We start from the raw sequence: 72089 nt of genomic DNA, 5'->3' as shown, positions 1-72089 counted from the left end.
GGTAGGATCCAAAATAATGGATTCAAATTACAAGAAAAGATATTTCACCTAAACATTGGGAAGAGCGTCTGGAATGTAAGTGAACGGACTGCCTCAAGGTGGGGTGAGGTGAGTAGACTCTCCTTCACTGAAAGTTTTTAAGCAGAGTTTAGATGGCTGAGTTGTGGATTTCCTGCTTTGGAAAATGGTTGGACTTGACTTGATCGCCATTGGGGTCTCTTCCAGCACTACAGTTCTATGGATATGCAATCATTACTATAGAGGAATGAAACAATACATACAGTCAATATTATATGTATTTACAACAGTTTTAATTGCCTGCGTGAAAGAAAACAATGCTTGCAAAGCAGAATTCCCTTAGGGGGAAAACCTTTCATTGCAGAGTAACCCTGGAGATCCATGTTTACCCCATCTTTGCATGTGAGGACAAGGAACCATGCATTATTTTCCTCATTGAGGCTCAACCAAAAGTTCCTTATCCTTTTGGAAACCAAAAAGAATGAGAGCCAGAACAGGGTTGTTGTTGTTGTTGTTTTTTTGGTAAACTAATCAAAAGCGCACAAATAATGCAAAATGATAATGACTGCTGCTTGTGATTTGGACTTCTAAGGGTTAAAAGCATTGGTGGTGTCCTCCCCCAATTGGAAAAAATCAGCCAGTCATTCTGTGCTTGCTGTAAGGAAAGGACACCCATTTCACACAGAAGAAAGTTTTGCTGATTATGGAGGCTTTGATCAAGTAGGTGACGGTAGCTTCTTGTCTTGCTGTCATCTGGAGAAGATAAATCTTTGGGAGCTGGAAAATTCCTCACAAGGTTGTCTCATCCTCCAGCCCCTTGGATGCCAGAGGAGTGTGCAATCTTTAGTTCTAGAAAGAATGTCCTTCAGGAAAAAAAATACTCATGACTAATTATAATAACTATACACTTAATCTAGTAACTGCTCAAGGCAATTATTGCTTCAGAAAAGGGAGGAGCTCACAACTTTTGTCTATTCCCCCTTTCTGTTTTAGTCATCTGTGCCACAGTCCATTTTGTTCTAATGGTTCCAAATCTCTGAAGGGGGGGGAGTACTTGACTGAAGAAAGAAGGGGGGACAGTAAACCCTTGATTACAGAAGCATGCCCTCTTCAGTGAGTTGTAGCCATAGTTGAAGAGAGAGAGAAGAGTTTATTTATCAACTATAAGTCATTAAAATACGTTAAAATAAAATAAAAGCAGCAGGTGAGATAATTAATTAAAAAGAAAATACAATAAGACGTAAATAGGAATCAAAGAGACAAATGTACAGGGAACAAGCGAGCTCGGATGTTAATTGCAGCCAAGGCAAAGTTTGCCACGTTTAAGGTGGTATTGGCGTTGATGTCAGCCAGGAGCCAACAGACCTGGGCGAGATTAGGTCTGTCTTGGATGGAAGTCAGAGAACTTGCCAAAAACCTTGATCTAGGGGAGTGGTAATGTGGACATCTCAAAAGGTAGTGAGTGATGTCTTCGACTTCTCCCAGGTGGCAAGGACAAATTCTTAGATGATAGGGCAGATTCTCGTGTCTGCCCTCTAACACTCTTGAAGGCATACATTGAAAACGTAGAGCGGTGAAGGCCTTGCGAAGGGCAAATGTAGTTATCCAGGTCAAATAATTTTCCATGACAAAAGTTGACTTATAGAGTGGGAGTGAAGAGGAATAAGGCGAGCTAGAGATGGTGCAGAGGTCACTTCTGATATGAAAAAGGCGAATTGTGTCCTTGAGACTAGCTTTCACACATTTGAACGGAAGAGCGGTTAAAGAATCTAAGTCAATGCCATAGGAGTCAGTTATTTGTTTCACAGCACTCACCCAGGATTTAAGAGAGGGGTTGGCCAGTTGTTCTCTGAGGCAGATCTTAGGTAAACTGGTATCATTCATTTGGGACAGTTTATGCCAGTACTGGACTAGTGCTAAATGGCAGGTGGCAGCTACAGAGATAAGGCCTACTTCTGCCCTAAGTAAGGAGGCTGGAGTACTCCGCGGGACACACAAGATGGAACGAATGAAGGTGTTCTGTGCGGCGTCTAGAGTCGAAATGTTTGTGTATCCCCAGATTTCGGCCCCAAAGGTCATTTGGGGAATCAGTTTTTTGGCAAAAATTTCAGTAGCGGGGGGAACCAAGTTGCCTCCTTTAGACCTAGTAAAGTGTAGGAGGGCTTGGATGGCATGGGCGGCTTTGAGCCTTGCTGAGTCCAGGTGTTTTGACCAGGAAAGATGAGGGCCAAAAATAATACCCAAGTAACGAAAGGCTGACACTTGCTCGATTGGGAAGTCCCCAAGCCTCCAGGTATGTTTTCTGCGATGGTTCCCAAAGGTCATCACTTTGGTTTTTGCGTGATTTATTGTTAGTTTTTCATGGCTGCAGTAGGTACTTAATTTGGCCAGTAGTCTGCGTAGCCCAACCGGGGTGAGTGAAAAAAGAGCAATGTCATCGGCATATAATAATATTGGAAGTTTTATGTCCCCAATTGTCGGCGGAAAAAAATCAAGGCCTTGGAGCTCAGGTACAATGTTGTTTATGTAAAAGTTGAAAAGAAACGGAGCCAGTAAGCAACCTTGGCGGACCCCCTTTTCGGTAGTAATTTCCTCTGAAAGCATACCATGTGGGCCGAGTCTAACTCTGAGATTGGTGTTTGTGTGAAGCTTTATAAGAAGAAGGAGGAGTCTTTTGTCAATATTGGTTTCTGCAAGTTTCCGCCATAGACGGGATCTATTTATTGTATCAAAGGCCGAGGATAGGTCGACAAAGGCAGCGTACAATTTTTTCCTCCCCACCTGGGTGTATTTACGGACCAAATGGTGGATAACAAAGGAATGATCCAGCGTTGATTTCCCTTTTTGAAAGCCAGCCTGTTCTTTAGCGATAATAGAATTCTCTGATGCCCATTTCTCCAGCTTAAGGAGCAGGAACTTCGTGTATAGTTTGGAAACCACACAAAGAAGACTTATGGGACGGTAGTTTTTTGGGTCCAATTTGGATCCTTTTTTGTGAATGGGGGAGACAATACTGTCTAACCACACCGGGGGAAATTCACCTGAGTGGTTAATGAAGGAGAACACTTTGGATAAAACATCAGACCACCAGTCTGGGTTACATTTGAAGAGTTCACCTGGCAGCATGTCAGGTCCAGGGGCTTTGTTGTTAGCAATGGCGGTAATAAGTTCATTTAGTTCTTCCTTAGAAACTGGGTCCCATTCAGGTAGCAGGTGAAGTGAGGGGACATTCAGCTCGAGTAAGTGAGTGAGCGAGTTGGTATCATCCTTTTCCCGGTAGATGGCGGAAAAGTGCTGGTGCCATTGGGAAGAAGAAATCTGATGGTCCAAGGGCTCAAATGAAGACTTCATACCTCTGTTGACCAAGGCCCAGAATTTGGCAGGTTCCTTGTGTAAGGCGGCCGAGGATAAGGCCTGCCATGACTTTTTAGTGTGTTCGTCTTTCTTCCTTCTGAGCAGGTTTTTGTAGTCCCTCCTCAATCGTGTGAAGGCATAATAGTTAGCAGTAGAACCCCACTTGCGGAGTCTTCTGAGGGCTGTTAAAAGTACGCGCTTCTGGATTAGACAGTCTTTGTCAAACCAGCCGCCTGCTGAAGAAGAGTCATATTTAGGGGGTTTAGAGGAGACAAGGAGAGGCTTAATTGCTGCTGTAATTTCATTAAAGGTATCCAAGGGGTTTAAAGTATCGGAAACAGAATCTCTTAAGGCGAGCATATTAGGAGAATCAAGTAGAAGTAGAACCTGGTTTTGAATTTTCTCATTCCATGGAAGCCTTCTTAGGCAGTAGGGTGGGGTGGGAACACGTTGTTTATTAGTTATTGGGTTGTGGCCTGGAGGTAAGCAAAGAGTCAAAGAAATTGGCATATGGTCGCTTTCGGGTCTGCATAGGACTTTAAAAGATCAAAGATAGGTCGAGAGGGGGAAAGAAAGGAGCATGAAATCTATCACACTGTTGCCCCTTGGACCGTAAAATGTAAATGAGGAGGCATCCAAGTCAGAGGTTGATCCATTACAAATAAATAAATGAAATTTAAAAATCAGGCTGAAAAGGGCTCTACCCACAGGATTCACAACCAAATCAGGAGATACTCTATTAGGGAGAAATAGAAGATCTTCAGACGACAGGCCCAGAGAGTTTCCGATATTGGTGTTGTTTGGTCCCAATCTGGCATTCATATCGCCGGCAATCAGTATTCTAGTGTCCGGATATTTCTCATACAAAATTGACAGGGCTTGATTTAATTCCAGGAACATTGGCGATCCTAGACGAAGAGGATCCGAAGGAGGACAGTATATATTAAGCAGGAGAAATTTAAAAGAAGATGTGTGTGTTACACATGAAACCATGAGATTTGAACTGTTGGAGATATCTAAGACCTCGTATTTGTGGAATTTATTGTTTGAGATCAAAGTAGCCAGGCCCCCCCTGGCACGTCCGTTAGCTGAAACTTTAGTAGCTGGGTTAGTGAGAGAGGTGTAGCCAGGGAGAGAAGGGAGTGTGGGTTTGATTGACCATGTCTCTTGGAAGAGGATGACATCAAAACTAGAGCAAAATTTGATGAAGTCAGAATCCAAAGGTTTTGAGGTCCATCCTGCTATATTCCAGGAGACGATAGAGATCACCTCTCGAGAGGCTTGAGAGGAAGAGAGAGTAAGTTTAGAAACAGGTGGTTCAATGTCAATAGTCAAAGATTTATTAAGAGTTTGTAGAGCCGGGGTGAGGGTTAAATTGGTCTTGATGTGAGAAGAGTCCAAAGTGGAGAGGAAAATTTGCTCATACGGGAAGCTAGTAAAGTCTGACAGATTAGGCTTGGTGCAGGAAACGGGGATGGTTAATATTTCTTCTAGGCTAAGGGGAAAAGTTGGGTTGTTAAGGAATGTGTTTAATACTTCCATAGGGGGTCATAAAGGGACCAATACTGTTGGAGGTAGGGTGGAGATAGATTCTGTTGGGGATAGGGGGGGGAAGGACTGTTTCTGGGTTTAAGTTATACACCGGATCACGGCGTAGATGGATCGCCTTAGTGTCCGGGTTGGCATTTACTGTCGAGGACCCTGCCTCTAGTTCGTTCTTGGCCAGAGTAGTCAGGAATAACAAGTTGGTAAGACTATCAAAATGTGGGTCATGGCAAAAAATAGACCCTGGTCTTAAAGCTTTTGGGTTGGGTGCAGGAGAATCAGGCCAGAGGCCAGAGTCAGAGATCCGGTGGTACGTATCTGTCTGTTGGAGCAGCCTAGGAGACAGCGGTCTCACTGAATTTTCCTCAGAATTGTGTAGCAGGTTTGCTTCCAGTAACTTGCTGTTAAGGGCAGGCGGGAATGTTTCGGCAGTAGCCGTGGCACTGGCCTTAGGGCAAGGGGTCTTATGTGATGCTGATGGAGAGTTCAGTGTTTTCACAAGTGAGAAGCATTTTGAAGGGGGTGAGGAACCTTCTAGACCTGGGTAAGAACAGTCCGAATCAAGGTTAGTGAGTAAATCGTTGGAAGGTCTCTGGTTAGGTTCTAAGTGTTCTCCCACTTTATCCAGAGCACTAGTTTCGCTGCAGAACAGGGTGGGCTTCGCTTTGTTTGATTGATTGTTAGGTTGATGACCCAAGGAAAAGGGGGAGCAAGTGAGTGGCTGTGGGCCCTTGTGATTGACTCTGGAAAATTTTGTTTTAAATATCCTTACAGAGGCTGCTTGCTTGAACACTCTTTGAATGGAAATATCGTAAAGTCCTAAATGAGCTCTGAGTTTTAGTAACCTGTTGGGTATTTGGTCAGAGCTAAAACAGAAAAATTCTTTTACGTTGGGCCCAAGTTGGAAGAAAAAAAAATTTTTTTAGGGCCTTGGGGCTTAAGGCAAGGCCCAGCAGCTGTTCTAGTGAGTTATTAACTCTTCGCTTGCTGGACCATAATGAGGCATCCCGGCAAGGGAAATGAAGCACAATATTTGAAGGAGATAATGACAGCTGGAATTTCTCAGGTTTGTCTGCTGAGAGTAAATTATTACCCACTTTGTTGTCCACAGCATGAGGGGGGGTGGCGAACTTCTCAGTAGCAGCTTGCCTTTTACACCAATTAGCAAGTTGGGAGATGTTTTGAGATACTGCTTGTACCTGACTTCCGATCTCACCCAGCCTTTCAAGGATCAGGAGCAGGGTACGAGCAGATATCATACAGGTGTCTCTCATCTGCTGAGTAAGAATCTTCTGTGGAGAACTTGCTTCCAACCAGGGCTGCTCCCGCTCTGAGTCAAATTCCAACATAGAGTCGGTAGGTCCCCCTTCCCTTCCCAGTTCCTCCCTGGTTTCAGAGTCTGGGGGGAAGCGACCAGGTTCAGATACAGCATGGAATGGTGGAGAAGGGGGGAGCTTGGCACTTACATCCTTGGCATCTTTAGCGTTCGGCGAGGCCGTAGAAAGGTAGGGGGTTATCTGTGGATGAGAAGGCTGTTGTTTTTTTCCTCCTTTCTTTTTCTTCTTCACAACATTGGCCTCCCCCTTGTTGGGGCTGGTTCGCTGCCTTTTCTTCGCTTTAGCTGAATGCATGTTTGTGTTGGAGGAAGGCAGGGAGGTTGGAGTCAGGCCAGCCAGATAAGGAAGCACAGTATCAGACGAACTTTCCTTTGCTTTGTTGTAAGTGTAAATGTCCGGTGAAGTGTCTGTTTAGCAAAGCTTGCAGAGAAACTTCGCCGCAGCTCAGCTCAGCCCAAGAAGCAGTAAAAAAAAACATAGTTTGAAGCCAGTAGATGGAAAATAGAGATTTAAAAGCCGGAGCTGATAGCGTGGGCGTCTGCTATGGTCGCCATCTTTCCTTGTCCAGTCCATAGTTATTTGCGCGTAGAGTGGATACCCTGAAAGTAGCTCAGTTATTATTAAATCTCACTGATTTCATTGGGTTACTTTAATTCTGATAAAGTTTGCAACCAGCTTGTCATACTTTGCTTGTTGTGACTTGATTTTTGTCTTATTTGGAGAGCTTTAACTAGGCATGGGGGAGAATTTTCTTTGTTTCAGCTTCCCAAAATGAATAATTTCTTCATAAGTTGAGTGAAAAGAACTTTAAATTAAAACAATGTGAATGTGGGACAACGACAGATTACCCATCTAGGCACAGGACTTCGTGCTCACTCTTTCCTGTGGGTTGTGTGCTGGATTCAGCCAAAGCCTATGTTACTAACTGAATCAGTCTACATTGCACCAGTTTATAGGAGGTTCTGACTGAAGCAGAATGGGCAGATTTGGTTCAAGGACAAAACAGATTTACAAACTGATTTGTATCCAAAGCACAAAATGGATTGTGATCAACTCAATCTTTTTTTAATTTTGTAAAAGAGTGATTAAAGGTGTGTGGTGTGCAAACTCCTGAACCGAGCTATCTGAAATTTGCCTTATTTACTGTGAGTTAAACCTCAGAAGCCTCTGTGCTGCAAGGTCAGAAGACTAGCAGTCGTAAGATTGAATCCATGCAACGGAGTGAGCTCCTGTCACTTGTCCCAGCTCCTGCCAACCTAGCCATTCAAAAGCATGTAAAAATGCAAGTAGATAAATAGGTACCACCTCGGTGGGAAGGTAACGGTGTTCCGTGTCTAGTTGTGATGGCCACGTGACCACGGAAACTGTCTTCAGACAAACGCTGGCTCTACGGCTTGGAGACGGGGTTGAGCACTGCCCCCTAGAGACGGACACAACTTGACTAAAGGGGAACCTTTACCTTTACCTTATCAAAGTCTATTGGGTCTCCAAGTTAATGAGAGAAAAAATAAAAAAAAATTATTGCCATTTTGTTTTTCCAATTCCAGTCAATGGGAATTTCCAAATCGGCTTCCATCTGTGGCACAAATAAAATTTGAGGAGGTGCAAATCATTCCTGACTCAATAAGGATACCTTCAGAAGTGACCTTTGAATCAAATCGTGGGACCTCCATGCAGCCCTACTGATAATACTCATGCACCAAGCTGGTCATGTTTTGTTGCAGAAACCATACAGAATTAAACCTACAGTGTAGGCATTCTGCAAATCTCCTTAATTTCAGTGGGTTTACTTTAGGCCTGTCCAAGCTTGACCTGTATTTAGTCCACCATATTTTGCTTGTTAGTTGTGACTTTATTTTCATGAGTTTTGGAACTATTTAAATAGAATGGGAGAGAATGAACCTGAACGCATGTAAACAATATTCCCATTTTCAGCCACATGCCATGTACAAATTCTAAAAAACAAATGCAAAGAAACAGTTGGCACTAGAAATGTCCTAACATATCTATGATTTTTTTTTGTCACTGTGGTTCAGCCTAGATAAAGTAGTGGAACAAAAAACCCTATATCTCCCATTCTATTTTTCAGTGAATTGTGATGACAAGAACCAGATGTTGTCTACTTTGGTCATCAGTACACTGGCCCAGGGGAGAGTCTGGAGCTCTCAGTGATGTCAGGAAATACAAAAAGTGTACATTGAATCCTCTCCTTCTCCCTGTCTCTGGCTCCTACCCCAACCTGAACCACATGGTTAAGTTTAATAACTTTCAATGCATTCGAATCCATATGGGGGTTAGAACATTCCCCACAACTCACTCAATGAGAGTTTTTTTAAAAAAAACACCTTAGTACATAAGGATGAAAAGTCTTCCTCTTTTTTTGAACTTTTTCTTCCCCAATAGCATCCTTAACTTTGGTAGCTATGTGGCAAGAAGGTACAGCATGCCTCTGCACATACTGAAAATCAGTTTACCCATTTGACTGGGACCAACACATGTAGTTGAGAATGTTATTCAGTTTGTTTCTGTGAAGAACTTGCCAACATTCACCATTTTTTGAGAACTGGTTCAAAAAGATACAAAAAAAAATAATAATCCCTATATTAGAAACCTGGACATACAATATTCCAAACCACTCGGGTGGTTTTCTGAGCATTTTATGATTAAGAAATAATTTAACCCTAGGAAAACTGTTGCTGAGTAAAGAGTGCCTTGTCTGAAAAGTATTTTTCCATTATTGATAATGAATGGAAATATATTGGGCAAAATTCTGCTCACTTGCATAAGGTGCACTATTTGACAAAGCAATCAATTGTGTGATTCGCATTGCAATCGGTATCCAATGTAGCCGGAAAAAGTGCTTTGGGGATAGTATTCCCACCTTGGTGCTATTGCAACATTGTGTTATGCTCACAATTTTGCATATGGTTTTGCATATCGTTTTTGCATATAGTTTTCACTTGTTGACATATGTATTTATAAAAGATCGCTATATACAAAATCAAATTAGAATATGTAGTGGAGTTAGAAATACACCAAAAATATTTTTACAAATTAAGCCAGAGACCTTTCTTTAGCTCCATGGTTGAAGCTGAAAATGGTAACATCTGCAGAAGAACCATTTTGGACAACAGACAGAAAATAATGGTGTAAGTATGAAAGATGCAAGAACTGAAAGCTTCCATCACAATTCTTCCATTGACTGTAATCTTGGGTCCAGTTTTCATTTGCTGTTATGAGTTTTAGAAAAATATTGCCTTCTTATTATACATAGCAAGTAGCTGATTATCTAAGGGTGGAAAAGAAGGGGAAGTGGCCAGAGAAGGAAGGATTTAAATTGGAAGCTAGCTGTCAGAACAACATTTTATAATGCACAGCCTGCTCTTTATTATTGCTTATCAGAGAGCACCCCACATGATGGCAAGAAGATAAAATTAGATATGGCTTCTTTTATAGCTTTAACTGTTAACATTTGCTCTTTCATGACACTTCAAATGGGAGCTGGAGTTTAAGCAAGAAAGCACTTTGGAAACTGCTTAGTGTTTTTAGAATGAAGTGATTAAGTAGAACATAAAAAGGAGTGAAAGTAATTGTTTCTCTGCTTGGACAAGTATATCTTTTTTCAAATGTGTTTCACACCAAGATTGCTATCGAAAGATCAATATAAAATATCAGAATCGGCAGGGGTTTTTTTTTGGGGGGGGGAATTCTCCCAGTAAGGCCCCATTACAAGAGTTGTGTACCCCAATCAGAGGTTCAGGTGTTGCTCATAACTGTCTTTCTTTGTCAAATACAATGCTTGCATAGCCTTCCTGCCCTTTACTTATGTAAGGAAGAGAGAACCCTTTCTTGGGCTTGCTTTTTATCAGAGTTTTTGGAGAACTGTCAGAATCCACTTTTGAGTTGTCTGAGACGGATCAGAGAACTTGAGCTCATTCTGAACAGAACTCTGTGATATGCAGAAATACAGATTTTAGGATTTATCACTGTCTGTGAATAGCTGGGCATGTATTCTGTTCAAATATATATTCTAGCAGAGAGTAGGTGAAATTGAGTTCATCCTAGATTGTAATATATTGCAATATACCAGCAATACTTCTACTGGACCCTGGACTTCAGGTCACTTCATAAGTTGGTAACCAGCAAGAAGTACAAATAATTCCTTGTGTAAAGACAATTTCAGCTTTTCCACTGGTGCTCCTTATGAAATCAAGAATTTAGTTCCCAACCTCCTAAGGTAAGATCCTGCCCTTTGGCATTCAAGTTTTCCTGGCACTGAAAGCACTGTGAAAATCAAGCTCATCCAGAATATTCCTTGTTCAAACTCTATTGATGTAGGTTAGCTGGACTAAGTGGCTGGGATCAGTTTCTTGGTTAGAGGGATAAAAAATTTATGATGTAACCAACAGTATGGACATACCACTCACTGTACCTCAAAAAGGGTACTGTAGAGCTGGAAAAAAGTGAAGAAACGGGCAGCTCAAATAATTTCTGAGTACTTTCTACCTAAGTGATCCTGACAAGGGTTACAGTAAGTCAGAATTGTCTTAATGGTGCATAATTATTATTATTAGTTTAGAAAAAAATGGTGTGAGGGGAGGATGTATAAAATTAATGATATGGAGAAAGTAGATAGGGATCTATTTTTTCTTCCCTCCTTCCCCTCTCTCACAATCATAGAACCCACCGTTATCTAATATACCAGTAGCCCAAATAGATGAGGATACTGAGAGTTTTACTCAGAAAAAAAAATGTTTCCCAGACTTTGTGCTAAGAATGTGCTCAGGCATTCTCTTTTACACTATTACTATCACATGCAGGGGACAGTTAGGCCATGTTCAGTGGCTCTGCCCTTTCTCTTGTGCCCTTGCTACCATCTCCACTGCCTTCCATTCAATGGAGGTGAAAGGTCTGAAAAGGGGAGGCTGGCTTCCGGGTCACATGGTGGATTTGCAAATACTGAGCAAGCTCCCTTCTGCAGAATATAAACCTGTGAGTGATCCTGATGGGAAAAGGCATTCATAATTGAAAAGATGGTAACCAAGATCACAAAAGTCTATTACATTTGGCTTCAGCCCCTGCCTGCTAACTACCTCCTCCTCCTCCAGCCACCATGCATGGTCTTTTACTACGCTCTTAGTATGAAAAATCAGTGGGTCTTCTTCAAATTTTAGAGTAGCTTCTGTCACCTTGTGGTAAACAGTAAAGGCCATAGTAAAGGAAGAACAGCCATTTGGCACCTGTGTGCTTCCCCCATCAGCTGCTTGTGGTATGACTGAGTTCCACCAGCTCATATCTGTACACTCAAGAGGCGGGTGGGGCATGTATCATTCTCCTCCAGCAACAGGGATATTCTTTTTCTGATACTGGCAACATGAGGACAGAAGGATGAACTTGGAATCCCTTCATTGGTGACTCTAAGAGTGCTTCATTCATTCACATATCTGCAGATCACTTTTGAGATCACTTGTCAGTGTGTGCCTATCTCTAGGGTACATACTGAAGTGGCTTTTCCACCTGATTTGCTATCTTGTAAGCAACTAAAAAGTTATTTTCTTAAATACGGTTTGAATCGTACCATGTGTATGATGAGTGATATCCTTATGCATTGAAGAATAAGTGGGCCTCATGCCAACAGTCCATCTGAGGAAGGATAAAACTCATAATAGCATGGTGTTAATCCCTGCCACACACCTCGTATCTTCCCCTAGCAACATGTGAGGTCTTTGCTTAACTCTTTAGCACAACTATTTCTGCTTCCTGCAAGAAAAAGCTTTTTTAGCCCTCTAACCATGTGTTTCCTTTTTTCCTTGTTACTAAGGAATACTACAAAAATCTGAAAGGCAACAGATTGTCCTATGCGACAATCTGAAAGGCATAATATAAGAGGGAAAAGAGATAACAACACACATACACAAGCTCTGTTAAAACAGTATGTCTTAATGAGATACAGGAACATCAATAAGAGGGATGAAACATGGGTAGGCTATTTGTTGCTGGATGTGCTGGAATGGGCTTTGTCATCCCAGGACCACCTCTTCACACATATCCCAAAATTTTCTTTGAGCTCTCACTCCCAATGCAGATTGCTGTCCTCTTTTGACTGTCTTTCTGTCCTCTCCCCGCCCACTCTACTCTCTTCTTCCTTTCCTACTTGTTTTACCTGTACATGGGACACAGAGAGGCAGAGGTTGACCAGCAGAAAAAATACCCATAAATAAACATCACCAAATGACATCCACCCACAAAGTGCAAGGATCTGAATGGAACAACGCAGTACAACTGTCTACACAAGCAGATCCTGCACTAGAGTAAATTAGAGCAAAATATAACAAAAATATACCAGCACCACTCCCAGCAGTGATGTTTAAAAAACCCTGGAAAGCAATGTTTGTTGCTCTGCTTTGACTCTGTTAGCACTAGCTTCAGCTCTGCACTGTGGACACCACCATGGTACAATGAGTAAAAGAGAAGCTGAACAAATGTTCAATGTGGACATGAGCTTTACTGCATATAGAGGAATCCAGCTGATATTAATGGGATTTAAGTTTTTTATGTTGTCTGGATAGTTCAGTGACTTAGGTATTTCACTGCTGAGTCAAAAATTGATAGTTCGGTTCCTCACTGTACATCCAGAAAGATACGGCCGATGTAGTCTTGGGCAAACTGCACAGTCCCAGAGCACCCACAGAAGAAGGGAATGGTGCACCACTTTGGAGTACTTTCTGCACCTGGAGAACCTTGGAAAGTTGTGATAAATCAGAATTGACTTGATGGCACACAATTATTATTAAGCTACTTATGACTAATTTAATTTCCATTTGTTTCAGAACCTCTATTGTCTGTATGGCAAATTCTGTATCCAACTCATTGTTTCTCACTTGTATAGAAGATACTCTCTATTAGATGAAACATGGAAGCAGCCCCAAAAGCTTTCATTTGATCCTTTATTGCTCATGCCATTGTGATGATTTGTATAACTGAACAAGGAAACAATTTAAACACATGACAATTTCTATATGGTTTGCACGTCAGACTGCGGGAATAACAGCAAACGTCCAATATATTGCCTTGATACATTCAGAGTGTACTACAATGTATGAATTAGACAAGTCTGAATCAAAACCATGAGTAATAATGGTGAAGAAAGAGAAAGAAAAAGTGTTTCCAGTTAAGAGGAAACTAAGCTAGTGCCCTTAATTTATCAGTATGCAATGTGTGGCTGAACATTTATATAGGATTATGACCTCACAAATCAAGGAGTGATGAAATACGTCCATTTTTTTGCTCCCAAGCCATGTAACTCCATTAGGTAATGCTTAAATATATGGCCTCTTAATCATGGATGTTCATAAATGAAAAATGCACACTCCCCATAAAAAGTTTATCATACAGCTGTGCCTGACTATATATAGAACAGAATTTTATTAGTTCATAGTTATGAAACTACCGAGCTGCCCTTGAGTGTCCTTTCTGAGATTCCAGATAATTAAGCATAGGGAAAGGATTTCTCTAAAGTTATTTTTGTTATTTGAATGGTTCAGAGGGGAGGGGAATAGCATCATCAGTAGCAAAGAGAGAGAGAGAGAGAGAGGAGAAAGAAGGATCTCCAGGAAATCTTGAGTTCAATATCAGGATAAATGAAACAACATTAGCTTCATAAATTCTTGGCAGAATTGGATCACCAATGTTTAGTTTTAGTTCATAATCTGAACATTACAGGGCTCAGTAAATGAACTGTTAAAATGTTGAAGTCTTATCATTACAGTATATGTGAAAGAACATTTGATAAACATCTAGAGGGAATTAGATCATGAAAGATAAGAGAATTGTTTAAAATTACATATACTGCAGTGGTTGGTGGTTGCGTAGCTAACTAAAACGTGTGTATGAATTCCTGTCATCCATACAATCTACTCTTCAGCTCTTTGGCTAAGAATGATTCATGAAGCACTTGATCAGTAGTATTTCCTGCAGTAGACAAAACTACCCCTTCTGTCTTGCTGCAGTACTAGTCATGCTGGTTTGGGTACATTGCTACCTGTACGTGGGAAATGAAGGCTGAATCTTGGATGAGTATATAATGGCTGTAGACACCTCTTGATTAGTACTGATATCATTTGTACCAAGAATCATGCAACTCATCCTTTCTGCCAGAGCAATTTTGCTCCCTTTACATGTATTTTATTATTAAGTATGGTGGTCAAAGTATATGCACATGGATCTTTTAAAGGGAATAAGAACAAATATTATGAGGTTGCATGGTTCCCCACAACAGTGTATCCCACACCAAGATCTTTTTTATATATTTTAAAACTATTTGAAATGAAGCCAGTGAGTTGGTTGGTTGGTTGGTTGGTTGGTTGGTTGGTTGGTTATTGATTGATTGATTGATTGATTGATTGATTTAATTTCCATACCTTCCATCTAGAATGTGTCTATTCTGGGCGGTTTACATATGATATAAAAATAAAATGTGTTGGTTTCAACCCAACACAGAGTCAGGTGTGCTTAAACCCAGTGACTGTGGCCATATTATTCTTTTGGGGTTTTACCTTTCTAAGGACATAATAGGCTCCTTTTCTCCCAGGCAGCAAGACCACAGTCCAAAAGGAAAAGCTTCTTCTATTCTTTGATAGATTAATATGCTTATCCAGCATGGGCAGCCAGAGTTTGAGTAGAACCAATATGTGGGAGAGAAAATATATGGCCATAGAGGGAAAGTTAGCTGTCTGTACAGAAGGTAACAGGATCAATGCATCTGGGAAATACTTTCAGAGGAAAAATAGAGCAACTCCTGTCCACCACTTTGTGTATTGTCTTATGGGTATTTCGTAATGACCAAAGGAAACTATTATTAGCTGGATCCATTTAGTTCCCATTCCATGTCCTTGCATGCTAGATCACTGGCTGAGGAACACAGAAAAGGCACTTGAGTTTATTTCCAGCTTCTAGGATACACCAATAGGGGTCACCCTCAATTCCCACACTTGCTGACTGTACTGTAAATGCATCTCTTTTATTACAGCACTGATTTTCATCTCATCCCTGCCAACAAAGTAATGTACTGCAAACAGAACATTCCCAGCCAGCAGACCTTCTTCTCTTGTTTACATGTGAAACTTGCAAGCTATGTCATTGGCCCACTCGTAACATAAATACAAAATGACTCTGTTCAATAATGTTAAAGGTCAGAATAGCATATGCAGAAAGTGGCTTCCAGTTAAGATAAGCAGCTTATGTCTACTACTAACTGCCTCCTGTTTACAGCTCACCCTTTACAATCTGGAAGGTCTAAGTCCAGGTATTGGGCTCTTGTGTTTTCTTGCATATTATGGAGAACTTGCTCCTTCCCTGGAATGGTGAACTACACAATATGCACTTTCACAGAAGAGCCATACTGTACTTAATATCTGGACCCTAATATATATTTTTCCAACACTCTATGCACAGGGTGAAGACACACTTTTATTATACTGTATAGTATATTCCTGCTACAAATGTGGAATTTCTTTCTGGGTTTTTCTTTGCTGTATAGGATGCTGATTAAGTGATTCAGTAATTTTTCAGAGAAAGTGTTGCATAATCTGGAACTTAAAGTGAAAAACACTTTACAGCCAACATACTCCACTGATTATGGGAAAAGACTTTGCAACACACTCTCCAAAAAAAAAATTGTGAACTGCCTAATCAGAATCGCTGCCTAATCAGAATGTTGCTCACACATTCCAGTTCATCCTAGTGCAAGGTAAATATTGCCCTGAAAATGTGCCTACAGAAGGCCCAGTCAAAAAACAATGAAGACGGTCACTTCCACAGAGAGAGAGGTCTAGTGCTAACAATCAAATACATTGCACAAAATTCTTCTACCTTTCCCTCCTTAACGCATTGTTATGTTGTGGAGAAGGTTGTGGGAACATTGTGAAGTGTCAAGGGGAAGATACTAAGGCATTGGAAACTATGGACTGCAAACACATGAGGAGGGAAAATTTTTAATTTCACCCCATCATTACTTCATTATTACCCTCTGTGTGACAAGCCTGAAGGGAAGAGCCCCGTGCATCTGTGTTGGCTGTCCGTAGGAATGAGGACCCTGAAAAATTACCCTGGAAAACTGCCTTGAAAAATGGTGTGAAGAAGCTCTCTCTACAGGTCTGTTTAGGCTTGGTGCCCAGAAGACAAGAGATGGTGTATGTTTAAAGTGTTCCCTCTCCTCCTGTGGCTAAAGTACAATATAAAATCCCTATAATATTCCATGAATGATACAAGATGATTACAGAATGAAAGCCACATCAGGTAGGAACTTGAATGTGAGAAAGGCCACAGTTCCTTTTCATCACATCTGTTACCTCAGAATTGATATGGACAGTAATCATCAAATGTCATCAGAATTTATCTGATCCACTGATAAATATGTACTTGCAATTACATGAAGAAATTTAAAACAACAGTACTTAATAATATTATGTCATTCAAACAACCCATTACTGCTGTATTCTCAGATAGAGCTAAGCATTTAAAGAACCAACCATTATACTGTTCATACTGGGTGGGGTGGGGAACATGGCAAAAATATATCATGGAAAACTTGATAGCAGCATCTTTGGCTCAATGTGCCAAATTGAATACGGGTATCTGAACATCTCCAGGGTGTATCCTGGGAGGCACAAAGAGACCAGAGGCATTAATAGGGTGAACCAGCAGCTCCATGGAACCCTAGTATAAAATCCAGCATTCACATGTCATAATTACAGTTAGGGAAAGGGGAAGAATAACTAAAGGCGGCACTGGATTAGTGGCAGGAGAGAAAGAGAACATGCTCTTTACCTTAGAAATGACCCTTCCTTGCCTTTTCTGCTTCCAAGTAATTGATCAAAACATCAAAGTCTGTGGCTGCAGCACCACTAATTTCAGATCGAGGGAACAGGAAAGGTGGTGAGAGAGGAAAAGGATGGCAAGTGTAGAATGGCCCTTTTAAGAAGGAATAAAAGATAAATCAAAGATCACTTCACAGACTCCTTTTTAAAGGTCATTCTATCTCTCCCTTTCTGTTGGCTTCTTTGAAAGCTATTCAGGGCTTCCTAAAAAGGAAAAATAAAAAAAAAAATAACACAGAGTACCCAAAAGTACTTCTGCTAGTACCTTTTTTTCCCCTTGCTTGCATGATTTGGCCTTGCCCTGTGCATTTTTCGTTCACAGAGAATGAAAAATGCAAAACCAACATCCCAGAAGCAGGGAACAATCAGGTTCAAATATCACTATAAGGGCACAAAATGAATAGGCCCCCATCTGCTTTCCTTTTATTTAAGCAAAGTCCAAATTGGGAAGCCTATGTGTATTCTTATGTGCTAAGCATTTAACGTATTGTAACAAATCCTGACAGAAATAAGAGCCACTGTTTTGCTGTGTTTGGAGGGTTGTTATCATGTTCCAAGGAAGAAGCTCTTCTTTTATATAATGCATATTCATGCAGTTTTCATGTGTTCCATATGGGTTCGTCTGACATGGCTATGCTTCAGTGGTTTTGTGCATTTTTCCTGTGAATCATCTTTTCCTTGAGTTTGTCAACATATCTGAACATTCCTTGAGTCTGTCTTTTCCTGAAATGTCTTATTAAAGTTTTGACCATAGAAAGGAGGGGTTGGGGGTCATTCTGTAGCAAGGTCACAATGTTATAATCATTTTGTAGTTAGGCTGTGTTAAGGTTTGTCTTATGCACGTTTAACTAATAAAATGACCTGCCATCATAAATGAGGTGTTAGTTATATTACTATATGCACCAGTTGTTTATTTGTTTCTGAACCCAGTTCAGAATCCTGGCACATACAACTAAATCTCCTAAACATCTGGGGATCCAAATAACAGTTTTACATGGAAAGGCTATAACAAATATTTGAGTAATTTTGTGCGACATTCATTGAGCTATCAATTTGCCTTTAGTTTTGGAACATTTTGCTGTTTGCTTCAATAAGGTAAGGCTAAGGAGGCTTTAAAAAAAAACCCAGATGAACCACCAGATAAGCACACTATTTCCTAGTTACTTCTTCAAAAAAGACAAAGGAAAAGTATGTAAAACTCAATCTTGCCAATCTTTGAAGCCTAAGGGCAGATTTAATTTACCATGACATAGTATAATGAAAATATTGTGCCTTCAAATGCAGGGTGGTTGGGTTTTTTTGTTTTGTTTTGTTTTTGACAGATTGTCAATGAGTTAAGTTTAAGGATTCAACACAAGCTGCACGAGAAAGTTCTTAATCTATTTACGGTTTTTAAGCTTGCTATGTGGACTTGCCAAGCTTCTTCAACATAAAAGAAGAAGAAATCCATTCTGTATCTGTCATTTACAATGACCACCCATCATTAGATACCAGACTTTTTCCATGCAAAGGCAACCTAAGTACTGCAGCCACCACCAAAACAATTCCCCAATTACATGTTACATAAATACACTTGCAAGAACAAGAACATACATACTGCATCTCTACTTGATTGTAGAGGTCATGCTGACATAGCTTCTTACCAACCAAGCTTCGTAGACTAATCCTTTTTGCATTTTTGGAGGAACATAGGAAATCTGGCACTGAATCAAGTGTTTGATCTCTCTAACTCCAGACTATTTACCGTACACTGAAAAGAAGCAGCTGTCCAGTTTTCAAATAGGAGTTGGACTTCACATAGCTATGGGATAGTGAGCCGGTGTGGTGGGTCATTTTGTATTTATGTTATGAGTGAGCCAATGACATACCACATACTGGAGATGGGCAAAGTTAAGGTTCTTGATCTTCTGGTTTTTTACATTTGAATCATATATTGACTGTCATCTCTTAAAATAGAGGACATGGATTGTCCTCTCGTAGTCTTTCAAACAGGGGAAACTGGGACATTCATTATGTAAATCATGTGTTCCATCACAGAGCTACAGCCTTTTCCCCAGAGCCCCATGAGTGTCATGAGGCATCGAAATGCAGATTTTCCAAGGCCGTAATCTGCCACGTCAGGAGCCAGTAGGTGGTGCTCAACATTTTTCACTTTTGTGGCTCCCTGTTTTATACTTCATACCCTTCATCTTCAATTTTAGATTACTTTCGTTAGGAACTGGAAAAACTCAGCAGAATGAAGAAACAGCCAAAGGAACCTGCCCAGCACACAGAAAGTTTTATCTCTCTTTAGTAGAAGTGAAACTTGGCTTGTAATGGACTGGGCAACAACTTCAAGGAGCCATCTTCACTTGCTGTAGCCACCCCTATCCTTTCACAGGAGAACTGTCCTGGCAGCATCAGTAAAGAACCCGTGTCCAGAAAAACTGCCACAGCATGCTTTGGAAGTCAGATGTAAGAACACCCTCTTGCTGCATATCACAAAGTTCTTTTTACCATGAATGGCAGTGACAATAAATGGATCATGTGTCGGGGGGACGACACAGATCATAGTGATGGTGATCCTGAGGACCTGTGACAAAGAGATGCTGAATCTTCTGTTATGTCCAAAAATGTTGCCACTGGAGTATCGATCTTTAGGATAAAGTAGGACAATTTATATGGCAATTCCTGAGGCCTTACTGCCCAGAAATTGAAGCAGCAAGAAACAGAGTGAGATCCAAACTTCAAAAAGAGCTCACACAGACTATTTTCTGGTTTGGGAAAGAAATAATTTGTAACAGCTAAGCCCATTCTACATTGGGATGCAAGGGGAACTGTGTATTATTAGCTCCTATTACCTGTTTAAAATGTGATGAAGATTGTGTTTACAGGCTGTAAGACATTTAGCATTTGTGCCAAAATAGGAAGTACATCTTGTGGAAGCAAGCCTTTTACATAATCAATGCAGTTCAGGTACATGTATTTAGAACTAATCATATCTAAATAGGAAGGGAATCTTCTCATCTGCAAGATAGAGTAAGTTGTTGGAGGGACAAAAAGGAGTCTAGCTTCAAAAACACAATAATTAAGTTCAATATCATGTTGTTTAATGGAAAAGGAATTAAGCATAATTCATAATTAGAAAGGGATAGCATTGGTCACTGTATTATTCACTTGGTTAATAACATTAATCAAGATGACTGTTCCATTTAGTCATGTAAATGAAACTTTCAAGTATATGGGTACACAGCTTCAGTTGAACATTAATTTATGTTCATTTGCTGGAGACTTTACAAGAAACAATGTATACAGTGTTTCTAAGTACACACACACGCACACACACACACACACACACAAAAACCAAACAAACACAAACACATTGTCCTTCCCAGCTCCCTGCTCCCTATCTATTTCTTAGTGAAAATTAACCAACAAGATGTGTTGTTGACTGGAACTCCTTACAAAAGAGTGTCTGTAATGATTTCCTGGTGAAACATATCATACAGTACTAGCTTGGAAATGTTATTTTTTCAAACCACATAACCCGGAATTCTATAGCTAGCATGGTCACTGGCTACTCTGGAGGTGTTTTCTGAAAAGCAACTTCCCCAGGTTGTGAAATCTACACCATATTACTGTTTTCTGATACAGATGAGGATTTAGTGGAGTCCCCTAGAGCAGTCCTTCATCCAAACCCCATTTATTTCAATGGGGAAAATGCACTATGTAGCTAATGCCTCTGCCACAGATATGTGTTGTAGCAATTCTTGTTATCACAGTGACTTGGATGGATGGATAGGCAACTCAAAATGCTACTAACAGTATTGGCAATTGTTCATATTCACCTAGATTATTTATTACATTTGCTTATGCAAGCAAATATCTGAAAATGGCTACGAAAGAATATGGAGAAAAATCTTTAGTGTGAAAGGGCCCCTTATATCCTCATTAAACACAGGTTCAGTGTACATGAGCAATTCCAGGAAGTTTTTGTGGTGCACTGCACACAAATACCATTGCACAAAATACCATTGCTCAACTCTGTTCCCTCTTCCTGGAAAAATTTCTTTGGACACTCCTGGGCCAAACTAGAGAAGAGCTAGAGAGATCAATGCTGGAAGTCCCATTCTCATTAGGATTTCCTTTAGTGCTACCTGCAGAGAAGGAAACAGGCTTGGGATTGTGGTTGATTCTTTCACCTACCCCACTCAATTTTTTTATCTATAAATTCCTTCCCTGCATTCATCTCATTGGGAAAAATATATAGGCATACATATGCCCTGATGAAATAGCTGAGGCAATGTGCATCAGGAATATGGTGTTGAGCGAACCTTAAAGCCAACAACCTTGCAGAGTCATTTTAGATCTAATCTCTGGAGATCCTGTGACAAAATACCTTATTTGATCTGATCTTTGCAAATCAATCTCGTACTAATAGATTACTTGAAATAACCTTTGTAAAATCTAGTTGGCATTTATGACAGCAATTGGCACTCCTTACAAATGTCTTTGACCCTGGTGTAATAGTAATTTACCTCTGGGCCTAGGGAATAGGATAGTGGGTGGCTCCCTAAATTAGTATTGCCAGTTACAGATTGCAGAAATTCTTTCAGGCCCTCCATAAAAAAATTCAGAATATATGTTTCCATCTGGTACTTGTTCATTTGTCCAGTGGTTCCCAAACTTTTACAAGTCACAACCCCATTTTGTAATAGCCAAGTAACCTCCAACTCCAACACAATGTTTTAGGCCTTGGGAACTTTTTTTCCAAACTTAAAAGTGGTTCTTCTAAAGTGAGGGCATGGTCCCAGACCTCTGGAAGTTCCCTTTCCTGGTATGTTCTCATTGAGAATGGCTCATAGTGGTCTCAGGTGGAGGCCTTTGGTACTACTCAATGCCTGATCCTTTTAAATGGACATGCAAAGAGTCACATGTTGGGTCTTTGGCATGAAAGGTGTACATTCTACCTTTGAGGAAGGATCCTATCCACTTCAAATACAGTGGTGCCCCTCATAACGAGTGATTTGTTTAACGACGAATCCACATAGTGATGAGGTTTTGGCGATCGCAAAAGCGATTGCATAACAATGTTTTCAGTGGCAAAACATCACTTTGTGATGATTGGTAAGCATTTCGCTCACCAATTATCGCATAACAATGTTTTAAAAACAGCTGATCGGCGGTTCCAAAATGGCCACCGGGAAAAATGGGCGCCCGCAGTGTTTTCGCACCCTTTCCTCGCTTACTGGGCAGCGAAAATGGTGGCCGCATGGAGGATTTCCGCAGAACGGTGAGGTTTTTTGCCCATAGGAATGCATTGAAGAGGTTTCAATGCGTTCCTATGGGCTTTTTTGCCCTGCATAGTGACGAATCCGTATAGCAACAATTTTTTTGGAACAGATTATCGTCGCTATGCGGGGCACCACTGTATAATAAACTTTCTATGTGCAAAGTATTATTATGAAATTGATTTCCTAAAGTGTAACAATGACATTACAGCCAAATTGGTACCTCAGTGTTTGCTTGTTTTTGCCTACTTCAATATTCTTGTCCGCCCTCTGATACATACTTGCCTGTTGTTGTTGTTGTTTAGTCGTTAAGTCATGTCCGCCTCTTCGTAACCCCATAGACCAGAGTACACCAGGCCCTCCTGTCTCCTGCCTCCCCGAGTTTGGTCAAATTTTGATGACACTGTCCAACCATCTCGTCCTCTGTCGTCCCTTCTCCTCTTGCCCTCCCACTTTCCAAACATCAGAGTCTTTTCCAGGGAGTCTTATCTTCTCATGAGATGACCAAAGTATTGGAGCCTTAACTTCAGGATCTGTCCTTCCAGTGAGCACTCAGGGTTGATTTCCTTCAATTTTTCACCAAGTAATTTGAAAGTATCCTATCTACTTACATAAATTTACTTACATAAATATTTCTTTACTTTAAGAGCTTCTTTTTGAGCTAGTTGCAAGAATATCTTATAATAAGTGCACTTTGTAAATAAATACTTTCTCACTATAGCGTGAACATGTGTTCTACTTTTTCTGTAACATCTGTTATTATCATTTTATATTCCCTGCTTATTATTTTGAGATCATGACTTCCATTCATTTGTGGTCACTTCCAAGACTGAATGTTTCATGGCCTCTTACTCTTCATGTTATGTAGATTTCCATAGTATTTAGCTGTATAGATAGGGGAGGGGGTTTCAACTGAAATTATCCTATACTTTTTCTTCTTTATACATTTTGTCTCTGTAAAAGTATACCAGGTAAGTTAACCAGTCTATACCTTAGATTCAGACAACTTGTCACACAGCTTACCATGTAGTATCTTTAAAATGATCCAAATTCTTTCTGTGAAAAATAAGGAAGAAGTCACATCATTTCCAAGCCTGTCTGATTTTTTAAATCTATAAAACTATTTTGTTACTAAACTAAGATATTTCTCTGTATATTGTTTAAGAAGCGGTTCATTCGTGCTTCTTTTCACAATTCCATTAGCTTTCAGATTGATAACTTGTACGTCCTCTGCAAAAAGATGCATAGCAGCATAGCAGATGCACAAGCTGTACTCTGGTCATCACCATACTGTAATCACAATTCAGTGCCTAAAGTAAATAGTGAATCCTCTTGCATCTTTTTCTTACAACAACCAAAGCAACACATTTGTTATAGGGCATTCAGAAGGCGAGCTTAGTGACTGTCAGCCTATTTGATGCTGACAATGAATTTTGAATTAGGTATCTGGCTGTAAAGACAAAGGTTGGGAGTTCGAGTCCCTACTACGACTCCTGGGAGAAGAGCCAGCCAATGTATAATTGGGCAAGCAACGCAGTCCCAAGGCACCCACAAAAGAATGGAATGGTAAACCACTTTTGAATAGTATCTACCTAAAAAACCCTGGAAAGGTTGCCATAAGTGGGAATAGCACACATTATTTATTTATATATCCACAGTGATTACTGCTCATTCAGACTGTAGCATACATATAGTAATAGTACCATCAGATTGCTGCAATAGGTGGTATCTTTTGTGTCTTTCCCTCCCATCCACATTCATCTTCTTGTTTGGCGCTGTTGAGTCAGTTGTCATTCAAAGTAACATTACATCATAACACTCCAAGTAACCCTGTTCATGATGACTGACATATCAATAAAAGATTTACTAGAATACTTTTAGGCTAAACAGTAAATACAAGGAAACTGATGAACAATACTGAATATATTGTACAGTTCTAGTATGAATTTTATTAGCGCTATGTCAGTGCTTATGGGACACTGATAAACCATAAGAAAGGTAGTGATTGTAGCTTCATGCTCCCAAATTGCCTTTGCAGGCTAGTGTAGCCTTTATTCTCCCTTTTTTTTGCTGCTCTAACTGCTGGCTGTTAGAAATCCTTTCATGAATGCATTATGGAAAACTGGGGCAGGGTTTTTCACATGTTAGCCAAGTGCACGCCTGCTGCGACTTTATACTGGGAAACAATGGGGGGGAGGTAAAGCTAAAGTACGCTAAAAAAACCCACTTTAAAGGCATAAGCATCTGGCACAGAACTAATATTCATTAAAAATGCCCCATGGTTTTGTGAAATGCATATTTCTTTGCCGTGTAGAATATATTTGTCAGGAGTTTTGCACAAACACATTCATTTTCCTATTGCATTTCACCTTTTGGAGCACAGGGAACAATTTTAACAAGTCTATTCTTTTGCTAAGAATTCATATTAAAACAGTTTCAGTGTTTGTTCATGGTCTGGTGAACAGCACATGCATTCTTTCTAAATAGATACTGTGTGCAATTTAATCGGTTCATTTAAATCAGCCTTGTTAACATGAGGAGCAATGAATTCTGCTTTGACAAATGCACATCTTAAAACTAGACTAGGACAATGGTCATGGGTTAGTTAGCATATGATTTTATAAGCTGGTCTAGTTAGTTCAATCATAGGATGAGAAGGTTTTGGTCCAGGAGAGGAGCTTCAGACTACAGACCTTTCATCTGACTACCTGTTACCATGATTGTGTGAGCCTTGGCCTCTGAAGGACTTATTCAATGATATTAATGTTAATGGGTGGGTGGGTGTTGCCATTCGGATATGGGTGGAGTATCTAGGGGAGTTATAATGGTGGTATGTTGATACTTGTATGACTGTACTACGTTGGGATTCCATGCATGATTGACAGATGGCAGTTGGAATGCTCCTGTAGAGAGTTATTGAGAGGGTCTACTCTAGTTGGACTAGCAGTTGGATTTAGGTCACTTATACAGAAGAGATGTAGGTTTTCAAATCAGTATGAATTTATATTCATATTCATCGCAGTAAATGAATATGGGATGCCTTTGTCTCCAGTCTGTGTGACAGTCAGCAAGAATTAAATTATCAAGGATTTTTCATAATGTTAATTTTATTAATGTCTGCATGTCTTCAGTACTCTAGTGCAGGTGCAATTACTCTTTAGTTCAGGAAAGGAGATGAGCAATAGTTTATTTTTTAAAATGTGAAGGGTATTATTGTGCTGGATTTTCAACAATGAACATTATAGATCTTTTCTGCTGAACTTACCATAAATGACTAATTAAATTTCGCATATCTAAGAGAGGAATTCATGTGCTTGCTTAGTGTGTGTGGATGTGGGTGCGGGTGTGGGTTTGTGGGTGTATGTATGTAGGAAGAACAGATTGAAGAAAACCTACATGATTTTGGATACCCCCCCCCCCCAGCTCTAAATTACATGCATTCCTTATCATTACAGTGAAATATGGTGAGAACAAGCATGGAACAGTAATTAATTCTGAGAACATTCTGAGCATGCATTGAAAGACTGTGCAGAGTGTAGGTATAGACAATACTGTAACAACCCTAGATGATAATAGCATGTCAAATGCAAACTCCACCTTAAATTTCCTAAGAATACACCCTTGAATTTGGAGTGATGGTTCCATTTTCAGGATTGTGCTAGTAAGAAATTCCATTAAAGATGCTTTTATGACAGTCACATTAACCTCAAGCAGTGAGAGATGTTGTGGGATAGAGCTACTGGTTGTAGCTGAGAAAATGCAGCATGATGTATCTTGGTAATATTTGCATTACATACAAATATACAAAAGAGTGCAATTAGAGGCAACCACACACTCCTAGGTGAGTAGAGCATTACTCCAGAAAGGTTTTAATCTCTGTTTCTGCTCATTTCAACTACAAACTGGTGTCTTCCACTTACCCATCTTCTTCATTTCTTTATCTTTTTACTTATAACATGTATACCTTGCCTTTCCCCTAATGAGCTCAAGTTAGCATATGTGGCTTCTCTCCCCACAACCTGTGAGCTAGGTTAAGCTGTCACTGAAGCTGGCCCAAAGTCACACTGTGGCTTTTTTGGTTCAGCTGGTCTCCCAAATCTGAATTCTACACTATAACCATCCATTTCTGAGGCCAAACAGAAAGCCATTAGACATTATCTGTTGCATACTGAGCTGCAAAATTGCAGACATTGCTTAACTTACAGAGATTCACATCTAAAAGTTATGCTGTTTGCATGGCCATGCAACAGGATTTTAGCCAATGGATTACCTAGTAGACACATTGAATGATTGGGAAAGTAGTATATCAACACTTATGTAAATGTATTTGATTCAGAAAATCTACTCTAGTTGTAGTTTAACATTGGATTTAGGCCTCAATCTCCACCTTGGACAGAATTTCCAACATACATCAATGCTACCCATGTAGCATGAGGCCTTTGAGAAATATGCTTTTCACATGTTCATCAAGTACATTAATTGTCTTCTGAGAGTCAACTGATACAATGACAGTTTAAAAGAAAACTATAGGATACAAGAGAGAGCTCTTTGGCAGTACAGATGGAATGTTTCATAATATTTTTAGAAATGATTCTGCAAAAAAGTAGATTTGGATTGCTGCTACTAGTTAACTGATTATCCCATCTGGCTTGTTGCCTTTGAGGAGATATGTTATACGATCTTTTTAAACAAGTAACTGTAATTTTCATTTAACTGATTTTTTATCTTACATTACAATTCTTCAATTAGAATTTATTTCAGGGCAGAGGATGCCTCAGTATATATGCAACTGCATATATACTGGTAAAAACATGCTGTAAAGCAATGCATGCCAAGGAGAAACATCTTGTATTATAGGTTTACTCTCATCTTTGCGTACTGCACTGCAAGATGTCCTGCATGGTTTGTTTTGCTTTTGATGTAATTATGAACTATGTAATTTACAAAGAAAAAAATGCAGAAATGTATGGAAGCTTATGTAACAAAAATTGTAATAGTCCTCATTTGGAGGCAGTCTTCCACTTCCTGCAAGCACAAATTAAGTTATTTTTAACATCCAAAACTCAATCAAGAAGCTTAGAGAATACACTGGCTCCCTTTACAGAGTTGTCTATAACTTCCACATCCCCCAAGAAAATCTAGAAAGAACTTGCTTAAAAACACACTCATCTTAAAACCTCATTTGCGGGAACAATGTGGTGGTGATCTGTTTTCATAGTAGAGTATAGAGAAGAGAAAGTCGGTCAAAGAAATCCAAATCTATCAATGCATCTGTCTTTCACTTTCCTTGGAACTGCTATTTTTGAGACTACAGCTTTCAGAACCTCCCAGCTAGAACAGCTATGATCATGTTGGTAGCAGCATTCTGGGAACTTCAGTCCCCCCCCCCAAAAAAATCCCCACCCTTCTACAAGTATTGGCCTACCTTATTATTAACTCTGTTTTTTGAAGCTTGATGTTCAGCCCTGTGCATGCAGTTAAGGTCCACATAAAACATGGATAAATAGATTCAATCTAAGCCAGTCTTGCTTTAGTCTCTCTGAACCAATGAGATATTAATCACAACTAATTTAACTTCCGTTGACTTCAGTGGTGCTAATATATAATGTAAGGTCAAACCCATACAGTGTAAATATCAGACACACATGCCTGCACATTTTGGGTGTGTGTCAGACCTTGACTCGACACACAAGAGTAAATGCCTATGCTGACTTGTTGAGTAATTCATTTCCACAATTTACGCTGACTGTGTTATCCTGGCCTAAAAACACCTCTGGATTTTGTCCAAAGTAACTTCAGTCCTACTAATTGTGTTACTTTGGAAATGCAATTTTGTTATATTTTATTACCCAAAATATCACAAGTTGCAGATAACTACCTCATTTATAACTTGTTATACACAAGCTGCAATAGTAGGCACTTTAATTATAGTCACCACATTAAAAGAATCTCATTTTGAGTGCTATATTGGTCTGAATCTTTCTCAGTTCATTGGTATTTCCAGAACTTTGCTAAAATCTCCCTTTCTGACCCAGCTGCTGTTCATGTCCTGATGAACCCTTGAACGTTCAGCTTTAAAGTAATCTGAAGTAAATCATGGGTTTTGTTATACTTTCACAGGCCCATAATCAATGCAGTATATTTTCTTTGATGGTGGCAGCAACACCCAGGGTCTCAGATAAATTGCAAACCTGGATTCATGTATGATTACTAGCTCTCCAAATAGACATTAAAGTGAATTAAATGGAAGGTGGATTCAAGGTGAAGTGAATAAATTTATTTGCAGTTGCCCAAGGAAAAAGCAAACTCAACTTTGTTTTCTGGCTCTCCTAACTTTCCTAGCATTATTTAAAATGATAGTTCCAGACATGAGAAGGAATGTGACAGGATTGTTCCTAAATGTTTTGAGAGTTTTTCTGCCTCTTTGGCTGAAATCCAGTAGTAAATAATAACTTGACTAGACCCGTTGAATCAGTTGACTCACCAAGTCCCCACTGATTCAGTGGACCAACTCTGGTTGTGACTTGCTACTGGATTTCAGCCTTTATTATATTCAGTTACACCAGAAATAGAGAATGCGGCACTTGGTGAAGCAGTGGTGAAGGATGGTGGAAATTGTAATAAACAGCTAGAGGACCTCACTTTCCTCTTTCATTATTTAAGAATTTTCACCATTCATTTCACAATACCTTTTGTCATCGTCTTCTTCTTCTTCCCCACCTCTGTTCCAAAACCTGTTCACAAGTGCATCTTCTGTTTCTCTCCTTTCTCATCCTTATATTGTCCTTGAAATTTGAAGCTGACCCACCATTAAGCCATGTTGCCTGAAAACTGTGGGACTTGCAGTTCAGCACAATTAGGAGAATTGGTTCACTTTCTTCTTTGGGTCATTTTCTTCTTCATATTTGAATCAAATGGCTACCTTGTAGCAGTTGGTATTTAATTAGTTGTTTCTTTGTTTGCATGCATTGCCAGATTTGGGATGGAAAGTTACTGAAACTGTCAGTGATAATTTTTATCTAAATGGTGCTGAGACAATGGAAAGTAAGAATAGCTTGATAAATGTAAGTGGGAAAGCTAAGTACAGACAAATATCAATGTCACCTACATAGTTTGCAGACTACCTGAAAGAAGCTTTCCACAAATGGAATAAAAATGACAAAGGTTTAGACACTTGAGGTTTACACATACCATTGAGGTTTTATCAGATGAGATAATCTTGAGGAATTAATGTTTTCAATAAGAGAAATGCAGCAAGAAGGGTAAAGGTTAAGCTATGCTCACAAAGCAAGCAAACATAATGTGAAAGCATCTTGATGAGAAAGAAATATTGCATTCTGCTGGATAATTACATTCCAATGAAGTCTGCTGAAGAATTTCAATGCTTCGCTTCAGAAATGATTCCTGAGAGAGGAGAAACCAAATGATGCTGCTTAGAATGGAAAGCTTTCAAGCACCCCACAGTTTTCTGGAGGGTTGACTCTATTTAGAATTTTATTCCACTTATCAATGATGCATAGAGCTGAAATCAAGGTTTTTGAATGTAGATATATACCAAAAAGTGCACTCAACATTATCAAAAGGAGGCTGTAGAACCCACTGATGTATTTATGAGGGTACGACAAATGGTCTTGTGGCACTTTATGACTAACAAATAAGTCTTTACAACCATTTTTTTATTTTTTAACATGAACCTCAGGAAGCCTGTTTCATCAGATGCTTTATAGGAAATCTCTGGTTTTCAGATCTGCAAATACTGCTGGACTACAGACCCCATCATCTTTGTCAGTGCTGTTTGAGGATGATGGGAGTAAAAGAAAATATATTAACTAAGCTAGTTTATTAAAGAACCATGTTTTGAATTTATAGGTCACATTATATTAAGTTCTATTATAGCCAGACTTCTTATGTTATAAAAGATGTTTACCATATCTGGAATGAGAAAAGCCTGATGTTAAAGCTGAATTTAGAAAAGGAAGAAGCTATAGAGATCATATTGCAAAAGTACATTGAATGAAGTGTAATGAAAAATTTTGGAAGAAAATCATAGTATGCTTTATGGATTTCAGCAAAGCCTTTGTCTACAGTTTGTCTGGAAATAAGTGGATGTGCCACCACATTTTATTGTCCTGATGTGTAACCTACACTCAGGACAAGAAGCAGATGTTATACTCACCCATATAAATCTAGTCATATTTACTCACAAGTAAGAACAAATGAGAGCATTATCTTCTGCGCCAGTCATGTTTATAGCAGGTCTGAAACCTTCCATGTGTTCTAGAAAACTACCCTCCATGTACATAAATACAGTTTATGTACTCCAATGCTGTATTTCAAGCCTTTTGACTTCTCATATTCTATTTCTTGACTTTTTCCTATGTTTCTCCCGAACCTCATCCTGTTACCTGTCCTCGCTATTAAGAGCTTCTAACCCGGCTCCTAAAACCTCTTAGCAAAGTGCAATCCACACACTTAAAGCCTCTTCTTGGAATACTGATTTTACTGAAAAGGTAAGAGTTTCTTGAAACATGCGGAGATTTGAAAAACAACTGTGAGCTGAATGTTGTGAAGCTCTGTTCCGGATGAAGCAGATTGGGTACAATTGCTTATTGTAATCTTTCAGTTAATCATGTTGATAGAAGAGCATTTGTAACTGACCTGCAACAATGCAGAGCAGTTTCATGGGAAGTTAATGTTTGAAGCATTTGGAATTTCTGCATTTTAATCTCAGTAACCCTGTTTGGGAGATGTAAAAATGTGTATTTTTCACATCCGATGAGGGAAAATGTGCTTACCCTGCCCCGTCTGCCATCATATTCAGCCTGCAAAGAGTGAGTCACTGAAGGGGAGAGCACTGTTTCTGTGTATGCTCACCACGTTGACCAGAACTCTGCAAAATTCACCACATGAAAAACTTATATGGATAAAGCAGGCTCCACCTTTCAGATGGACACTTGCAGGGGCCAGTAAGATTAGCAGGTTTCCTTTTCACAAATGAAAAAAACGAATGCCTGAATAAAAACAACATAAACCTTTTAAATTCATTTTTATTCAAATATGTATTGACACCAAGTTAAAATGTACTTCTTTATTAGAGCCTTTAACGATCATGGCCTCAGCAAGTTTTAGTGCTGTGTTTTTAGTGTCTGAGTCTTTTAATTTTATAATATAATAATCTATAATAATCTACAATAATCTTAGAATTGCAGAGCTGGGAGGTACCCTATGGATCATCAAGTCCAGGGAGACACAATGGGGAAGTGAACTTTCAGCTTCTGGCTCCTAAGCCAGATACATAACCACTGAGCTACCCAGAAGTTCACAACTTGTGAAATTTTGTGTTGTTTGATGTTATATTGAGGGACGTGGTGGCGCTGTGGGCTAAACCGTAGAAGCCTGTGCTGCAGGGTCAAAAGACCAAGTAGTTGCAAGATCGAATCCACACGATGGAATGAGCGCCTGTCACTTGTCCCAGCTCCCGCCAACCTAGCGGTTCGAAAGCATGCAAATGCGAGTAGATAAATAGGGACCACCTCGGTGGGAAGGTAACAGCATTCCGTGTCTAAGTCTCACTGGCCATGTGACCACGGAAGATTGTCTTCGGACAAAACGCTGGCTCTGTGGCTTGGAAACGGGGATGAGCACCGCCCCCTAGAGTCGAACACGACTAGACAAAAATTGTCAAGGGGAACCTTTACCTTTACCTTTTGATGTTATATTGTTTTAAATATCTTGCATTTTAAAATTGTTTTGTACAGTTTTGTAACCTGCCCTGAGATCCTATGATATAGGCGAGCTATAAATATATGTATGTTAAAGATGGGCATGAACCGCTGAACTGGAGGAGGCGGTGCACAGAAGCCATGGTGCTGCCTCGCAGTTGGTGTCTGCCAGAGAGCTGGGAAGTTGTTTTGCCAAACAACTGTTTAGCATAAAACCCAGCTGGCACAAACTGCCCCTTTGGTGATTTGTGCCCATCTCTAATGTATGTATGTATGTATGTATGTATGTATGTATGTATGTATGTATGTATGTATGTATGTATGTATGTATGTATGTATGTATGTATGTATGTATGAATATTCCACTGTAGAATAAGAAGGCTGTTCTATTCATTGGCATTTACAGTGAACATATGGTAAAGAATGTTTACTGAATTTGTTCTCTGCCCTTCCCTGCCCTAATTTAAGAAACATGATTTGTCTAAGTTAATTCCACAATATGAACTCCCTGGAATCTATTGCATTTCTACTTCAAAAGTGGAGATAATGAAACAAGTATAAGCAGCCAGGCCTGGAAATGTGAGCAGGAATATGTTTGGAAGCAAAAATGCCTGGCTTCTCAGCATGAATTTGATGCAATGTGACTAAGAGACTAATTCAGTATGGCTGAGCTTGAATAAAAGGGTATGATGATTTAGAATGACTGTAAAGAGAAACAGCATGTTTATATGTAATAATCAGAAATGATGTATAAAATGGATGAGAAAACAAAATAGTGCAATCAATAAAAGAGAACATGGGCATTTTCTGGTAAACTAAATCATGACAAAAGTAAATACATGTCCTTCCTAAGAGACTAAGTGGAAAGAATACATTTTTAAAAATGTATAAAATATTTTACAATAGTGGGTTCTTCATAGGGTTGTGAACAAAATGTGCTTTACCTTGTCTTCCTAAACTTGCCTATTTCTTTGTTGAATATCATTAAGCTTTACTAATAGGCATTCATTTTTGAGTGTTCTAAGTGAAAGAATTGTCTACTATATGCAGTACTGTTCACATTTTGAAAATTAATAGCCGAAGTCTGAAAACTGGGAGCTCAATTTTGAATGCAATCAAAACACTGTCAACTAAAACTTCACAAAACTTGAGCCTCATTCTTGAAGTTGCTGCCCCAATGACAAGATCCCCAACCATTACAATGACTGCTTCCATCTCCACATAAGCATACCTAGCAGACACATGGAGGGGGTCAAAGAGACCCCTCAAAAGAGAACTGTGATGGGGGTCTCAAGTGATTTGTCTGAATGAAAACGGACAGAATTTCAGAGAGGTGATCAGGGTTTGCCTTGCTCTCAAAGATGTCACTAGAAATGCAGAAGGGTGGCCGACATGTTATTTTCTTCCCTTTTGGGGACAAATGCATCATGTTAGCTGAACCTTGGGTGCCACAGCCCTGCTTCCCTGCTCACCCAGCCGTGCCACAGCTGAGCAGGGAGACTTGTCCCCCCAACCTGCTTGCTGGAGTGGCTGGGCAAGCAGGGAGGCAGGGCTGCAGCAGCTGAGCTACTACTGTGATTGGGGTGCACAAGGTGACACTGGCCATGCACACCACATGGTAAGTGGTCCAGTGGGGCCTGAGGGTGGGAGGTATTTGTGCCAGCCACCTATGGCAGCAGGCTTTGTATTTGCACACAAATAAGAGGCCCCCAACTCTAGTTGTATTCCCTCTCCTTTGATCCTGACATGCATTCAGCTGGTATTCAACTATCATACTTTGGAGGTTAGAAAAAATGTTTATGCTCGCCCTGTCCTGGAATAAAGAGGCAAGGCACAGGTGATCAGTTTTGACTAGAACCACAACTTTATTAAACAAAAAACTAACTATTCACCTCCTGCAGGGAGTCTAATGCAGTGCAGAAGAATCTGAGTCAGGAGCCAGGTGCCCAAACTGATCTCTCCTGATCCCAAAGGATGAGCCCCAAGTCTTGGAGCACTACTGTCTTTAGACAGCCTGACTCCAGTCAGCTAACTGCTGTAAGAGCTTCCCAAGCTTGCCTCCTTACCAAGCCTTGGGGAGCTTAGGCAGGATGATAATGGGTCTGGCCCACCCAGTACATCTCGCATCACAGCCCCTGAATCTCAGGACCCAAGATGCCAAGGTCTGGATGCAGTGAAACCCTAAGGTACTGACTAATAGCTCACCATTATTTCCCTCCCTTTCTGCACCACTTGACAAAGCAATGGAACTATTATTTCGCAAATTCCTCGTTCCCCACCAAACTGTACATCATGACTTTGAAGCCTCTGTGCAGATCCTGCAATCATTATCTTCTGCAGGTGTACTCAATTCCTCTATAGAGTTTTGGACGCTTTACCACTATGTCCAGATGAGTAATGACATTAGCTCAAGCCCACCTCATAGCTGATACTTCACCATACCCAATCTTGGGTCCATCTATCTTCCAATTTGCCTGGGAATAATAGCTGACCAAAGTAAATACACCTTAGGCCATCTTTGCTCGATGATCCTAAAATCATTAGTGGCTTTCATGATCAACCACTTGCCCTTCTGTTGATGTAAATTGTTACAATCCCGCAATTGGTATTCAACTATTGCTACAGTTTGGTGGTTAGAAAAGTGGCTATATTGAAAAGCAGCTATATGTGAGTTCCTCATTTTTCCTCCAAGTCATTCTTAACTTTGAATCACTATCATAACATCAAATGGCTAAAATAATCTAGCAGTCATTTGAAACCAAACCCAAGCATCCGATATATCCATTCCTTAACTGTGTCTGCTGTAGGCCAGAGAGTGCTGCCATCAGCAGTCAGAAGGAATAGTAATAGAAGATTCCACATATAGATCTACAGGAGGAAGTATAAATTTGCAAAATATGCAGACATACTTTAATCAATAAAAGAAAACCACTAAAGTTTGTATAGTTTGAAAAATACATATGGAAGTATACACAAATTTTGTTCTTCCATGTGGGCTGGAAAAGGCTCACAACTTGATGCTGGTCTAAGTTAGAACAAATCTAGCACTGGAAATAATAAGAACTTCCAACTAACTCACACCTGACAGATTCATGCACACTAACTCTATGGATAGCAGTCAAATGGAATGAAGATGCCAGTGGTATTGGCATGTTAAAGAACAGTGTGCAAAAGATTTTGGGGGAAAGCTGTCACACCATAAATCAAAGAAAGTCAGTTTTGTTTAATTTAATTTAATTTATGTGACATGGGACCTCTAGCTGTTTTTGTTTCTTTTTGGTTTGGTTTGCAAGGAACTGCACTAGTTTTTTGGAATTATCCTTGTTCACTGTAATCTGTTAGTTCACTGACATGAGGAAAAAAAACACACACACAGTCATACCTGATCTTGAAAAATGCAGAGCAGTTTCATGGAAACCCATCCATCTTTTTATTGCTGCCGCTGTTATAAGTCAAGAAGAGCTTCAGAGGTGCACCTACTTGGAATTAACAAATTGTGCAATGATATGGTGATGAAGGAAGGGAGTGCTTGGCATACCTTTGTAAATTTATTTGCTAAGCTTGCAGATTTTATATTTTTGGAACAGAGGAGAAGAACTGTAGCTCAGGGGCAGAACATATGCTTTGTGTACAAATGGCCCATCCTGTAGCCTGGAATGTTAATAATAATACTAATAATTGTGTGCTGCCAAGACAATTCTGATTTATGATTACTCTTTCCAGGTAGAATCTTGAGAAGTGGTTTATCTTTCCTCTTTTCTGTAGACACCTTGGAACTGTGAAGCTGCCCACTCTCCCTGTTCTCCATGGAGGCACAGTGCAGGATTGAACTCCAGATAGCTAACTCAGTGAGCTATCCAGCCAGCCAGGTTCAGTTTGAAAATTAATTTATTAATGTTAAAGATAGAAATAGGGAGATCATTCATTGTTGTTATTGCTGGGGGGTGAAATTGTTCAATTTATTGGCTTGGCATTCATTAATTATCCATTTCATCATTCGTTCTGAAGCTGAGATTTACTCAGAATGGCACAGAGATGGTCAACTCTGACCCACAATGGCAAATATATACTGGCACCTTCATGAGTGTTCTTCTGATCATTTTAAAGTCACCTTCCACAATCTAGCATGTTTTTTTCCCAGATGGACTATATATCCCATAGTGCTATTGTTGGTTGAGGATGGTGGGCTCCAACATGTTTGGAAACTGTAAGATTATGAAAAACTGTATATCGTAAAGCATGTGATTCTTATCTTGCAAGCTGTTCTGTAAACACTTCAGGGGAGATCAGCATCACACTTCATTCTCCTTTCACCAATCAGCAGTTGCCTTTTCCTTTTTTATAATTTTCACACACACATACAAACCTTACACTGACTTAAGAGTGAAAACTAGAGAAATAGATGCATGTACCTTACTGTTGTATAAAAACCTCTTAACCTTGCATGAAAAGGCTAATGAAATAATGTGAAGCTGAACTGATCACGAACTACAACAGTTTCCTACTGCTCTTTTCACTGAAGAAACCACTTAATTACAACATTAAGAGTTGTAATTAATGGATAATGGATCTGCACTCAGCATATGCACTGAGACAATGCCTTTATGATTGCACTCCTAATTTTTTTTAAAAGTTCTTTTCATCTCCTGGCTTTAAAAACTAGGTTGGATGGATGTTCAAAGGATGCCTGATAGAGATAAACATTGCTGTGCTGGATATTCTGGGAAAATTGACTTTCTGGAGAACAGACTGAACTGAAAATGAAGGCAGCCATTTTGTAGCCGCCTATCTAGGACTAAGGATGTGGCTACACTGGAAAGCTGAATTGGAATGATTTGGCTATGTTGTGTTTTGATTTGTAGTTTGTATTATGTTTGAAATTGAAATCAGTCCTCAAATAGGACCTGCAGATTAACTTGGGAGTTCACTTTTCATACTGGATGTGATGTGAGTTGCAATCCAACCCACAGCCCCCATCTCTTCCTTCCTTTCTTCTCTGATCTTTTTATGGTTTGCTGTGAAGCAACTTTCTCATTTAAAGCTTCAGACTACTACATTTCTCAAATACTTTTCTATTTAAAAAAATAGCATGGAAAGATACTTAACAGTCTAAGAGTGCAGAGCATCAAAAAACATGAACAGTAATTTTGCAAAATACATCATAATTCATTTGTCAGAATGATTCCCTAACAGGGATCACTGCCTTCCTCTTCCCATTCATTAATGTTTTTGCTTATTTTCAAGTAACGCATTCCCCACACAATCTGACAGGATTCAGGATTAACACCCAATACCCCACATTAAAATCATAGTACTTTGCCTTAGCATGGGCCCTACCCCTGGATCTGAACATCTTGCTCCAACTGCTTACGTCACTGAAACACCACCTACAAACGTGACCTTCCCTATCTTTACAAGAACACACAACTAACCGCATTGAATGGAAAGGCCGTTTGAATCATTCCATTTTGAAAAAGTAGAAGCTCCATAACAGCAGAGGGGGGAAAAATCCACTTTGGGAGCAAAAAGGCCTGAACCTATTCGAATCAGCCTTTGAATCATGCAGTCATTTAAAAATATTTTGAATTCCTCCATTTTATAAGCAGTGCAAATCCCACGGTATTTGACCATGTACTCTCACTCTAAGCCCCATGGAACTCAATGGGATTTACTTCTGACAAGACATATATATAATGGCAATGCAAGAAATAGGCAAAGACTGGGCATGTCTTACATCATTTCTGTCCAAAATCACTGTAGAGACACTGCATATAAAATAATTAAAGGTAAAGGTAAAGGTTCCCCTTGACAATTTTTGTCCAGTCGTGTCCGACTCTAGGGGGCGGCGCTCATCCCGCTCTTCAAGCCATAGAGCCAGCGTTTGTCCGAAGACAATCTTTCCGTGGTCACATGGCCAGTGTGATTTAGACACGGAACGCTGTCTAATTAAGGAACAACATTTCATTCTACACTAAGTAGATGAAAATATTTTAATACCTTAAATTTTTAACATTAATAAAATAGTACATTGGGAGTGTTCAAGAAATAAGAAGAAGTTATTTCTAACAGTGGCAATGAACTTGTGAAGAAACAACTGCTACCAGCTGTGAGATTGTCACAGCCTTTTACTCTCAGAGAGAAATAGATGGAGGGGCTGAATCCCTCTTTTCTCCTTGCAGTGAGATTTTTCTGTGCAAACATTTTTCTCTCAGGAAATTTTGTGAGAAATCTCATGGGGTTTCTGAAGTTTCTGGGGTCACTTATTTTTCAAAAGAAGTGTCAAGCTGCAGAGTTCCATTGCCATTTCTGCACAGAATGCCATCTTCCTGTTCAGGATTCACCAAAAAGGATATTGGGCAGCACAGAAGCCAGTAGTATCCTGTGCAAAACAATGGGGGGGGGGGAGAGAGAGAAATAAAAGAGGTGGTGGGAGGTATGGGGTGGGGTACAAGGCCAGGCTAGCATTTGCACAGGAAGCTGGGAAGTTCCATAGAACAAAGGAGAGTTCTCAGCAGTCTTGGAATAGCGAGATGCCAACAGTCACTAAGAACAAGATATTTCATGTGAAACACATCCCTCATGAAGGACATCTCATGTAAATTGCATGCATGCAAATTGGATAGATCATTATATGAGCATTGGATGGATTATATGATCAATATCAGATCACAACTGTACAGAATTTATTCCCAACTCCCAAGGTTTATCCATTCCACTCATTTTCAGTCTCAATTGCTGCGTGCTACTATTTCAATTTTGGATTGGAATAAGCCAGTCCCTACCCTTTCAATGAGAAGCCAGAAGAATTAGCATATCAGATAAACCTTTGACAATGAAGGAGAGAAGCCATCCATCTGCCTTTAAGGTAGAAGGCATCCTGCTAATTCATGATGTTTAACAAGAGAAAATCGAGTTAAAGTTACAATGAAAATCTTAAAATGTTAAATTGCTGCCCTTCTGTTCTGTTGGGGGGGGGGGGAGAAAGAGATTGAATTTCAGCTAATTAAAGACAATGATTCCCCTCCACCCTGGAAGGTCTTCTCTCTCCTATATTCACTCCCCAGCAATTCTGATGGAACTGGAAAAGACTTGAGGATTATTGCAATTCAATGCAAAGAATACTAAACCGGATGGATCAATACTCTGATTTGTTATCTGACAGTTACTTTTCTATTTTAGAAGGTTATAAATTGCAGAAATAAACACAACTTAAGTGTTAGTGTTTGTTCTCTACTAAATTTCTGAGAAGTACATGAAATGCCAGGGAGAGTATCATATTTTAAAGATTTTTATAACTGAGTTAGCTAACTGGATACCTCAGTGGTTTAGGAATCTGGCTGAAAACCCAGAGGTTGGGAGTTCAGTTCTCCACTGTGCCTCCTGTGAGTAGAGCCAGCCTATGTGGCCATGGACAAGCTGCACAGTCCCAGGGGACCCCCAGAAGAAGGGAATGGTGAACCACTTCTGAATATTCTTTACCTGGAAAATCACAAGTCAGAATAGACTTGATTTCAGATGGCCACTAAAAGCAAATGAGCCTCTGTAGTTAGAGCATGGTTTGCTAGAAATTCTGGAATTGCTTTAGGGGAGATGTTTTGATGCTGTTATTGTTCACCTCAGAACCGAGTATTTGCATTTGATCCCAAAATTTTTGTATACCTCTGTATATTTATATATTTCGATGTTTTATTTGTGGCTGGTCTTTGACTATAATAAAGTTTTATCTATCAGATGATGATGATAACTGAGTTAGACTTGCACAGCTGGCCATTGCCCCCCCATTTAAAAAAAATAGGCAAGACACAAGAGATTCAAAACTGCCACAATTTTATTACTGTTTAACTCTCCTAACCTGCAGTGGTACTTAAGGTAATGAATAAATCTGGGAGCAGGTGAACCATCCATGCCCAGACTGGGTGAGTCCCTGGTCCCAGGACCCTGCTGTACATTGCCAAACTTACCCTGGCCAGCTCTTTTGGGGAGATAAACTTGAATTGGTTTCCAGCCAAAGTCCTACAGCCTAAGGCCGGTTGTAGCCTGAGGCTACCTCAGAAGGCCATCTGTCAATGTCCCTGATTCACCATACCTAAGCAAGGGATCCAATTGCCCAACGGCACCCTATGGGGCTCATAGCTAATGCCCCTTTTCCAGAACTACTTGCTAGAGGAAGAGCTAGCTCATGCTTAGCTCTTTATTCTCAACATGCTGTCAAATACAGTCAAAGGACCCATTCTCAGGTCATCCAGAAAAATGTCCCAGCATCTGACATGTGATCTCCCAGAAACAATTCAGGGTATGGAGAAAGGGGCCCCATATTGATGCAGGGTTAGTCTTTAAGGCTTCATCCTCTCACTCCCAATTCTGCCCAAGCTGTGATGTTCCTGCATCATGTGTGTATGCTTCCCCTTCTTTCCAGCTGCCTAGTAGGGGGATCATAGAGGCAGATATCTGGCTCGAAGTTTTGACAAGTACTCAAAAGAAAAAAGGTGTGTTTTTTAAAGGTCTGTCTTAATCATTCTTAAGGTGCCAAGAATTATGCCATCTTGGGTGTAGACATGGTGTGTCTCGGAGAAAGTTACTCAAAACTTTTTGCTGCTCCTTCAGATCATGTAAAACCACACTCTGGACATAGATGATGCAACCCACAGGCTATGAGGGGAACAGTAATTAACATGCAACTTCAGAAAATGGAATGCCTGCCAAGAAAACCAGAAATTACATAGAAGAATACTTTGAGAGGGGGAAATCTCCTGAGATCTGATGAAAAAGAAAGTTCAGTGAGAGAAAACACAGCCCCATAGAACTTGAGCCAATTGCCAGAGGCACCTTCAAATATGATTATTGTATTGGGAAATCCTATTGACGTTGTAAATTAACTCCTTAATCTGATTGCTCTGTTATAAGGAATATTTAAGAACAGACTGACAGGTGGTAACACAACCCTGTCCATGTATACTCAGAGGTAAACTCAGCTGTTATCAGGGGGCTTTACTGTTGAGCTAAAGTAATTTGTTCATAACAGTTACAGGGCTTACTCTCAATGGATCATAGGTGGACCACAATCCTCACAGGTTATGTATCTTCTTATTTCTCTCTAACAAAACCGAATGCTTTCTAGGATGTAAAAGGAACATATGAACTGTCAGAATGTGGTGGGTAAGAAACATTATCACCTGAGAGAAATTCATGATATGATTTGAGACTCAAGGGAGAATGCATAATTTGCTTTTTCTTTAAAAAAAAAACAGAGAGGGAAAGGGAAAAGGAGCGATTGTATCTGTTAATGCCTCATAGGACTGTCCCATGAAAATATTTTACCACTTCCCCCATTCTTTGAATCCATGCTGAAGTGAATAAATCCTAATGTCTAAATCCAGTTTTTATTGTCACTTAAGTAAAACCAGGAAATCAGTGGCATTTAACAAATACGATCTATTCACAACAAATCCATAAATTAAAAATTCCACCCATTCAATGCATCCATCCTAATTAGGTTTAACCATGCACATTTTTAAAGGAAAGGTTTAAGATTCTAAATCTATCACATTAGACAGATTTTTTTAAAAAAAATGCAATATCAAAACTACTTCTGATAGTACAACTACAGAGGCATTGTAACATCTATGTGAACTCTGGCAATAATGCCTTGTCAACATCCTGAAAGTTCCATTACCAACAATATCTCTTTCATGTTTACCTGAAGTAAAATCTCTGGTTAGTAAAGGAAGAATAAAGCAAGCCCACAAACCTGCTGAAAGGCATCCAAAGCATTAAATTAGGCTTATATAACATGTACAGAAGAGAAGGGGAACTCTTGCTGTATCAAATTATCTCTCCACAAAGTATAATCCCAGGTGACACCAACTCTGCCAAGGTTAAAGCAATTCACCTGCCACATCTATATTAGCCTTTATTTGCAGCTGCTTCAGAAATTAGCTAGCAAACAACTAGCAGGTTTGTCTACAAATATTGGTTGTGAATGTGAGAATAATTTAAAGGGATCTTTCTGTGGGTTGTATTTTATCACTGGTCCGAACTGCTACATAAAATGGAATAGATCAGGCTGCAGGCTACCCTAGGACATCTGTGACAGCTTTTCCAGAACACACCTCCAGCTAGGGTGGCCATATGCCCTCTTTTTGGTAGGGTGGGCCTCTGTTTGGTAGGGCAGTCCTCTGTTTGCCATCTTTTGGGAGGGATATGTAAGTGGCCACTCCCCCCCCCCCCCCCGTGAATTTCTATAGCTGAGCAAAGTAAATAGAGGTTTGATTAGTAAATGTTTCTAATCATGCCTCACTCAATTTTTTTTCCTGGGAAGGGAGGATGTTGTAGGAAAAGATGCAAACAATGCATACTGATACAATGGCAGGTAGGATATATGGCATGACATGTTGGTATTGTAGGAGAAATGTAGGGAACAGCAACAATGACAGCCACTCTTTATGGCCTTCGTAGATCTTACAGAGTCCTTTGATTTGGTTAGCAGGGAGGGCCTTTTTAAAATACTTCCCAAGAATGGATGTCCAGCTTGACTCCTTAACATCATCAGGTCCTTTCATGAGGAAATGAAGGGCAGTGTAATTTTTGATGGCTCAACATCAGATCCCTTTGACAGAGTGAAACAAAGGCTGCTTCCTCACCTCGACCCTGTTTGGGATCTTTTTTCCTTTCATGCTGAAGCACGCCTTTGGAACTGCAACAGAAGGCACCTATCTTCAGACTAGATCAGATGGAAAGCTTTTTAATCTCTCTAGAGTGAGAGCAAAGATCAAAGTCCAAGTGAAATGCATGTGGACTTCCTCTTCACCAATGATGCAGCTGTTGTTGCTCACTCTGCTGAAGACCTCCAACAACTCATGAATCATTTTAGCAAGGCCTGCCAAGACTTTGTATTAACAATCAGCCTGAAGAAAACACAAGTCATGGGCCAGGGCATGGACTCACCCCCCTCTATTACAGTACCATCTTCACACAAGAATTGGCGGTTGTTCATGACTTTGTGTACCTTGGCTCAATGATTATTTATTTATTTATTTATTTATTTATTTATTTATTTATTTATTTATTTATTTATTTATTTATTTATTTAATATCCCGCCTATCTGGTCTTTCGACCACTCTAGGCAATGATCTCTGACAGTCTCTCCCTAGATGCTGAGCTGGATAAATGCTTTGGCAAAGCAGCTACCATGTTCTCTGGACTCATAAAGAGAGTATTGCTTAATAAGAAGCTGAGGGCATATACCAAGATCCAGGTCTATACAGCCTGTGTCCTGAGTACACTCCTGTACTGCAGCAAGTCCTGGACCCTTTGTGCATGGCAGGAGAGGAAGCTGAAGACATTCCATATGCGTTGTCACTGACACATTTTTGGTATCACCTGGGAGGACAAAGTTCCAAATAGAGTAGTCCTACAATGAGCTGGAATTTTTAGCATGTATACATTACTGAAACAGTGATGTCTACGTTGGCTCGGGCATGTTGTGAGAATGACTGATGGTCAGATTCCAAAAGATCTTCTGTATGGAGAATTAGTGCAGGGAAAGTGCCCAAGAGGGAGACCACAGCTGTGATAGAAGGATATGTGTAAGCAGGATCTGAAGGCTTTAGGAAGTGACAACAGATGGGAAACTGAGCATTCAGCCTGGAGGAAGGTGGTGCAGCATGGCCTCTCCCAATTTGAAGAGACACTTGTCCACCAGGCTGAGGCAAAGAGGCAGTCCCCAAACCAGCAAAATCAGGGAGCTGGACAGGGGACAGATTGGATTTGTCTTCAGTGTGGAAGGATTGTCACTCTCAAATTGGCCTTGTCAGTCACACTAGATGCTGTTCCAAGTCCTCTGTTCAGAGCACGTGACCATAGTCTCTCGAGACTGGTGTAGTGCACAATGTTGAATGGTGGTGATATTTGTATATATTACCTTAAATTGGCATGTGCAAATTAATGGAAATATTCTCTCTCTTTTTGGTGTTTCTTGTCCACTGTGACTTTCATGTTGATGATCTCTGTTCTCATTTTGGTGATGGAACAGTTGGTGCCCTACCGCTAGCTGAAAACAGTTAAGCAGCTGCTGCAGCTGCTATTTCCCCATATCCAATATGGACGCCTGAGCGGACTGTCTCACTCTGCTTAATGCTAGGTTCTTTTGAGTCCTTCCCACAGAGCAATAGGTGAAAATGGGCAAGGGTGGCAGGGGGTAGTTCTCCTGGAGTGTTGGAAAGAAAATAGGCAGTGGTACATGAGCAATGTTAACTTGTGAACTCAGCCCTTTGATGCTCAGAATGATTATCTGGGCATATTTCTCCTTCGTAAAGGTATTGTATCCATTCTTTTTTCTAAGGAAGTTTGTGTCAATTAGAGAAATACACTTTGGGTAGGAAAGGTGATAATTGTCCTCCTTCTAGCAAAGAACTAGAGTTGGAGATATTGGGAGCCATGGATGACCCTTTCAGCTTTAGAGAAGAAAGACAAGATGCCTCCTCCTTGGAGGGACAAGAGGAGGGTGTGAGAAGGAACGAAGTGATGGCAGCAGCTCTTAAGAATAGTGAGCAAAGGTTGAAAGAAGGTCAGCACAGAGCAGAGCAGGTAAAGTACAGTCTAGGAAAGTGGAGGCGGTCCTCCTCCTCTGCTTTTTCCCATGCAGAGCCATGCATCTTCATGAGTATAAGCTGAGTTGCATCTAGTGTCTGCCAACATGCAACAGGGTGATGAGATGGTCTTCACCTACTGCTTTTCCTGCCTCTCATTTTGGCAATTTTAATCTGGCACCTCATAAGCATGTAACCATCCTGGGAATCTGGTATTTGCTAGCTGGGAGAAGTTATGACCATATTGGCTGAGGTATTCTGAGAGATATAATCTGAAAATAAACTTCTCCAAGCTTTGAGTTACTTTAACTAGAATTACTCATATTACCATAATTATAGTTCCACCTTGGGAATGGCTGTACATGAACCATCCCCTGTGGGCAATGAAATGGATCCAGAATGACAAGTCATCCACAAAGAGAGGAAATCATGCCTGCAAATTGTAAAATTATTGCCGCAACCACTGTCCAGAGAGGGGGGGGGCTTTCTGCAACTTTCAGCATTTCCCCAGTGACTCATGAAAAGGAAACAAAAGTGATCACAACCATTTTATAGCTCGTGCTCTGTGCTTCACTTCCCATGTCTCACATACAGAGCTTTTTGTCCGAGTGAAGGAAGAGGTTAGATACCACAAATGGTATAAGTACCTAAAAGATATGAAGATTTGGTTGAAGAACAGTGATGGTTAAATCGAGCTTACTAATAAATTGCTTTTGCTTTATAGGCATACAGATAGGAAACACATTTGTGTTTGCTAGGAACGGAGGTGGGTTGTGGAGGAGGTGTGAGAAATTAAAATGCAGGACAAACATTTCATTCACTGTTCTCTCCCAGCTCTGGTGCTGAAATCTGTATGATATACAAATATTATGTTTACCCATGATAATTTAATAGATAAATAAAGATAAATGGCTACATTGAAAAATACATGACTAATGTGTGGTATAGTAGAGAGAGTAATGAATTAGGACTCAGGTGGCTGAGTCGGAATTCAGTGGGTTTGAATCCCCACTCACCCACTGGGAGTAAGAAGAGTGGAACTGGTAAAGCCACTCTATCAATGGACTTAATGTAAGTCAAGGCTTTTTAATGCACTACCAGATAAAAACACCACAAATATTGTGCTGTACCGCATCTCCTAGATATTTTTTTCCTGACAAATCTACCCCTGAAATTTCAAAGGTAAAACGGTTTCTTTATTCAGCTGTTGTGGTCATCCATTGCTTGGGGCAATTCACACACCATGGCAATGGATTACAAAGGAAAGTATGTAGTGGAGGGAAGTTCATTAGCAACTATAAAAAGCCACTTTAACCAACATTCATGTTGTTCTACCATTGTTATTTTATGACAGTTTCTCAATGCATTCCAATGGGGAAATGCTTTTCGCTAGACAATGATTTCGCTAAACAGCGATTTCAGTGGAATGGATTATCATCGTCTAGTGAGGCACCGCTGTATTTGGGTTGCTATAAGTCAGTTTTGATTTGATGGCACATGATAACAATGTTAAAGAAATACAATTAGGGAAAGGAAGAGGAGATAGGGTTGTGTTCCTCCTTGAAGACCAATGCACTGTGTGACTTCCATGGGGTCACTGTTAATGAAACTGTAGTGAGGAATTTTAGCTCTTTCCCCTTATTTCTGTCCCACGTTGCAATGTGTTTGCTTTGCCACTTAGACTCAGAACCACTCAGCCCTAAAACAGGTGGCTGCTTAAGACAGATCAGCAAATGCTGTCCCTGAACTTCCAAAACCATTAATACTTAAAGATGACCAGTTTATTAAAACAGGTATGACAGAAAACCCCACAAGTGCTTCTCCACTTCCCTGGCCAACAATAATAAAGCAACAACCAACTAACAGTTTTCTGTCTTATAATAGCTGAAATTGGTTGCCTAAGCTGGCTGTTTTGGTCTATTTAATGACAGAGCCAGCACTGTTATTGTGTCCATCTTCTTTTCTAAATCAACAAGAAACAAAACAAAACAAAAACAAGAGAAGAATGTTGTGGCACCCCGAAGACTAACAGCTATATTTTCATGTGAACTTTTGTACAACAAGTCCACTTCCTCCAACATAAGAGTGAGATTACATGGCAAAACAGTTATACAGAGCTCCAAGAGAAACAGACATGGGCTATTTAATAGACATGTTGCATATTCTGTGAGTCAGTGCATCGTTTCACATCTAGTAATGACTTAAGATATCTGTTTGATATTCATTTCTTTTCCTTTGAAACTTTGTTCTATAAAAGGTGAAAACAGTTAGTGGGGCTGCAGCTGTAGCTGCTGTATTATATCGTCACAGTCTGTACTGCTGCAATCCCTGATTTACAAGGCCTTGGCCAACGCTATGTTTTGCTAGCAAAGGAAATTATCACACTATATGGAACTCTCTCATTTATTTCCAGTTGAATAATTAAGATTTTCTTGCTTCAGATTTGTGCAGCTGTTTTTATTGGAACAGTGGAAAATTCAAGCTCTGATCTAGGCTAGCAAAGACCCATGCAGGACAACCACTTCGTGACATGGACAATGCAAAGAACAGTTTCTCCGTCACAGTACAGTACCTTAGCTGAAGATTTTAATGACACTTTCTATAGAGTTGAATATCGTGCCATAAATATGAGAACATGACACATGAACTCAAATTAGGAAGAAGCCAAGCAGAATATGGTTACTTCTCCAATTTGCCTGAGGAATTTATTGCTGCTTCAGGTCAGAAAATTAAATATTGTAACTATATACTTTCAAAAGGTTGGATAGTTTTATGGTGCCATTTTGAATGGCACAATTTAACTCAATGAATTATAGTTTATTTGTTATATTGAAAGTTCAGACTCACTGGGGAACGTGGGAGTCTTAATATTTGCACAGCAGAAAGATTATCTTCATTCAAAACTTGTAGTGTAATAATAGTAAAATGCAAATAATACGGTAACAAGGAGTATAGGTCAGTATGATGCAGTGCATACTTTGCATTCAGCAAGTTGCTTTTAGAAAACCGCTATCATCATTTTGATTCTACACTTCAGCTAAGGATGGTATACTTTGCTTTCTAATCTTAATATCAGTCCTTTATTAAGGTTTTGTAAGAATGAGAGTAAACAAAAACAGAAATGAGGAGTAGCATTATAGCTAAATTTAAAACCAAAACATTGAATTTTGAAAAGCAAATGTATCATGGATTCTACTAGGATCCTAATTATTAAATTCACATTTCCAATAATTACATTATATGTCATTTGTAACAGTCCTTGATCTGGATTTTTAGAAACACAATTCTTTTAGCCAGTAGATTTAGAACTTTTGGAATTTTCTATCCCTGCTCTGGGGCCTTTTGGTTCTCAGCTGTCCCAAAAAGTTAGGTTTTGAGGTGATTCGCGATTACAATAGGAAAAGGGATTGTAACCCCTCCTAATCCTTTGGGTCCTCTTTTTGGCCTTCAATAAGACAAATTTGTAAATCAACAAGATGAAGGTAATACAGACTGTCTGAGAGACAGTAACTAACAAGATAGTAACTGGTGACTAGGGATGGGCATTTTAGTCCTTATGACAACAAATCCCATAAAACCTCTTTCTGGAAGACCCATCTGAAGAACCCAGACCTTGAAGACACCTAAATTGTGTACATTTGGACAAACGGCCCAGCTGCCAGGCTTAATGTCAAGCCTAACTACCTTTTTTGTGGAGGAAAATGAGAGGAGAGTAAATGGATTCAAATGGCAACACACACAAAATAGTTTCAAAGTAGTTGTTGTGGGTTTTTCGGGCTCTTTGGCCGTGTTCTGAGGGTTGTTCTTCCTGACATTTTGCCAGTCTCTGTGGCTGTCATCTTCAGAGAACTGGAGCAGGAACTCTGTCCATGCTCTGTTGCTGTTTGTTAGATAGTTGAGTATTTATATAGCTGTGGGAACAGCTTTTGTCTTTTTTCAGGAGATAGGGTGATCAGCATGTTTTTGTTGTGATAAAGGGGGGGAGATTATCTGTCACTATGATTGATGGGTGTTGTTAGCTGGTCTTTTTTGTGATCCCTTGCCCCCTGGCCCTTGTGGCTGGGTAGAGTTCATTGACCTTTTGCAGGCTGCATTTTTCAGAATTGGGAGCCAGGTCGTGTTTAGTTTTAGGCCTTCTTCCTTTCTGTTGAAGTTCTGTTTATGTTTATGGATTTCAATGGCTTCCCTGTGCAGTCTAACATACAGATTGCTGGTATTGTCCAGTACTTCAGTATTTTGAAATAGAATTTCATGTCCAGCTTGTTTTAGGGCATGTTCAGCTACTGCTGATTTTTCCAGTTGTTTTAGTCTGCAGTGTCTCTCAGGTTCTTTGATTCTGGTGTGAATGCTGCGTTTTGTGGTTCCAATATATACCTGGCCACAACTGCAAGGTATCTGGTATACTCCTGCAGTGGTGAGGGGGTCCCTTCTGTCCTTTGCTGACCATAAGATTTGTTGTACAGGTATTTTTGTGGTAGGCTTGAATACTGTTTGTAGGTTGTGTTTTTTCAAAAGTTTCCCCATGCGGTCCGTGACCCCTTTGATGTATGGCAGAAATACTTTATTTGTGTGTGGCTGTTTTTCTTCTTCAGTTTGGTGTTGTTTTCTTGGTTTGATGGCTCTTGTGATTTCATTTTTGGAGTAGCCATTTGCCTGTAGGGCCCAATTCAGATGGTTGAGTTCAGTGCTGAGAAACTGAACTTCACAGTTCCAATTTGCATGGTCTACCAATGTTTTGATTACAGTGGACCCTTGACTTAATCCGTATTGGAATAGTGGCTGCAAGTCGAAAAGTCTGTAGGTCGAATCTCCATTGACCTGCAATGCATTGAAAACCGATTAATTCCATAACTGGCGGTTTTTATTCTATTTTTGTTCCATTTTGGGTTTTTTTTTTGGTCTGTAAGTCGATTCTCCAGCTGCAAGTCAAATCTAAATTTTGCAGCCAGAGAAGTCTGCAATTCGAAAAGTCTGTAAGTCGAGCTGTCTGTAAGTCGAGGGTCAACTGTATGCCTCTTTTTTGCTGTGGGTGGTGGTTGGATTTTTTTGTGTAGGTACCGGTCTGTGTGGGTGGGATTTCTGTAGGCCCTGTGTCACAGTTGGAGGTCAGTTTTGCGTACGACCATGACATCTAAGAATGGGAGTTGGCCCTCTATTTCAAAGTGCTTCAACCTCCTCAGACACTCGATTACAGATCTCAGAGCAGCTATTGTGAGGAAAGGAGTTACAGAGGGTGGTTTAAAAGAAAGATGAAGTGGCTGCATTAAAAAATCCAGTGTGCACCTCGACAGTTAAATAAAGACAAGGGATTTAAAGCACACTGTATATATTAATACTTTGATTTTATCCTGGGTTTTCATAGACATCACTTGAACCTCAGCACAATTTCCTAAAACATCTCTGTTTACAGTTCAACTATTACATATCAACTGACAGACAAGCTGGCTACTATATGTATTAACAGGATGGGTATGAATGTTCATTACCAGGATTAGCTACATCATTGTCACTTTGAAAGATCACTTCTGAAGCAATTCCCACCCTGTTTTCCCCATCTCACTTGCCACACTTACCTTACTACCTTGTGCTCTGTATATACAAAGCTGTTACAAAGACATCATGTTGCATGTGTTTGAGTAAGTGGATTATAAATTGTCAAAGCTCACACTAAAGTAAACCTATTATTCTTCCAGCCAGGTGCCACAAGGCTTTTGTTTTTAAGTTGGTTTTGTTCTTGTTTTACATGCTAAAACAGACTAACATAGCGACATTTTTGAAATCTGCTAAGATACAACTGGAACTTTTTAAAAGCCACTCTCTCCTCCCTTCCCCCAGCTGATTCATGCTAAGTTTACAACTGTACAAAATGGTATGTTTTTTTCCTTTAGAGACTGAACAATGTGCCTTGGAAGATGGTAAATGTGTGTGCATAGATGCTCATTTTTATTCTTGATGCTTATCCTGAAAGCTGTGCCGAACTGGAGCCATTATTTTTATGCATGTGCATATTACTATTAACTTTTAATGGTTTTATTGAAGTTTGAAATGTTTTGCATTCTTTCTTGGGTGAAACAAAGGATCAAATCTGAACTTTATAACAACACTAACTCCCTCATGCAGATCATTCTATGAATAATTTTTTAGCTATGTTATTATGTTATTGTTACAGAAGCATAGTCACAACTATTTCAGCAAAAGCCTTCTAAATAATAATAAGAAAAAATACAGCCCATATGTGTATTTTCTTGGTAATTTTCAAAAATGTATTGTTCGGGTGGCTCCTTCATAATGGCTGCATCTAAACTCACTTTTTCTTGGCATCGAGAGTATTATTCTCACAGATTAATAGTTAATTCATACTGCACTCAGTGACCTGCTGTGATATTTGGAGCTGCATGGAAAAATACAGAGTAATTTTTGAACGACTTCACTAGTATAGCTATAGGTTATTTATTTTATTTATTTATTTGTTCCATTTTTACCCCACCCATCTAGATTCGGGAATCTACTCTGGGCAGCTTACAGAATATAAAGATAAAAACAGCATTAAAATAACTTTGATTGTAAGAGCACAAAGAAAATAAAGAAAATAGGATCCAAGATGGGATGAAGAAACTATGTAACGGGAGGGGCGGAAAACCTGCCAGAAGAACCAAGTCTTCAACTTGTTTGTAAAAATTCCCAGCGAGGGTGCCAGTCGAATCCCCAGGGGTAAGGTGTTCCAAAGATGAGGGGCCACCGCCGAGAAGGCCCGGTTTCTTGTTCTCTCCTTCCAGGCCTCTCTTGGGGTTAAGCCCCTCAACCTCCTGGTCTGACTTGATCAAGTGACACGAGTAGAGCTAGCTGAGGACAGGCGCTCTGCCAGGTATCGAGGCCCTAAACCATTTAGGGACTTATATGTAAGCATTAGTACCTTAAAATCAATGCAGAAATGAATGAGTAACCAGTATAAGGCCACCAGAGTGGGGAAAATATGTTGGTGTCTTTTAACCCCAGTTAATCATCTGGTGGCCGTGCTCTGGACCATTTGCAGCTTCTGCATCAATCTCAAAGGCAGGCCCCACATAGAGCGCATTGCAGTAGTCTAATCTCAAGACTACGAGTGCATGGACCTGAGTGGTGAGTGACCCAACATCAAGATAGGAGCACAGCTGGACAATTCGCCAAAGAGGTAAGTGGGCGGAATGGACCACAGATGCCACCTAGGACTCCATGGTAATCACTGGGTGAAGACCCCCAAACTGCGGACCACACTCTGTGGTGAGAATTGACCCCCCCAAAAGAGAGCTAGCTTCCCAAACTACTGATAGAAGGGGCGCCCACCCTCAGAACCTCTGTCTTGTCCGGGTTCAAACTCAGTCCATTCTCCTGCATCCATTGCTATGCAGCCCAATGGCATCCACTGCTGTTGGAAAGAAGGATATGTAGAGATGTGTGTCGTCAGCACACTGGTGATATGAAGTGCCACATCCACTGATGACCCCATCCAGCGGCCTCATATAGATATTAAACAGCCTTGGAGAGGTGATCGATCCCTGTGGCACCCCAGGGGCCGATGCATTCTCTCCAAGCTGGACTCTCTGGGAAGAGTCTTCCAGGAAAGATTGGAACCAAGCAAGAGCTAGGCCACCAATCCCCAATTCGGAGAGCCGTCCCAGGAGGATACCATGGTTGACTGTATCAAAGGCAGCTGAGATATCAAGGAGAACCAACAAGGAGATTTTGCCCCCATCAGCCTCCCTCAAATGGTCATCAAGCAGGGTGACCAATGCCGTTTCCATGCCATGGCACAGACTGAAGCCCGACTGGAATGGAACCAGGGCATTGGTCTCATCCAAGAGAGCCTGCAGCTGATCATCTGATAGTTAATTCAAATACAGTGGTGCCTTGACTTACAAACTTAATTGGTTCCGAAACTCTGGTTGTAACTCGAAATGGTCGTAAGTCGAAACACCATTTCCCATAGGAATGCATTGAAATGCAATTAATCCATTCTGGCTGAAGAAAAAAAAAAACCAAAATCACTGCAAGACCAATCGGAAATGGAAAGAAAGCAAAGCAGAAACCAAGCAGAGCATGCAAGACCCATTTGAAATGCAAAGAAAGCAAAGCAAAAAGCAAGCAGAGTGTGCAAGACCCATCAGAAATGGGGGGAAAAACAAAAAGCAAGCAAACCCCCAAGACCCATTGGAAATGGGGGGGGGAGAACCCAAAAAGTAAACAAAACCCCCAAGATCTATCGGAAATGGGGGAAAACCCCAAAAAAAGCAAACAAACCCACAAAAAAACCAAGACCCATCAGAAATGGGAGGAACCCAAAAAACAAGCAAACCCCCAAGACCCATCAGAAATGGGGAAAAACACCCAAAAAGCAAACAAACCACTCAAGACCCATCACAGCACAGAAACATAACCCCCCAGCTCAAAACCACACTGCAAAACCCACCCAGAACAGTTTTTAAAAGTAGAAAGCAGCACCTTACCTTACCAGGCAGTCCGAAGTCTTCTCCAATTGCACTCACTCTAACCGTTGGGGTGAAAGAGCTAAAAAGAAGCAGCCTCTTTGCCTACCAATGGTTAGCAATTTGAATTTCCCACCTATTCCCCCTGCCTTTTTCTATTTGTAACTGGAAGCTCCGGTTGCAAGTTGAAGCAAAATTTTACAGCCGGAGCTGGTCGTAATTCGAAATGGTCGTAAGTTGGGACGTTCGTAAGTCGAGGCACAACTGTACAAGGGAAAATATTTTTCTTTGATGTTTCCCTCTTTTCCGTGCCCCCACACAAAGAAGCTTATATGATCTAAGTAGTACATTACTGAAAGGTTTAGAACATTTTTCATGTATAAATGAAAGTGGGTTTTAAATATATTTTAAATTAGAAAAAACCCAAAGGTAATGTGAATTTACATTTTATTTATCAAAATAAAGATCTTAGAAACTAACATTGAAAGGAGGCAGTGCCTTCCCAAAAAAGGACAACCACATGTTCAATGGACCACTTTGCACAGTAAAAACATAGATGATTCTACTCTGTTTAGTTTGTTGTACATAGTCATATCTTAACACTGTAATAATGTGCAGTTAAGGACTAAAAACCATATGCATATGTTACAGTTACCACTGTACACACCTAAACAAATATCTGTAATTCACTTGCAGAGAATTTTGCATCAGAATTCAAGGCAGATTTTAGCCCACCCACTTTCTTCTGTCTTCAAACAGATGCTGCTATCATTAAATACCAAAAGCTGAATATTGCAGAATGATGCAAGCTGCAGTATAACTAAACCTGCAGAGACAAAAGGGCATAGTTATTGGATTTTAACTTTTTCAACAAAGTAGAAACTTTGAAAGCAGGATGGGAAATAAATATTATAGTTCCATTGATTTTGAAAGTGTCGCCAAGTTACTTTGTGCAAGCATTTCAGAAAATGAAACAGAATAAAAACAAACAAAAAGAGAAACAAAAAACTTTGTGGCGCATTAAAGATTAAGTGCTATATTTTGTGGGCTGTCATGAATCAAGTCGTCTTCCTCAGACATAAGAGTGAGAGACTGTATGGCTGTCATATTTGTATACTCTGACCAGGTGAGGATATAGACAATGGACAAAATCGCAATGGTTTCTGAGTAAAGTCACAAAGGACATGAATATCAACTAACAGTCTACAATGTAACAATGCCATAGTTAACACAAGTGGCAAACTGTGTGAATCAGTGTAGCATTTCACAATCGGTAATGACTTAAGAATCCTTGATTCAGTCCTCTTTTACATGGGTCTCCAGCATCCCTATACAGTGGTGCCTTGCATTACGACATTAATTCATTCCAGCGAAATCGCTGTAGAACGAAAACGTTGTAATGCGAAAATAAAAAGCCAATTGAAACGCATTGAAACCCCTTCAATGGGCTGGAAACTCACCGTCCAGCGAAGATCCTCCATAGGGCGGCCATTTTCGGTGCCTGTGCAGCAAGGAATCTGTCCCAGAAAACAGCGGGGAGCCATTTTATTTACTCGGCAGCCATTTTGAAACCGCCGATCAGCTGGAGGAAAATCATTATTTTGCGAAGAATCGGTTCCCGAAGCAGGGAACCGATCATCACAAAGCGGAAAAACCCCATTCAGACCATCGTTTTGCGATCGCAATTCATCGTAATGCGGTTTTGTCATAATGCGGGGCAATCGTAAAGTGAGGCACCACTGTATATTGGTCAGTAGGTTTTTGGATAGAGTGTGGTGTTATGATGCCCATGTTGTAGCTTCACAGTGCTGTCCAGAAAGTGTTGTGTAGATTGGTCCAGGCTGAGGCTGATGTTAGGATGAAAGTTACTGAAGACCTAGTGGAAATTCTCCATGACTTCTTTTCTGTGGTCTAGATAATAAAAATGTCATCAGTGAACCTCAAAGAGAAGAGTGGTTTTTTGACACAACAGTGAAAAAAGTGTTGTTTCAGGTCACCCATGAATAGATTTGCATATTATGCTGCCACATGAGTACCCATGACAGTTCTGTGAATCTAGATATAGGTGGGGGTGGGGGGGTGGTCAAAGGCGTTTAGTGCTCCTAGTGGCTGTTCATATTAAAACAGAATGAAATGTTAGTAAGTGATCATTATAGCCATTCTGCATTGATATCCATTAATTTTCAAATAACAAAAAAGTCCTCAGTCATCTTCTGTGTCACACGGAAGTTTACTCTTCCTCCAGTAATCTTAGTACTCTCCACTGCTATTCAGTGGCAGTATCCATGACCAGGTTCTGAATTTAGTGAAGGAGGTATATCCAGCACTACGGGGAAAACTTAGTGGTTGGTTATAAAGTAGTCTAAGGAGAGTTATTATTCTTTCAACTTCAAATGATACTCAGTTTTCCTTGCTGCATTGTGTGAAAAGATCAGGAGACAAAATAAGAAATGTCTGCATTACAATTAATCAAAAAGTTCATTCCTTTATCCTGCAGATTCAATCATAATGATTGTTTTCCATTTCTTTCCTAACAAAGTTATATATATTTTTAATTTGGGCTGCCCTTATTTTTAGAATTGCCATGTAGAATGTTGATTTGTTCTGTTGCACAATAACATATATGCACTTTTGTGTGGCTATAATAAAGTTGGTATCCTTTAGACTATTGGTCACCAGTAATATAGTTCACTTCATACCTGTATACCTATTCTAGATATCTTGTTCAGTCAGTCCCTTACATTCAGGCAATGTGACTTTGACACTGCTGACTGCAGTCATATTCCTGAGAAAAAACCAATGAGTGACAGGATTAATGAACTGTCTCCACAGGAGCACTAAAACATGAAGGTACATTACACCACATTTCCTTCTCTCACAAAATGAGATGTTTTAAGACTCTTGATCATTATTTCCCGCTGTAAATGAAAATATTGTTTTGAAATTACTCTGAATGTAGTAAAACAGAATTCTAGAAAACACTGAACTCTACTTTGTTCAGAAGCAGCACAAATCTTTCATAGTCATGGAACCCAATCCAATTGTTAATCCTAACTGGAGTAGATCCAGTGAATGAATGGGCTGTGTTAAGTCAATATGCATTCAAGAGCTATTTATTCTGCAAATCTACTTCAAACAAATTTATTGCCATTGTAAGTATATACATAGTATACCCATACAACAAAATTCACACAGACACCCAGAGACCAGACCCACATGCACACACACACACACACAAAACCCCAAACACTCCCCATCCACTAAAAATCCCCCACTAAGAATACAGACATCTACACTGCAGGCTAAGTAACACTGTCCAACTATTCACTACTGGTAGTCTTTAAGCTCATTATTAAGTGCAATTATAGCTACTTTAAATGGGAGTGACAACTAGATTTAACTTACATAGAATTATATGCATACGGCTTCCCAAAATTCTTCACAGAAATTAGAGGAATTATCTACCATTTCCTCAAGTGGCAGAGAACCTCTCTAACAATTACTCAGGTATGGGATTTGTTAAAATTAGCATCCACCAGTTTAAATTTGCTATATTATGAAAAATATATACGTTGGTAAGAAGTCAGTAAAAAGCTAATGCTTATTGAAGGAGGAAAGGAGGAATTATCTGATTGTGAAGTTTTGCCAAGAGATGAGTTATCAGTTTAAAAGGAAGATGCTAAGAGATATTGTAACCCAAGTAGCCTGAGGTTAAGAAGTAAAGGTCCAGTTCCTTTTAAGTTACTTAGTTGCTTTCTCTCTCAAATGTGTTCCCACAGGGCTTACTTGGCAATAGGATTCAATAACAGTAGAGCCAGTAGTGCTGCTTCATAGTTTGGAGTTGTTTTGTTTTTCTTTTTGGCTGCTACTGCAAGTGAAGGCAGGACAACAACTGGGTTGGCAGCCTGGCCAGCATTTTGCAACTTCCACAATGTCTTGATGTAATATTGTTCCAAGGTATTGTAGAGAGTAAATGGCAGCCTCAAGACAAGAGGGGGAAAGAATACACAGGTGAATATTCTATAAATTAGTGTTGTTCTTATTGGTTATACAAGACAATACAGAACATTGTTAGAAACTGAGAGCATGTCAGTGTTCTAGTGACAGAATTCTCTCTGAATTTCTTGCTGAGGAATAAGGCTTGCAAAGGAAGCCCATGTTTATCTTTCAATGACCAGTCACATAACACTGCAAGCGAATCTGACAGATATCTTTTAGTATTTAAGGAATGCCTGCTTCTAATGACATGTCATCTGCAACATCCAGTTGGGCACAGGGTTGAGGAAAAAGAAGAATCGCAAGGCCCCCACCCTGAATAGTTTTTTTAAAAAAGATGTCAGGTCTCTTTGGTTGGGAAGAATCTTTTCCTTTAAAAAAATACATTTTATTAAGATTTCTTTTTTTCCCCAAAAAATATAAACACAAAAAATACAAAGCTAACAAATGAAAATGTAATACATGCATATATACATACACAAAGTTTCCTCCCTTTGGAAGAATCTTTTCCAAAGCAATAGTTATCATGGCCAAGCTACTCCATCACATTTCTGTTTGGGGTGTGGTGGTGGAGCACAAAAATATCCTGCTGATTTTAAGTGCACTTGGGTGATGTGGTATTCCTAGCTTGCTTCACTGCAGTTTTTTGACCTGAATATAGCACCTGGCATGTTTTGATCAATGTTCCATTACCAGATGTGACAGAGGTAATTTTGTCTTCTTGATCATAGGAGATCTCCCTAACAAAATTCAGCAGTCTTGAACAGGAGGTGATGCCAGCTTGCCTGAGGGACTCACAAGTATTCATGGGACTGCTGTTAAGGAGTTCTGCTACTTCCTAAATGTCATCCTGAGATGTCAAAGGCAAAGGAAGCAGCTATAAATCCAATTTTGCTTTAATTAATTACAAGCATGTGGAGGCCAGAATACGACCCTTATAGAAAACATTACATCCAGGGAGAAGATGTCTTTGTTTTCCAAGTGTGATTGCAAACTACTCCTTGTTCATGGCTGGAATGAAGTGGTGGTTGAACCTCTACTGGAATCAGACAAGAGGCTGTGGTCACACAGAAAAGCAAAGAATAAGCTTCCTCTCCCTGGATGCAGCATTTCTGACATGAATTCTTATATTACCTGCTTGTCTTTAATTAAGGTTAAAAACTAGATACGTTGTTGGATGTTACCTCTTTAAAAAATGGCTGTTTTAGCCCTTAGGGCATGACACTGTGTAGTTTCTTTCTTATATTCCCGCTAGAGACTGTACACACCCTCTTATTATCCAGCTCAACATTGTTTCTGGGAAGCTTGATTTGACTCAATATCCTTATGGCCTGAGTTCTGTCATGCTAACCTGCCCCCTTTTTCTATCCTGTTCCTGATTCCTGTGCAATCTCAAATCATCCCTGAGAACAGATTTCTGACAAGCAAAGCAAACCTCAGACCCAACAAAATCCCTAAATGTTGGTTGCTACAGAAGGAGGTCTTTATGCCTCCTGTGATTTACCAATAAGCCTGCTTGATTTTGTGACTGACCTTCATAGTGTAAAATGAACTTTCTTTTCAGTTATTTCTCAGACATAGAGGTCTGCTGAAATCACATCTCTGAATACTAAAGTGATTTCAACCATCTAATGAAGCATAGTGTGCAATTGGACCCCAAGAAAGACATCTCTCTCTCCCTGTTGTTCCAACCAGTTGTGTTTCAGCCATGGAGACAACACTGGAAATGGCCTTTCCAACAGACAATAGAAAGTATCCTAAAGTGGTCCATGTTCCTTGAAATAACCAGGACCCAAGGCATGTGCTGCTGTCTTCATGTTCACTAACACCTTGAACTGGATCCAGAAACAAAGCATCATGGTGAAGAATAAAAAAAGCAGTTGCTGAAGAATAATTGTAATATGAACCTGGTGGGCAAGAGTCCATCAACATCTTTACTGCTGCATTTATGGATGTTCTGAAGGCTTTTCAAAAGTTGACCTCATTGTAGGAATCCAACTGGAAATATAAATATGCTGTGTGTTCACATAACCAGGTCCACTCCCAGTGTTCCAATACAATTATTATAAATATGCCACAACATTATAGCATTTTTCTCAGATATTGAATATATTTGTATTCAGTTTCAGTTTTGCATTTCTTTTGCATGTTGTTACTTTTTAAACAAACAAAAAAAGAAAGCAGTGACAGGTGGGAAATAACACTGCTGTCAGATTTGCTGCTAGCCTTCTACTAACTTTAAAAGTGTCAACTAGATTTAGTTAATTTAAAAAGCCTCATACATTGAAAGAGCTCTGCAACATTATTATGCAACCACAAAGGTTCTGTTTTATAAATGTGAACACGTCTAGAAACTTTTATTTCATACTGCACTGGTCTGGGTTTTATAACCTCACTTTCACATCTAAAGACACATTTGGATTGCATGTGGGTGAATGAACAGGACAAGCATCTCATTGAACTCTGATAGACAAATATAGACTTCATAGTGCTATAGTACTAGAAGATCAGTGTTGAGTCCAATATTATGCAGGTAATTCCAGTTTTTATCCCTTTCACACATGTATGTACATATCTTAATGATTCAGTAATTCCTGATTAGTTATGGTGGAAGGCAGCACTTGAAAGTACTAAGTTACAAGGGGTACTTTCACATCCCCTTGAGTTCCCCACTAAACATGAACCTTAATTAAAATATCCCAAACCCTGACAACATTTCTCTTGTCTCACTGTGTTCAGTTGTTCCCCCCTCATTTATCACACTGTTTCGTACCTCCCAAACCTCTTGGTTTGCTTTGTTCTGATTTGTATCATGGGCGGAATTAGTGTTATAGCACTTCCCTTCCCAGTCTGAAACTTTTATTCTTTGTTTTTAGATAAAGGATCATAGCAGGACCCTGCCTTAATCCAATATTTGGAGCTATAAAGCTTTCCCACTCTACAAGCAAAAAGGAGAAGATAGGAGGGAAAAAAGGAAACGAAGAAAAGAAGAAATAAGTGGTATGTTCCCTTGATGTTTTTGCTCGCTCAAGTGAGGCAAGGTGCTTTTCATGGTGCATTTCCACACCACCCACCCAAATCTGCACACGTAGACTCACCTCTACTGGTTCATGATGATGAAACACAAGTGTCTCTTTTATCTTCCCTTGTTTGTATTGTTCCAATTTTAGTATATGTGCTGCTGAAGCGAGCACTATCTTACATTGTTTCTGTAACCTCAGCTTTCAGGGCAAATGTAGTTGGACAGGGATCGTAGTACTAGTAAATCATAATTTTAGGAATCCAGGTAAATTCCACAGATTTCCAGAACAAAGTGAAACTAAGATGGTGGCAGAAGAAGGTAATGCTAATGTACTGTCTGGAAGAACTGACACTTACCTGGAAACTGTAATTGGAGGCAGCAAGGATATAATGAAACATTTCCAAAATTTGTAATAAGCTGCGACAAAGTTATTTCATTAGTATATCAAGTAACCTTTTCTAGTTACTTTAGGAAATTGCATGTAAGGAAATTCTAATGAATTTTAGAAATGTTTTGGCAAGAATTGTGAAGTTTCATGCATCATTGTCCATTTTGTTATAGTTTTCTTTTAACACGGCCAAGAAGCCCGAAAAACCCACAACAACCATTTCTTTTAACTATTGGAAAATAAAATGAATGTTACTAGTAGCACAGCAATTGACACAACTTGCTTTTTCAGCATAATAATAACAATGGGTTATTCTTCAAACATCATAATGAGGATTAGGAATGAATTACTTTTAAAAAGTAATGTTCAAGCTATCATTGAGTGTATGAACTGACTCCATTCAATATTGCACACTGGTAATGGTTTCATTTCAAGGCTTTGCCTTTAGGGCTTGGAAAATTGCTGTGAGCAATGTGTTACTTTTTGGACTGAAATTCCCAGAATCCCCCAGCCATCATGCTCTAATTGTTTCCCATTGATATACAGTATTTCTCAGTAACATGTTTGCATTGTATAAATCCAGGCAACATAGCAGATTGATAGACTCTCTACATTGTAAGCATGTACAAGAAAACAAAAGTCTTCAGATCTCTGAAGAAAGGTTTCTTGATCCTTGAAATTTTATGTCTTTACCATTCTCTAAAGGAAGACTATCATTCTTTCTTACCATATAGTAGACATCCATGTTGAAAAGTCAAGCCTGAAAAATAAGTTCTACCATTTATGGATGGTGCAACATCTCTTGCAGTTACTTTGCTCATGGCTTCAATCAACCTTTTTTTCCTTGGAGCATGACCAAACTCCACTTCCTAAATGCTAAAATATAAACTGCAAGGAAATGGATAGCAACAAGAAGTGTCAGATTTTCAATAAGATTAAGTAGCCAGATGAAATTGATGAGACTGGTTCCTTGATTAATTTTGGTGTGATTTGGCTTGTTTTTGCAGTAGGCTCAAAGGAAGCCAGAAGTTCAGGATCTTGATCTTTAAAAAGGGCATATTCATCCATCTCACTACAACTGTACATCTCTATGAATTGACATTATAAGGATCCTTCCTCTGTGACAATGACTTGCTTTTGTAAACAAAAGAAGTTCAAGGCCAGAGTTTGGAGAAATGATCAAGAACCACCAGTGACTAGAGGGGTTTTGGATAAGTTGTCATCTCCTCCCAGTTTCTTTCCATGTTCCAGACAAACACCACAATTATAAAAGGTTTTCTGTGAGGAGTTGGGATACAGCCAGATCATATAATTCAATGAGGTCTGTTTTTCCTTGCAAAATAGCACCTCTGAGTTTCCTAGGTGGGTATTGGGAGAGCGCTATCTGGAGTTGCTCTACAAAAGGATGCTGGCTGAAGTCTCAGGGGCTTGCTGTGATTCTTTGGCTCTCCAGGTCAGGAGACGTGTCTCAGGGTGAGTAGTGTTGGTGGCGGAAAATTTTTTATTTCCCCCCCCCCCCATTGGTGTGAGCTGGCTTTAAAACCTGAGGCCTCGTCTCTACCCATTCTTGCCAAGATTCATGCTTGCACAAAAAAAGAAGAAGAAATATATTTATTGTGTTTGTGCAGTGTTGGTGCATCAAAAAGCCAGGAGCAGGGAGACTAAAGACTGGGGAGAGAGCCAACAGTGGGTCAATGGTGCCATTTAGTGCAAATCAAGGTGTGGAGCGTCAGCATCATGACATGTGAACCTTCTTATTCCAGAAGCCCTGACAACAGAATTTCGAAGCCTAAAAATTAAAAGTTCCACTAAGCTGGTGATGAGCCTTCTGCAAGCCTCAGCAGAAGCACAGGGCTGTGAGCAATGTGTGCTGTCAATAAGACAGTGCAAGAGCTAAGCTCTAGTGGGAACAGCAGTACAATAGCTGAATTAATTTCTTCCACTGCTCCATGCTGAGGAGAACACTCACCAAAATAATTTCCCCTACCCAGTTGTGGTTTGCATTATTATATAGTTAGCTGGATTTTTACCTGAATTCTTGGGCTATTTACCCAATTTTCCCACAACCAGCTGTCACAGAAACAGCTGTGCTTCCTCTTCAGCTCCCTCGCAACCCTAGCCTGCCCTGTATCTGTGACATCATGGGGACCTATTGCTTTATTTTAGATTTTGTCCCTGTAGTCTCAGGGAATGAGATGCTGTTGACATGACACTCTCAGTGCTGTCGGAATTCCATTTTCCCTCTTCAACAACCCAGAAAATTCCTCAGCAGAGGATCGGAAGACCCACCAGTCTGAAACCCTCTGCACACCACCAGGTCAAAGAAAAGGACTAGGGCACAGTGAAAGACAATCCTGCTTCAAAGTGGGGCAACCAGGATGAACCAGTCAGCAAGACACAGCTGTGTTGAGGAGACCATCCCAATTCAGAGAGGTAGCCAGAGGCAACACTGCTCCATGCTGAGGAGAACACTCACCAACTGATGTCACAGCTGATGTCAAGAGGCGTTCTAATTTATTTATTTGTTTGCTTGTTTTATAGGCTGCCTTTTGCTTGATAAGGGGACCCACATGGCTATGAGGGGATCCAATTGTACAATTCCTCAATAGGACTTGCAATTGTCTGAGACAAAAGAAAAATGATAACAAAGCTTGAAGAATGGGGTGGGGAGGCAAAAAAAAAATAACAAAAGGAGAAAAAACGTTAACCTGTATATTAACCTGAATTCTCTGAATATGTAAAAACCTTAAACCTTAAAGAACTTGTTAAAATAGGCTGGGAGATAAATGAATTCCAGGATTCCATGTTCCTATTTTTTAAAAGTAACTTTGAATTTACCCTGCAGGCTTTCAGCAGGAGTCAAGCAGGCCTCACCTGAGGCCTTGGGGATGTGCTGTATCCTGTTTCAATGAACATGTTTTATTTTCAAGAATTTCAGGTCTCTCCGCCCCCATCACTTACATCAGCTCTCCCAGTGACTTCTGTTATCCCAGCTCCAATTTGTGTAACACTTTGTAAAACACTTTTCTGTCACTTTGTATAACACAGTACAAATTTAGAAAGGAAGGTGATAAAAATCTTGACAGCAGGAGTTCTTCAGGGACCCAGTATAATGTCCATTTTTTTTCCTAGACTGGGCTAAGCATCTTAGTCAATTTTTCTCGCAGGTCTTCTTGAAACCAGTGACTAAAAAAGTGCTATTAATATGTAGATTATGAGTTATTTCCACACTAGAAATGAACCATGAATATTGTTAGAACTGCTAGAGAATGTAAGAAATCTACCAGCTACACTTAGCGTGTAAAAGATCAACATCTCAGCTTGGAATAAATTGTGTGTTCTACATGGAATGTTGTAATTATGGAATTCAATATGATACAATCTTATATCCAGGTAATTAGGAGAAAATAGTGGTGTTCTGTTACATCTGAACATGGAAGAAAAGACTATGGTAACGTGCTCTGTATAGAGGACTTGGAACAGCATCTAGTGTGGCTGAAGAGGCTGATTCGAGAGTGACAATCTTTTCCACACTGAAGACAAATCCAACCTGTCCCGTGTCCAACTCCCTGATTTTGCTGCTTCTGTGACTTCCTCTTTGCCTCAGCCTGCTGGACAAGGGTCTCTTCAAATTGGGAGAGGCTATGATGCACCGCCTGCCTCCAGGCTGAACGATCAGACGTCTATGTTTCCCATCTGTTGAGGTCCATTCCTACGGCCTTCAGTTCCCGCTTGCAGATATCCTTCTATCGCAGCTGGGGTCTCCCTCTGGGGCGATTTCCCTGTACTAATTCTCCATAGAGGAGATCTTTTGGAATCCAACCATCAGCCATTCTCACGACTTGCCCAAGCCAACGTAGACATAGCTGTTTCAGTAATGCATACATGCTAAAATTTCCAGCTCATTGTAGGACTACTCTACTTGGAACTTTGTCCTGCCAGGTGATACCAAAAATGTTTCGGTGACAATGCATATGGAGCGTATTCAGCTTCCTCTCCTGCCATGCACAAAGAGTCCAGGACTCACTGCAGTACAGGAGTGTACTCAGGACACAGTCTGTATAGACATCTTGGTATGTGTTGTCAGCTTCTTATTGAGCCATACTCTCTTTGTGGGTCTTGAGAACATGGTAGCTGCTTTGCCAATGCGTTTATCCAGCTCGACATCTAGAGAGTGTGTGTCAGAGATGGTTGAGCCGAAGTACACAAAGTCATGAACAATTTCAAATTCTTGTGTGGAGATGGTAATAGAGAGAGGTGAGTCCACGCCCTGGCCCATGACTTGTGTTTTCTTCAGGCTCCAGTAGTAGGAGCAAAAGCTGAGACTAAGTGGCATAAGAGCTGAAGTGGGAAGGATGGCTATTACAGCAACTGCTGACAGCATCTTGCCACTGCCCTGGTTGGCAATCCCCTCCCCCACTTGCTCTGGGTTACCTTGTTAGCCAGGTTTTACCCAGAAACTAAGTGTTAAGAGTATTTCTTCAGCCTGCTAGTCCAGAAATTGATTCAGCCCTCCTCCCAACCCTGGTCTGTACTCAAACCCCTAAATCTCAGATTTTGGCCCTTGAATCTGTAGGAATGGGCTTCTGTTGACCTGGCAACATTATAGCCACCTTGTTGTACACAGATGGGTAACAGCTCTCAAGGGTTTCAAACAATGTGCTCTCCCAGTTCTAATTTATTTCTTGCAAGCAAAGCATGTCCTGGAGCTACAGCTCTCCTCTGAGTCCAGAAGTTGTCCTCAAAGTTCTGATGGATCAGGAAAACCTTAGTGAATAGCCTGAAACTAATGACATATAGCCAGCTGGTGGTGGGCTTTCCTTTGTTGAAGCTCTTCAAGCAGAGGTTTGATGGCCAAAAGCCAGGGATGCTTTAGCTGTGGATTTATTGTCCCAGCAGAGCCCCAAATGAGATGACTTGTGGGGCCCTTTCCAAATCTCCATCTCTACAATCAAACTCATAAACAGAACAAAAGGTCCTGGTGGTAGAAAATGGAAGACAGCTATGCTTACCGCTAATGCTACCTTATATTCTTATACATATTCCTTTCACTGGTGACAATTCCAGTGACATTTATTTGAATGACAAAATGGCTGAATCAACATGAATATGAATAGAAGTGGGATGAATATGTGTGTTTTTTTCTTTTGTAGATTTATTTGCCTGTTTACGTTCACAGATCAGTTTTTCCATCAATCAATCATGAAACAATCCTGTGTCAGTAAATCATAATTTATAAGGTCTTTTAAGAATTGCTGCAGTGCCAAGCACATGTGAGTAAATATATGCTCATCTCTAAGCGGCTTCATAGCCATAGCCCCCTAATGTATTAATGAATTCTGTGTCCTCTAATTCCCCCTCATTATACACCTCTGTTTTATGCGAGTAGCCAAATGTATCAAGATTCATTTTAATGATTGTGAGTCATTCACCTTATAGAAAAGGCAGGGCCGTTAGGCGGTAAGTAAGAACAACATCAAGGGTGCTAAAAATAAATGGGCACTACCTACAGATGGCTGGAATAGTAAAAGGACACACACAGTGCAGATCTTTGAAGAAAGCCAAACATTCTTCTAACTGATAAAAAAAGCAGTAATTATTTTACTGTAGGTTAAAGGAACACACTCAAACAACCACAGAGGAGCTATTCTGTATTTGCATACATCACCACAACAAAAACTAGTATGTCATCATCCCAAGGTGTACAAGGTTTATGTTCTGATCTGATACACAAAATTTGGAAGAAAGTTAATAGAAATGCTTACTTACAATGCATTTAGAATGGGTCTGTGGACAAATGTTTAATTTATAGAAATCTGATTGTAACTTGTTCCTTTGTAGTGTGACATTTCTGGTGACTTGGATAGACTGGTACATCCTTCCTTGTCCCGTACGGTTTTCAAGGTCAATGTGGAAACAGATAAAATCAAGCAACAGTGCCTTTTTGCCATCCAAACCATAGGCGTCCAGTGCTAGAATACTGTAATTTGGAATAGCTATCAAGAAAATCTTTCTACATGACCTTGCTGTTCAAACAATGTTAACACATGAATGATATAGTTAAGTGCTTGCCATTAATCCCTTTGGAACTGCAGTAGGCTATAGAGAATAAAGCACTCACCTTGGTTTAATTCTTGTAAGTATTTTTCTACTACAGTCTTGCTTGGTTGCATGATTTGGAGCACACTGTGAATTCTTATGTCACCTTCCAGTGAAAGAAGACAGTCCTGTTAATAATCCCTGAAGGTATGTATGATCGGACTGGCGGAACTACCTTTCATTCTTTGGAAAGAACCTGTCTGACTATGGAAGTGTAACAGATAAGCATTATTATGTTTACTGAAGAAATATGAAGAATTGCCAAAAGGAAACTACTTTTATATAAATGCCTGCTCTGTTCACACATAAAGAAGGATGGAAAAGATTTTGGGATAAGGTTATGTTTACATATGTAAATACATAAATATATATGTATATTTACATACAGTATATCTCTTTCAAAACAGCCAAAGGAATGTTGCCTGTAAAACTCTTTTTTTAAAAGTCCTCTACCATACTATGGCTTAAAGTAATGCCTGGCACTGAGTTCTGCACTGTCATGCTATCAACAGGATTCTTCGGCATGGTCATCTTTACTTTCTTTTACATCTATGTAACTGCTGTCTGTACAGATTATTAATAGAGAGACAGCAATTTAAAAAAAGAAGACAACCCACTAGGGATTGGAGTTTTGGATTTGTTTTGAATACAAATCCCATAATTCTTCTACTTGACAGACATAATACACACACCTAAATGCGGCTCACCAGGGAGAAGGAAGGCTTAGGGGCTGAACTACTTTTGCCCAGTCTTCCCGTTTCTGCCCCAGTGCTGGCTGGGAGCTTTCTTTCTGAACAGGAAGCTAGGCATAGCAAATCCTAGTTCAGCTTCAAACTCTTCCATCTATCTTTCTCTCAAATGAGCCACATTTAGGTCCTTTTAAGGAGAAAGGCAGAGTAAAATGAATGAATGAATGAATGAATGAATGAATGAATGAATGAATGAATGAATGAATGAATGAATGAATGATGTGTGTGTCTGTCAGATTGGGCCATTTTGTGGTTCATTTTGTGGTGCTTCGGGAAAACACACCTGCCTGGAATGAATCATGACAGGCTGCAAAGTGGAGTGTTCACAGCTAGCATATTCAGCCAAGAGAACTAAGCCAAATCCTAAAGCAAAAGCCCCCCTCCCACCAAAAAAACAATTTCTTTTTGTCAAAATCAAGGATGCTGTAATATATAAAAGGCATCCACCCTGCGAATTGAGGCTGTTACATGGAAAATCACCACACCAGCCCTACATCTTTTTGAGTCCACTACTGCCGAGTTGAAAATTTCTGCCATAATTGTCCAGTCCTTACACGTGCTACAACAGGCTTATGAGATGTTAACACATGCATGTAGTTTTGATAAGCATTCTTGCTGTGATGCAGGAATGCTAAGTCTTTCAAAGTGGAGAGACAATGTGTGTGCGAAAAATGAATTCACCATCCTGGCTCTACTGGTGGCAATTTTGTATCCCCAAGCAAAAAGAAAACTTTGACAGACAAGCTGACTAAAGATTTTAGGAGATGTAGTCCAACCCAGCTGGGAGGCACCAGAATGGAGAGAGCTGCCTTAGGCTGAATGAAAAATCCAATTTCTGACATGGCGGGTCACAACTCAGGCATTAGAATTGTTACCACAAATGCATTCAGTTATTGAAGCCAATAAGGAGCATTACTTATGACAGGGAGCCCAACCATCTCACAACCAATTAGAAAGCTGCAGATGTATTTCTCTTTGCTTCATGTATGTCACCAGAGATATACTTGCTATATATCAATTCTTCAGAGGTTGTGGTTTGCCAGTTACAGAGGTCACTGTCTGACATTGTTGGTAGAGATTAGAATGGGAATGAGAAGCAGTCAGACTGTCACGCTCGCCACCAGCTAAATTTATGCTGTAGAGCCAGTCTTACAACTTCTCCAAGGACAGGTAGGAGTTGGCTCAGGGGTGCCAATTTGTTGACAAAGCATCAGAGAGTAATTTACCTGGAAGAAGGCACCTTGGGCTGCTGCATGGATTTGCCCACAAGGATATATTAGTGAAGCTGACAAGGCATTGCAACATTTGTCTGCATGTATTCACATTTTAAACAAATCCCCACCAGTGGATGCTTAAAAATCATTGCTTTCACTTTATACTAATGATGCCAGGTGAGTAAGATAGCTAGAATAATGAGTGAAGCTTGCATGTTTAAAATCTGAATCCATTGTGCTCTTACATTTAAAGGGCCAATTCCTTAGTTCCCCATTAGTGTAGTTTCAATTACTGACTGGCAATTTAACTGCTGTATATTTCTATTAGTCACTGAGGCTAGACTGGTGCATGGAAGTGAATTCTAACTGTAATGCATCTTAGGAACTGCATTTATCCAATCTGCTAGTTCTCCACTGAATGTTCACATAACAAATATTTTAGTGAAAAGTAGTGCTCCGGGGATCTGTAGTGGCACCTGAAATTCTTTTGTGTGCCCGCATTATTGCTATTTTCATTCTCTTTGATCAACAGCTGCTTAGGACCTGCTTAAAACAACCGTGGCAACAATGAACTGTCTTTGACTCTGCAGGTTATCCCAGCAACATAGTCTGGGAAGAGATGTTTAGTATGACCTCAGTGTGAAGGAAATATGTATCCAATTCATCATCATTTAGTTGTTTAGTCATGTCCGACTCTTCGTGACCCCATGGACCAGAGCACGCCAGGCCCTCCTGTCTTCCACTGCCTCCCGGAGTTGGGTCAAATTCATGTTGGTAGCTTCGATGACACTGTCCAACCATCTCATCCTCTGTTGTCCCCTTCTCCTCTTGCCTTCACACTTTTCCAACATCAGGGGCTTTTCCAGGGAGTCTTCTCTTCTCATCAGATGGCCAAAGTATTGGAGCCTCAGCTTCAGGATCTGTCCTTCCAGTGAGCACTCGGGGTTGATTTCCTTCAAAATAGATAGGTTTGTTCTCCTTGCAGTCCAGGGGACTCTCAAGAGCCTCCTCCAGCACCACAATTCAAATGCATCAATTCTTCGGCGGTCAGCTTTCTTTATGGTCCAGCTTTCACTTCCATGCATCACTACAGGAAAAACATAGCTTTGACTATTCGGACTTTTGTTGGCAAGGTGATGTCTCTGCTTTTTAAGATGCTGTCAAGATTTGTCATCGCTTTCCTCCCAAGAAGCAGGCATCTTTTAATTTTGTGGCTGCTGTCACTACACTCCGACCCTCATATCTGTGGAGTCTGTATCCGTGGTTTTACTTATCCGTGTTCTGCCGTAACCCTCTATACAACATAAGAGGGTGCCCCTTGTGGCTTTTGTCCCACTCCTTTCTATGTTGCGTATAGGGTTCCCTTGTATTCAGGCATGCACAGTACATTGTGCAACTTATCCCCCATGGATATGGGGGTCCTACAGTAATGACATCATAAAGCCAATTCAAAGTGAGAGCAATGCTTCTTGGTTTTGTTCAGAATGGAGAACACTCATTGTTTGTAGCACCTTAGTTTATATTTCTTTATATTTACTAGATTATTTTGAAAAATGTGTATTTGGAGATGTAGAGATAGTGTAATAGATCCAGGGCACAGCAGGTTGTTCTGGCTCCTAAAGGATTTGCAGGGGACAAGGCCTCTTTATTCAGGTATGGAGTGGAAGAGTTTCTGCAGACTATTAAAATGGAATTGAAGACACCAGCTGAATTACCAGCTTTTGTGGCACTTAGCATAACCAAAATGCCAGCATCTGAGATTCTGTCACATTGATCCCTCTCCCTAATTCCCTTCTTTCTCTTTTAACATTCTTTTCTATACTATTGGATTTCACTAATGCTCATCACAGTGCATGAATCCTGGGAGCAGATGCAGGGAACATAACAAACAGTGGTACACTTGGCATGACCTTATTTTTGCATACCTCTGTGCTTAAAAAACCCCTCTGAAACCTAAGAGTCATTTCATGCAGAACATTTTCAGAAGCAGATGTAAAATGTAAAATATGGTAATATGTACTGTTATAACTAGGATAATCTGTTTAAAGGAGACACTGAGATAGAAAAGACACAACATGAAGACACAAGCTGAACTATCCACTCTTTCCACCAAACCTGAAAAGTCAAAATATTCAGTCTAGAGAAAGATTTTGAAGTCTGTTATTCGGCTGCCTTGTGTTTAGCCATATTCCTAAAGGACAGCAGAGACTCCTTCATTGTATTAATTCTCTTTATCAAATTACAGATGACCCATTGAACTTTTTTGTCATTCCAAAATTTTCTTCCTCTAATCCACGTGTCCACTTGCCTTCTCCATTGGCTCCCTGCCACAACTAATAGAGTGGCTAATACTTTGATGGTGCTTAAGTTAAGACTTTGTGAGGCAAGACTCAAGAACCTTTGATCTCTATGTGCTTCAACAAAAGCAAATGTTTAATGACTAAAGGTCTGGAGTAAGTGCTTCAGCTGTCCCCAATGATGGCAATAACAGTGTACACATATACATACATATGTGTTTATAGGGGCAATGAACTGTGCTATCTTTATTTTTAAGAACCATTTCCACATTTTATGCAGAAATGCTATCCCTCCTCAAATATACCAAATTCATTTCAGCTGTGATTCAGAGTCAGAGTGATATAATTATACCAGATGGGCGGGATATAAATCAAATAAATAAATAAATAAATAAATAAATAAGTATATTTTATATACACAAAGTGACAACAGAAGTTTTATTTTCAAGTATTCTTTATTTTTCAACAGTAACTAGTTACAGCCTTGCCAGCAAAGAACACTCTTAGCTATGCATAGCCATATTTGGGATTTTGGGTGTGGTGTAGCAGATAGAGTGATGGATGAAGACTCTGGAGAACAGGGTTCAAATCCTCACTTGGCCAAGGAAATTCACTGGGGGAGTGGAACTGATAAAGCTACTCCTTAAATATCTAACTTACATTGAAAGCCCTATTAGGGTCACCATAAGCCAGTTCTGACGTGATGGCACAGAACACACACACAAAGAGTCGTATTTTTTGCACCCAGACAATTCCCCCCACATGAGTTTTAATCCTCCCTCTCAAAAGAGGGGTAAGGAGAGAAACATGAATTTAAACTAATGATCTGGTCCCATTCTACTTTCATTTACACATGATGGCTGTAGATTCATTTGTCTTCTTAATACTCACAGGGGATAGATAATGAATGATCCTTCCCTAGTCTGATTATGTTCCCAGAGATGGCATCGGAAGCTGGCTCTGAGCCAACAGGAATCTAGCAGGATTTTATTTTTGGAGCAGGGGTTTGTTCAGGCCAGCTAAAAATCGAAAGAATCAGAGAATACACCAAAGAAATGCAACATGTACTGAAGTTGTTGCTGGACAGTAAGTTCAATGCACAGATTAATCTGGCCATGTCAATACAAAGCTGAGAAATGAGAGGCCATTCG

This window comes from Pogona vitticeps, chromosome 5, assembly GCF_051106095.1.
Source record: "Pogona vitticeps strain Pit_001003342236 chromosome 5, PviZW2.1, whole genome shotgun sequence".
In the NCBI taxonomy this organism is placed as follows: Eukaryota; Metazoa; Chordata; class Lepidosauria; order Squamata; family Agamidae; genus Pogona; species Pogona vitticeps.
The sequence above is the reverse complement of the archived record's forward strand: the minus strand, read 5'-3'. Positions refer to the sequence as shown.